We start from the raw sequence: 55,464 nt of genomic DNA on the forward strand, positions 1-55,464 counted from the left end.
CCCTTTACTGGTCTCCATACAGTATAATGCCCCCTTTAATGGACCCCACACAATATATTGCCCCCTTTACTGGTCTCCATACAGTATAATGCCCCACACACAATATATTGCCCCCTTTACTGGTCTCCATACAGTATAATGCCCCACACACAATATATTGCCCCCTTTACTGGTCTCCATACAGTATAATGCCCCCTACACAATATATTGCCCCTTTACTGGTCTCCATACAGTATAATGACCTCTACACAATATATTGCCCCCTTTACTGGTCTCCATACAGTATAATGCCCCCTACACAATATATTGCCCCCTTCACTGGTCTCCATACAGTATAATGCCCCCTACACAATATATTGCCCCCTTTACTAGTCTCCATACAGTATAATGCCCCCTTTAATGGACCCCACACAATATATTGCCCCCTTTACTGGTCTCCATACAGTATAATGCCCCCTACACAATATATTGCCCCCTTTACTGGTCTCCATACAGTATAATGCCCCCTACACAATATATTGCCCCCATTACTGGTCTCCATACAGTATAATGACCTATTTACTGGGCCCCAATACAGGTCCTGGCCAGAAAAGCCGCCATGTTTTTGTTGGAAGGTTTGTGCTCCAGTTTTTAGAGGATGAACATAATTGTGTTTGCTGACGCATGACTCTGAACCGCCAAGAATTTTGTGGGTAAATCATGTGCCCATCAAGTGATAATGACTGCTCCTGAAACGCGTGGCCTACTTGGGTGACCTATATGCACCTGTCTATGCCCAACAATAATCCAGACTATCTGATAATCCGGCTCCTATCAGCCCCCCAATAACTCTCAGCAATGATTCCTAAAAATAAGATTATCGATAATTTCTACAGCCATATTCCAGCACTTTCCATCTAGTCACCCCCCCCCCCCCCAGCACCAATATGGACTCGTCCACTCCCCCTCAATCTGAGCTCACAACTCTATCAATGAGCAGCTCCTCATCCAGTGTAAACTTACGACAGTACTAGGCTCCGCCCACCACATCTACCTCTCCAATCACCTTCCACGTCTCCTCCCACTCGCTCCGCCCATCACATTGCATCCACTACTGCTACCTAAGTCCACATGTAGGGGCGGTGCTTTTTGCGCTAGGTTTTAGCCAATCGGAGAAGAGCGACGCCTCTTTTTACCCGCCTACTCCGAGCGCAGCCAATCGGATCGCTGATGTGAGTGTGTTCCAGCAGAGGAGGTAGCCAATGGGAGAGCAGACACGGGCGCACAGGGGGATACACGTGATGGCATACACGTGTTTGTATGTAAGTGTTTCAGAACAGAGAAGCCGGAGAGACAGTCCGGGATCTGCAGAGACATCCGGTGATGCCGAGAGACAGCTGCTGCCTTATAGCGCACATATAGGCATTCCTGCCCGGAGGAGCTACCTGATACACAGGCAAGGCGTATAGGACAGCTGCGATCCAGACATACCCGGATACCTGGAGACCTGCACCCTAAGAGACCTCCACTGGTGAGAGACACCCCCATGTTATCATATATATGTAATAGAGACACCCCATGTTAGTGTATATCTAATAGAGACAGCCCCTGATACAAAGAGACACCCCATGTTAATGTGTATATAATAGACAGAGACGGCCCCTGATACAAAGAGACACCCCCATGTTATCATATATATGTAATAGACAGAGACATCCCGTGTTAGTGTATATCTAATAGACCGAGACGGCCCCTGATACCAAGAGACACCCCGTGTTAGTGTATATCTAATAGACAGAGACAGTCCCTGATACCAAGAGACACCCCATGTTAGTGTATATCTAATAGACAGAGACGGCCCCTGATACAAAGAGACACCCCGTGTTAGTGTATATCTAATAGACAGAGACGGCCCCTGATACAAAGAGACACCCCGTGTTAGTGTATATCTAATAGACAGAGACGGCCCCTGATACAAAGAGACACCCCGTGTTAGTATATATCTAATAGACAGAGACAGCAGCTACTGCCCAGACCCTTAGAGACAGCCTGATACAAAGAGACACCCCGTGTTAGTGTATATCTAATAGACAAAGACCGCCCCTGATGCCAAGAGACATCCAGGTAATTCTACAGACCCTCCCTGATTTCTGTGGACACCTGTAGTCTGACATCAGAGAGACATCGACTGCCCCCTCCAGTCCCCAGACCTCTACTGAGGCATTAGACCTGCTCGTAAGAGACATCTCAGAGACTGCATGCAGAGGAATCTGCCATAGATGACAGCATCTCCTCCTGAGACATTTGCCGCTGCACGGTCTTACATTTAAAGAGACAGAGACCAATCTCTTGAGATTCGCAGCTATCAGTTGTGGTCTCCTAAGAGACATCCCCTCCTTGACCGATACCATCTCCTTTATTAAGGTTCACACTCCAAAGAGACAGAGCCAGGGACACCCGAGACTGCCAGTGACTGGAAGGAGACCGTCACATGAGCTACAACCCCGGACACCACCCAAATTACTGACAGACAGAACAAAGAGCGCAGCAGACAGACTGCAGACAGGCAGCCGGGGACCCAGACAGCAGAGAGGTGAGTGCGGCGAGACCGCTGCTTAATATTAAGGAAAAATTCCATCACCCTCCAACCGGAGCGCTCCCCATAACCTGTGCTGTCTCTTTCTATTGTCTCCCTATCTCGGGGGGTCATTCTCTGTCTGGGACCGATTTAGTCGCCGATCGCTTGATAACCTATATCAGATGCAGTTTAAGAATTTCCTCCGTCACCATTGCGATTTCGCCGGTGTCGCTGCGGTCGGTCGCAAATTTGTTGTAATATTTGCCGAGATCAGAACGTTGAGTGGAAGGAGCGGCGCTCCGATCATGACGAAACCTTGGAAACCCCGCTCTGATCCCGGGTTATCCTCACACTCTGGTTTCGTCGTCACCAATTTGGCGCAAGTTTGCATTCGCTGATCTATGGTGGTGACGTGATTAACGTTGTAGTGTTAATTCCAGCAGTTTAATGGTTAAGGTACAAGAGTGTTTCGGGTGTAGCGTCCTATATGTGGTATAGGGCTAGTATTACCTGTATCTGGCTGGAAACCATCAGCAAGCAGCGGCGGGGGATGGATCTTATGTTGTGTTCTGATGCCATTCTATGGATTCTCATTCCTCTCCGTAGAGCTAGTGACGATCCCTGACACGATGTTTGGAAGGTTACAAATTTTTATTTTTAAAAAAAAATAAAAATGAAAATGTCAAAAATTCTCAAGAAAAAATTTAAAAAATTGTGTCCGATCACAGCAAAACTGCACATTAAAAGTTGCTTTCCAAGGGGGGGGGGGGGGGGGGGGTAAATATGTTTAAAGGGACACAATGGGTTAAAAGGAGAATAAAATCACCGATCCCTACCACTGGTATTTTGGTGCTTAAAGGGGTTGTCCAGGAGAACCAATTTTTTTGTTGCTTGGGAAGGGGGAAAAAAAACACTCATGTTCCCGGTGTCTCTCAGTGAGGTACGTCCAGCAGAAGCCCCTGCCGCACGTGACCGCTACAAATTTTTTCACCTTCCCCAGATATATATATATATATATATATATATATATATATATATATATATATATATATATATATATATATATATATATATACAGTCCTATGAAAAAGTTTGGGCACCCCTATTAATCTTAATCATTTTTAGTTCTAAATATTTTGGTATTTGCAACAGCCATTTCAGTTTGATATATCTAATAACTGATGGACACAGTAATATTTCAGGATTGAAATGAGGTTTATTGTACTAACAGAAAATGCGCAATATGCATTAAACCAAAATTTGACTGGTGCAAAAGTATGGGCACCTCAACAGAAAAGTGACATTAATATTTAGTAGATCCTCCTTTTGCAAAGATAACAGCCTCTAGTCGCTTCCTGTAGCTTTTAATCAGTTCCTGGATCCTGGATGAAGGTATTTTGGACAAACAATTCAAGTTCAGTTAAGTTAGATGGTCGCCGAGCATGGACAGCCCGCTTCAAATCATCCCACAGATGTTCAATGATATTCAGGTCTGGGGACTGGGATGGCCATTCCAGAACATTGTAATTGTTCCTCTGCATGAATGCCTGAGTTGATTTGGAGCAGTGTTTTGGATCATTGTCTTGCTGAAATATCCATCCCCGGCGTAACTTCAACTTCATCACTGATTCTTGAACATTATTCTCAAGAATCTGCTGATACTGAGTGGAATCCATGCGACCCTCAACTTTAACAAGATTCCCGATGCCGGCATTGGCCACACAGCCCCAAAGCATGATGGAACCTCCACCAAATTTTACAGTGGGTAGCATGTGTTTTTCTTGGAATGCTGTTTCTTTTTGGACGCCATGCATAACGCCTTTTTTTATAACCAAACAACTCAATTTTTGTTTCCAAAATGAAGCTGCCTTGTCCAAATGTGCTTTTTCATACCTCAGGCGACTCTGTTTGTGGCGTACGTGCAGAAACGGCTTCTTTCTCATCACTCTCCCATACAGCTTCTTCTTGTGCAAAGTGCGCTGTATAGTTGACCGATGCACAGTGACACCATCTGCAGCAAGATGATGCTGCAGCTCTTTGGAGGTGGTCTGTGGATTGTCCTTGACTGTTCTCACCATTCTTCTTCTCTGCCTTTCTGATATTTTTCTTGGCCTGCCACTTCTGGGCTTAACAAGAACTGTCCCTGTGGTCTTCCATTTCCTTACTATGTTCCTCACAGTGGAAACTGACAGGTTAAATCTCTGAGACAACGTTTTGTATCCTTCCCCTGAACAACTATGTTGAACAATCTTTGTTTTCAGATCATTTGAGAGTTGTTTTGAGTAGCCCATGATGCCACTCTTCAGAGGAGATTCAAATAGTAGAACAACTTGCAATTGGCCACCTTAAATACCTTTTCTCATGATTGGATACATCTGGCTATGAAGTTCAAAGCTCACTGAGGTTACAAAACCAATTTTGTGCTTCAGTAAGTCAGTAAAAAGTAGTTAGGGGAATTCAAATCAATAAAATGATAAGGGTGCCCATACTCTTGCATCGGTCAAATTTTGGTTTAATGCATATTGCATATTTTCTGTTAGTACAATAAACCTCATTTCAATCCTGAAATATTACTGTGTCCATCAGTTATTAGATATATCAAACTGAAATGGCTGTTGCAAACACCAAAATATTTAGAACTAAAAATGATTAAGAGTAATAGGGGTGCCCAAACTTTTTCATAGGACTGTATATATATATATATATATATATATATATATATATATATGTGTGTGTGTGTATGTATATGTGTTTATCCTGGACAACCCCTTAAACAGCTCTCTACTTCCTGCTCCCGTTTCAGCACACAGGAAGTGCCTGGCAATATCCGCTCAGCCAAGGCGAGGCCTGTGATTGGCTGAGCATTCTATCTCGGTGTGGGTAAGGTTACGCTCACATCATTGGACAGGGGGTGGTACAGTGTTAGGTTTAGTTCACACGTGGGGCGGATTTTGGCACCGAGAGTGGCGCGGGGAGCTGCATCACTCTCGGGTCAAAACCTGTCGGTCGCGGCTTCCCCCTCCGGAGTCGACTCAAATGAATGGGCAGACTCCGGAGGTTGCTACTGCCAGGCGGACACCGCCGCTGAATCCGCCTGAAGAAAGGGCAGCTCGCTTCTTTTTTCCGCTAGACCACCATTGTGAGGGGGGTGGATTATGACGTGGATTACGCGCCATAATCCGCCCCCTGTGTGAATGGGCCCTAAGGTCCTGCATAGCAAACCGAAGTCAAAAAGCGCTGCGGAAAAGTTTTCCTCCGCAGACTGGCTTTGTTGCCGATAAACCAATCAGAAGACTGCTTTCATTCCATAAACTGCTCTGGAGAAATGTAAGCTGTGCTCTGATTGGTTGCAACCCCTAGCTTCTTACTGTAATGAGGCCTATCCCTGCTAAAAATGACCAAATACTCTTGTTAGTTATCTGTTTCTGAGAAAGCTGGGTGATGGCCTAGCGTTATCTGCTTAGTTATACAGTGATGCGTTGCAGACTTCTAGGCGCTGAGGAAAGATGGTCTACTACGACTCCCATTTAGTTGTCACCCAGCTTTCCCAGACGGTTTGTTGAACACTTCCCATTACTGAAGTGCTGGGCGTTGTAGATGGAGAACAGCAGGTTGGAGACCATTGTGGCCATGTTTGAAGATGGAGCTTCATCTCGTATCTCTTCCTAAAGGTTTTGCAGCAGCTGGAGTTAGAGACGTTCACCAGTGTGAAGAGACGTCTTAAAGGGGTTGTTCCGTTATTCCACCAGCCAGGGGATAGGCGTCGAGTCGCTTGGGGCTTGATCTCCAGGTGCCCCAGCAATCAGGAATTTGGGGGACCAAAAGTCACACTAAAGCCTCCTCCAGTGCACTTATATGACCGGCGCTCCGTTCACTTTTATGGGGCTGCCAAGACGGTAATCTCTGACTCAGCCCCATAGAAGTGAGTGGAGCGCCGGTTACACATGCACCCTGGTTCTCCATTCACAAGGACGCGTTAGGGTCCATTCACACGGAGGAAATTGGCGCTGATTCGGGCACGATAACTGGCGTAAGAGTCAGCGCTGAAAAGAAGACTCCCATTGACTTGATTGGGTTCCGTTTTTCGTGCGGAACCCATTGAAGTCAATGGGAGGCTTTTATTTCAGCGCTGATTCTTACACCAGTTATCATGTCAGAATCAGCGCCACTTTCCTCCGTGTGAATGGACCCTTAAGGGGGCACTTTTGGTCCACTGTCTTCCTAGTCACTGGGGGACCTGGCGATTGGACGTCTATTCCCTATCCTGTGGGTAAGGGGTAAGTGTCCATAATGGCACAACTCCTTTAAGAAGCACACAACATTACACACTCCATCGATGTTTGTGGAGAGATCATAAAAATTGGGCCCCATCCCCCCTTCCTCCATGGAGTGGAGACGCAGATTGAGCATGTGTGTTGCCGCTCTGTTCATTCTTTATTTCGGCACTGTTCTCCATCTCCGGCAGTGCTATATCACTGAATGGAGCATCTACGCATGTGTGACTAGTCATGCAGGGGTACAAGAGACCCCCGTTCTCATGATCAGGCTCCTGGCGGACAGACCCCCACTCTAGTAGTTATACTCTTTCATTGGAAAAGCTATTACAATATCCCTTTAATAACTGATATTAAAGGGCTTTTCCAGGTGCCATATACAGATACAAGCTTAGGATATCTGATCAGTGGGGGTCCAATCCCCAGGACCCCACAGTCCAGATGCACAGGCCTGTTCCTTCATTACATGGTCTGTTTGCAGCTCAGTCCCATTCTTGTGAATGGGACTGAGGTGCAATACCAAGCACAACCACTATATGATGTGTGGCACTATGTTTGGTGTTCATTGTAGTGTCTGCAACACTGACCTGAACACTGTCGTGTTGTCAGACAACTCATTGGTAGAGGTAGTACTCTTATCCTAAGGATAAATCATCAGTTTTACAATCCTGAAAAACCCCTTTAAACTTCTAGATCTCGCCACAAAGAGGTTCTGCAGCAACTGGACTATGTATCCCCCAAATCTTTGTATTAAGTCTATAGGCGGGAATGTATCCTAAAGATTCAATAATCTTCTTTAAGTTCCATGAAGATGTGAACACCCCAAAGGTCCCTTTCATTTTAGTTCAATGGTAATTCTTCCTGAAACAGCGCCACCCCTGTCCACTGGTTGTGTGTGGTATTGCACCTCATCCCTTTTCACATTGCTGGACTGTTGCACTCCTTTCGGAAGAAAGCCGCCTTGATGCCGCGACACGTTCAATTTCCGTCCGCAAGCCTCGGCGTCTATTTGTTTGGAAGTCGTCAACTCCATTTCCTTTTCGTACGTCAGGAGGGCGGTCGTGCGGCCGCCTCTAAGAGGATTTAGGATCAGCCCTGGAACGACTGTAGAGATTTCTGCGGCTGTTATACTGAGCTGTCTAGTGAACACGTGGAGCCTGATCCTCGGCCGGGTTAAGCGGACACCTCTGTGAGGACCACATGCCTTTGTTTGTCATCTTGTTCTGCTTGATCTTTTAGTTGTTGTGCAGATAGGCGGCCATTTTTTACCTTAGAGGAGGTGTCGCCCTTGGCCATTCTGTGCCAGGTAGGAATCTCGTCCACCACCCATCCATTTATATAGGATGTACGCAAAAGGTTCTGTAACTATCCCACCAAGTATCTAAGTCCAAAGTCCGGTGGGGTGGAGAACCCCTTTAAAAGAGACGGCGGCGATTAGTGTTTGCTATAGGCAACACCCGATCGCTGTTATCTCTACATATACAGCCGCATGGCGGCGCCGGAAACCACGCCAGATTTTGACGCAAATGTGACTAATTAGATTAGTAGATTTCCGTAACCTCCTATGATTTGTGGTGTCGGTCTTCTACGCCTCCCCCCCCCATATCTGGCATCGCAACGCACAGTCCGTAATCTCTCATGTTCTGATTTCCCTAAAAAGTACAACACCGTAGGATAAACTTTACAGGACGCCATGTTCCCAAAACGGTAACCGCAGAACGTGCAGGAGACACAAGGACCACACGCGCCTCGCAGATGTGATTTCTGGCTGGAGTCAAACCCAGGATCTTGCGGCTGCAAAGCGACAGCGCTTTCCCCTTGAGTCACTAAAATGACAGAGTACGGAGAGCGAAGTCAGCGGTGATCGGCAAGGTGGAATGTGCCCCGAGCACGTGCTCCAGGGAATGGAAAATTCACTACTTTGTCATCTCCTTAAAGGGGAGTTCCACTAAAAACCTGGTGCCTATTGTAAAAAAAATCTGCTTGAGAGAATCTTTAATCACTTAGTCACTCGATGGTGTAAAGACAGTCCCCATAATACAATTCAATAGTGTCATCCATTTTATTGTGAGGTAACTTTTTTCTGACTATGACTCTACCCAAAAGTGGTCCCATGTCTGACCATGAACAGAGCCTCGCCTCGGCTGTTTTTCCCCCCTGGTAGTGGTTTCGAGAGTAGAGTCCCCCTCCTCACTTATGTGTTGTTTTTCCGGGGTTGCCCAATGTGTTGCTCAGTGCGCCTCGTGAGGGGCGAGGGTTACGTCACCAGACGCAGGAGGTGAATGGCACTGGGTTAATGATGAACTAATGTCCTGACTCTTTTGTGAGGCAAACACTGTACTGGAGCGGCCGGGTGACCGAGTGAATGTCTGCGGGGGGGAGGGACGTAATTGGGCGGACTGCGCTCCGATTAGGCTTTCTTTGTTATTTACTATAATGAGCCTTGGCCTGCGCAACTCCGGCCTAGTCTGAATTATGTTGGATAACCAATTATTATGTCTGTTTTGCGTAAACATAATCTTCTTAAAGGGGCTCTAGCAGCAAAATTATGCCGTATGAGCCCCACATATGCCTGAATAGCCTGTAAAAAGGCTACTCGGGCACCGCTAATCGTATTTTAAAAGCCCCTCCCCCTTTAAACTAAGACGGTAAAAACATATATGCAAATTATACTTACCGTGCACGGTGGGCGGTTCGTGCACTGGTGATCGTCATCTTCGGTCCCGCCTTCCTCTGGTGTCTTCTTCCAGCGATGTCTTCCTTCCACGCCTTATTCTTCTTCTTTTCACCGGCAGGTTGTGTTTAAATCCCGCGCGTGCGCAGTAGCGCTCCCTCCCTACTGCGCACGCTCCGGCGCCATTTTTGTTGTAGTTCTATGGGGAACTGAGCATGACTACACGAGCGTACTGCGCATGTGCAAACTGCCATTGACAAAAATGTTGTGCTACTGCGCATGCACGGGATTTAAACACAACCCACCAGTGAAAAGAAGGCGGCATGGAAGGAGGACGTCGCTGGAAGAAGGCGGGACCGAAGATGACGACCATCAGTGCACGAACCGCAATACCATTAGCGGTGCCTGAATAGCCTCTCCTGTATACCGCGTCTCCTAACTGTGGCCACTAGCAGTACAAAAAAACTTTTTTTTGGCTACTGCAACATGTGACCCCAGCCATATGGATGCGCGGTAATAGTTCCTCTATAAAGCCAACGCTCTGACTTGTGCCATACGTAGGGCCTCTTCCACCCACTCTAGATATTTGGCTTTTTTTCTCAGACCCTGCCTCAGGGGCACCAGGTATGTCACGTGCGGACCTAAGGGCGCCAATACTCAATTTTGGCAGGACTTGCCTTCTGTCTTGTGTTTATGGGGGTGTCCACACTTTCCCTCCATAATGATGAAGAAAAGAATAATCGGACATATTAAATTTTTCATTCCGGATTCTTTTGTTCTCGGAGGTGTCTGACGGGCAACCTCTACCCTTTACATCCAGCTTGACCAAACTGAGCACGAGTAGGGGGGTAGCGAGTGTGGGGCCAGCCTTAGGATTTTGTTTTGAGATTGCACCACAATTTCTTTGTTGGGAGGGTAAGAGGTGTGCCAGTTTTACCAAGGGGTGATCCCACTATAGGTTCTGTTGACATTTCGGCCATGTTGGTGGTGGTCCAAGAGAAGAGTCCCTTCTTTTTGTCCAGGGTGGAGGGGGTTCAGTGAGTTGGAACGTGTTGGCCCTCTCAGTACTTTATTGGGGTTGGTGATCCAAACTGACATCTTATGTTATATCAGAAGTTGCTCTTAAAGGAGTTGTCCACTGAGGACAACTATTGTCCATATGGGCCATTAAGGTGATGGACATCACGGTGGTTTTTGTTCTTCAGGCCTTGGTGCGTGGGAATATTATTTGGTCACCCGTTGACATCAGCCCTGATTCCTGGAATCCTGCTCGCCTCTAGAGAAAGGAGCATGGTCATACAATTCCTTTAAGAAGGACACGCCTGTTGGTATACAGTGGGTGACAACTAGGAGTGATATACCCACATTCTCCCAACTACAGATTCGTCACCGGATGATGTGGGTGAATCCATTGGCTTTTCGTTACAGCTGAGAACCCCTTTATACTTGGTGACATTTGCGATACAGGCGGAGCTGTGACAACTTCTTCTTGGTGGTTGTCACCGTTGAAAAACAATATACCTGTAGTGTTAGGTGTGAGTAAAAAATTAAAGTGCCATGTCAACCAGAGAAAATAATGCAGCGTTGAGGTAGACCTGTGTTTTTGTGGAGTTACCCTTTAAGTATCTGGGGTGGAGTTCCCCTTTATGTAACTTTATATGCTTTTTTTTTTTTCCTCTGCATTCGTCTCACCCGTTGTATACATAAGCCTTTGTTTTTGTGCATGTCAGCTTGGTGTGGCCGTTTTTTGTTTTCTCTGCTTGTCTTGGAAGACGCTCAGGGCACAACATGTGCCAATTTGATAATATATCTGTTTCCCTCTGTGCACATGTCAGCGCAGACCGCGCCAGGCCGGTTGCAAAATCTCACCAGGTGTCCCATGCTTACTTGTCTGCTGACTGGAGTAGGATTGCTTGCGGGTAATGAATACCCCTCCCCTTTCCCTGCATGCCGTCATACTTCTGCTCCACACTGCCCCCTGTGGCTGGGAATTGGAAAATGCTACCGAATATTCCATCTCTCTCACTCTCCGCACTGTAATTGCGGTTGCATAACACCGCCACGTGTTGGAGAGCTGTACATTGCTGCGGTACGGTGTCATGATGGATGACTGGAGCGACACATGTTCCGGCACCGGGCAATGTCCTTTGGTTCAGAGGTTGCGAAACGAATCTTCAACTGATGATGGCTAATGGTGAGAGAATGACGGACTGCAAAAACTGACAAGGACTTTAATCAACCTGGGTCAAGTGTTAGACTTAAAGGGGAGTTCGATATCGTGTTGCAGCGCTTAGGGATATCTTCAGGTTGTAGACTTTAAGGGAACTCCATGTTGTTTCACTGCCGCTAGGGATATCTTCAAGTTTTAGACTTAAAGGGGTGCTCCATATTGTCTTGCTTGCCAATGGAGACATCTTACCGTTTCTTGAGGTTGTCTTCTCGGGGCGATGAAATTAGTACTAGGTCCTCATATGAGATGAATGTTCCTGGGGGGGGCGGGGGGGTGTATTCGATAGTAGATGTTAGGCAAAAAAAAGTATCGGGCTAAGAACCTTGGAAAAAGATGGCTACCGGCCTTAGCCAAATGCTATGTCATGTGGATGGTCAACCTTACAGAATCTATCACTAGATGTTGGCGCCATCTTTTTAGCAGATCACTCCCAAATCCAGGGGGGTGGAGAGAAACTGAGTTGATCACCTCAATCGGGATCTTTCACTTCTTTACGAGAAAAAGCTGGTTAGGTGATCCTTCACTATCTTGATGCCAATTGAGCCAAGATGCTGTAGGAACCAATGAGAAGTTCTTACAAGGTGGAGTAGTTATGGTCTCCACTGACTTCTTTCAGACTTTGAAGGTTACCAGGTATGGCAAAGGAGGCGCCAACATGACATCCCTTCCAACCCAAAACCAATGGGCTGTCGCATCTGGACCACACAACTCCTATTCAGTCTTGGTTGGGTTGGTGGCATGCGAGGTCTTCTATCTTAGGACTACATAGGTGGTGGTCATGGAGCTGAGACTACTTTAGGTCCAAAGTGGTGGGATTTATTGAGAGTTGGGAACCTGTGAATTTGGGTTGGGGGTCACAGATTCTGTATGACCTGTGTTGAGACCTTCTGACATCTTGGAAGGTCTTATTAATAAAAGCCTGTTCTTTGGCAAGTGAGAAAGTCCCGGCCCAACCAATAACTTGCATATCTGGCAGACCTCCCGGTGATGGGCGTGGTAACACCCGGCACCTGCACAGATAACCATCAGGTTGTGTTGACATGTCATCGGCTTTGTACAGATCTGAGAATATTCTCGTTGTCTCCCCTTCCAGGCAGTTGATTCATACATGGAAGATACAGAGTCCTCCGACTTCTTGTCTTCTTGCGACTCCCTTTGTTCTGCAAGCAATTCCACCACCACCGACCAAGAAGGACGCAAATATGCCGACTTTGACGTCTTCCTCACCGACTCCATGGAAGGAAGCAGCAACAAGACGGAAGAGGATTTCGTGAACTCTAGCATGATCCCAAACTCTCGACTGACCAGCGCGGACCACCCGGTCTTAATACGTCTGGAGAATGAGTACCAAGCCAGAAGGAGCTATTGGCACCGCCATACAGGACAGCATCTCCTGTACCAGAGAGAGGTGGAAGGGAGGACTCCTTGTATTGATCAGAACAATCTGACTAATGGGGGGTCAGGCCTTCACAAAAAGCAGGACAAGCAACTGAAGAATTATGTATTACAAGAGGAGCAAAAGTTGGAAGCCCCTCAAGGACTCAAAAGGCAAAGGAAACCCGAGACCGAGGTGACTTCAAATTGGTGGAGGGACCAGGAGTCGAGCTTGCAAGTGTCTGAAGGAGACCGGATCTTTGCTCAGAAGGTACATTAAGTTTTACTTGTCCTTATTTACCGTTTTTTTTTTAGTGGGGCTGGTTTTCCTTATGAAATCCAGCTGGTGTGCTCAAAGCACCCTGGGTAAAAATATGTAAATTAGCTCTCCTCCAGGAGGATCAAACTTGGCTATCTTTGGGTATCTGCCATGCAAGTTTCATGTTTTGCCCCTAGCTGCTTTGGTTATGACCATGAAGATGGAGCCAATATATATCCCTCCACCTGAAACCAAATTTTTTATGTATTTATCTTTTTTCAGTGTCGAGAACTTCAAGGTTTTATAAAGCCACTGACCGATCTTCTGAATGGCCTGAAACGGGGGAGATATGACAGAGGTGAATAACCCGAAAGTCTTATTTTAATGCAATATTATAGTAGTTATATTCTTGTACATAGGAGTAGTATTATAGTAGTTATATTCTTGTATATAGGGAGCAGTATTATAGTAGTTATATTCTTGTACATAGGAGTAGTATTATAGTAGTTATATTCTTGTACATAGGAGTAGTATTATAGTAGTTATATTCTTGTACATAGGAGTAGTATTATAGTAGTTATATTCTTGTATATAGGGAGCAGTATTATAGTAGTTATATTCTTGTACATAGGAGTAGTATTATAGTAGTTATATTCTTGTACATAGGAGTAGTATTATAGTAGTTATATTCTTGTACATAGGAGTAGTATTATAGTAGTTATATTCTTGTATATAGGGAGCAGTATTATAGTAGTTATATTCTTGTACATAGGAGTAGTATTATAGTAGTTATATTCTTGTATATAGGGAGCAGTATTATAGTAGTTATATTCTTGTACATAGGAGTAGTATTATAGTAGTTATATTCTTGTACATAGGAGTAGTATTATAGTAGTTATATTCTTGTACATAGGAGTAGTATTATAGTAGTTATATTCTTGTACATAGGAGCAGTATTATAGTAGGTATATTCTTGTACATAGGAGGTAGTATTATAGTAGTTATATTCTTGTACATAGGAGGTAGTATTATAGCAGTTATATTCTTGTACATAGGAGCAGTATTATAGTAGTTATATTCTTGTACATAGGAGGTAGTATTATAGTAGGTATATTCTTGTACATAGGAGGTAGTATTATAGTAGTTATATTCTTGTACATAGGAGGTAGTATTATAGCAGTTATATTCTTGTACATAGGAGCAGTATTATAGTAGTTATATTCTTGTACATAGGAGGTAGTATTATAGTAGGTATATTCTTGTACATAGGAGGTAGTATTATAGTAGTTATATTCTTGTATATAGGAGCAGTATTATAGTAGTTATATTCTTGTACATAGGAGTAGTATTATAGTAGTTATATTCTTGTACATAGGAGGTAGTATTATAGTAGTTATATTCTTGTACATAGGAGCAGTATTATAGTAGGTATATTCTTGTACATAGGAGGTAGTATTATAGTAGTTATATTCTTGTACATAGGAGGTAGTATTATAGTAGGTATATTCTTGTACATAGGAGTAGTATTATAGTAGTTATATTCTTGTATATAGGAGCAGTATTATAGTAGGTATATTCTTGTACATAGGAGCAGTATTATAGTAGTTATATTCTTGTACATAGGAGGTAGTATTATAGTAGTTATATTCTTGTACATAGGAGTAGTATTATAGTAGTTATATTCTTGTACATAGGAGCAGTATTATAGTAGTTATATTCTTGTACATAGGAGGTAGTATTATAGCAGTTATATTCTTGTACATAGGAGTAGTATTATAGTAGTTATATTCTTGTACATAGGAGCAGTAGTATAGTAGTTATATTCTTGTACATAGGAGGTAGTATTATAGTAGTTATATCCTTGTACATAGGAGCAGTATTATAGTAGTTATATTCTTGTACATAGGAGCAGTATTATAGTAGGTATATTCTTGTACATAGGAGGTAGTATTATAGTAGTTGTATCTTTCTCTATGGGGGTCACTACTTGTTTTCTTCTGTTGTACCACATGTTTACTGTTTCATTTTTCTCCATATTGGCTGATATTGGAGTTCCCCTTAAAGGGTATGTCATGCCTGTCCCCACTATTAGGGGATGATTCCCTTGGAATAATGTTTTCTGCCCCGTATACCTGCACATACAGTGACTTGCAGGATTATCCAGGTGTCAGAGTTGCGGCTGGTTTCTGGCTGATAATTCTGCTGTACTTTGCATTGTAAGTAGGTTACGTAATAGGAGGGAGCGATATTCGGCACATGTCACTGCTGGCAGCTGGATACACACTGTAATCTTGCTATTTCTTAAAGTGCACCTCCCGAGTCTCAGCACAAATCTCTCCTTTATACCTGTCCTGCTAGTTTCCAGTGTATGAGTCTGGAATCGTAGCTTAGAAGATTGTCTAGACTGGATGCAATTGTAACAGACCCTCAGCAAGGTCTGGGTGATTAGGACTAAAATTAAGATCTCATTTTTTCCAAGAGAAGGGACTGAAATTGGGACTAGGTGGCTAATGGTCATCTTTGGGGATGTGGATAGATTAACAAGGCAGTTCCCTTAAAGCCATTATGGCTTCTGAGAGGGGTTCCCAGCCTAGACAGAGGAGCCTGCGAGCTTGAGCCTTGGTTGGGAAGGGGTTAAGCCGCCATCCGTGGGTGGCATTGGCGGTATGTATAGTCTATCACGCCTTTGATTCCTCACCCAGGGACCCCAGCCGTGCAGTGATTTATATCATTGAACCTAGCACACAAGCCTCATATAGGAGGCATCGATTGGAGCGCAGCTCCGGGGGTTGTGCGAGGCATTTCTGTACAGAGGAATGACTCAGCATCAGGATCAAAATGAAAAGCGAGCAGAAAAACGGAACAGCAGGTGGATTTCTAAAGGAACAAATGTGCGCCGTTCATTAAAGCGTCCCACCGGACCACGAGCGGCGGCACAAAGCTATAGAAAGTGTCCTGTGGAGTTATGAATATGCATGGCCGAGGCCTGCTACAGATTGGGGAGGTAGGGTATTCTGTGCAAGGTTACAGCAGCACAGAGTGCTTCAGGAAAGGGATGTGCTGAAAGCGTGAGTGGCAAGGTATAAAGAATAGGGCTGTGTGAGGTTACAGCAGCACAGAGTGCTTCAGGAGAGGACTGTGATGAGTTAGTGGGTGGCAGGGTATGGAGAATATGACTGCGTGAGGTTGTGTCTTAATACAAGCAAGTTACAGCAGCACAGAGTGCTTCAGGAGAGGGAAGGGATATCCTGACTGGGGGGGAAATAAGCAGCACAGAGTATTTCGGGAGACCAGCACAATAGTGTTAATGTTATTCAGGACAGGACTGCATTTGATGGCATGATGTGAAGAAAGCAATGGAGTCAGGTCCTAGTAAATGAACGATACGTCTCCCTGCAGCGCAGAGTATTTCAGGATAGTGGGCTTCTGCTATGAGGAAGTCACTTGTACGTCTCCATTAATATTCTCCAGTATTTGCCTATTCCTGGGGTCACACGTGTAGAGGACATGACATATCCGCTTAGTCATTACGGTTCTAATAGTCCGGGGCCCCAGAGACTCCCGTCTGATATCTGACCCATTTCTTCTACAAATCCTGTAAACGGCCTCAGTTTTCGGTGGATAAAGGTCACATTGTTCAGACTGAAGTATCTGGGGAGAAGCGTGTACCCTGCTGCAGGGTCCGCACCCAGAGGGGACAAAGTGATAGTAAATTAAAGGAGCACTCCGATAAGACTCCTACATGAACATCGTGCATTCGGAGCTGCATGCAGAGTTCTGCCCAGTTCCAGTTATCTTGCTGGTCATCAAGTGATCTATTACTAACCCCCCTCCCCCACATTGGTAGTTACCAGTTGTCTTTAGCTCTCCCACAGGTGACCCATGTCAGTGTCTGCCCATTGGTTATGTGATGATGAGAGCGTGGACGTGCTCTGTGAGACTCTGCAGGCCCGGTCACTAATCTGTACTCCTTGTTTTCATAGGACTGAGCAGTTTCCAGCAGAGCGTCGCCATGGATCGGATACAGAGAATTGTGGGCGTTCTTCAGAAGCCGGAGATGGGGTGAGCGGCGGTGTCCTGTGTGGTCACCTGAGATTATGTACCCTGTGAACTCCTCCATATACGTGTCCAGATCACCTACCACCCATCGTATAGTCTCCACCATCTCCTCACTACTGCACGGCATATATTCACTGCTCCCCATTATATACTCATCACCACCTCCTCACTGCTGCCCATTATATATTCATTGCTCCCCATTATATACTCGCCACCATCTCCTCACTACTGCACAGCATATATTCATTGCTCCCCATTATATACTCATCACCATCTCCTCACTACTGCGCAGCATATATTCATTGCTCCCCATTATATACTCATCACCATCTCCTCACTACTGCGCAGCATATATTCATTGCTCCCCATTATATACTCATCACCATCTCCTCACTACTGCACAGCATATATTCATTGCTCCCCATTATATACTCATCACCATCTCCTCACTACTGCACAGCATATATTCACTGCTCCCCATTATATACTCACCACCATCTCCTCACTGCTGCCCATTATATATTCATTGCTCCCCATTATATACTCTCCACCATCTCCTCACTACTGCACGGCATATATTCACTGCTCCCCATTATATATTCATTACCACCTCCTCACTGCTGCCCATTATATATTCACTGCTCCCCATTATATACTCACCACCATCTCCTCACTGCTGCCCATTATATATTCATTGCTCCCCATTATATACTCACCACCACCTCCTCACTGCTGCCCGTCATATATTCATTGCTCCCTATTATATATTCATTACCACCTCCTCACTGCTGCCCATTATATATTCACTGCTCCTCATTGTATACTCATCACCATCACATTAATACTCCCATTATACACTCACTATCTCCTCACTGCTCCCCGTCATATATTCATTGCTCCCCATTTATATACTCGCCATCACCTCCTCACTACTCCCCATTATATACTGATCACCACCTCATCAATACTCCCCATTATATAGTCACTATCTCCACACTGCTTCCTGTCATATATTCATTGCTCCCCATTATATACTAATCACCATCTCCTCACTGCTGCCCATTATATATTCACTGCTCCCCATTATATACTCATCAATACTCCCCAATATATACTCAATACCAGTCCTAACTACTCTCCATTATGTATTCATTGCTCCCCGTTATATACGTACCATCCTCTTCACTGCTCCCCATTGTATACTGATCACCACCTCATCAATACTCCCCATTATATAGTCACGATCTCCTCACTGCTCCCCGTCATATATTCATTGCTCCCCATTTATATACTCCCCATTGTATACCTCTCACTGTCTACGTCCCCCGCACATTGTCCCTTCCTCTCTGTATTACACCCACCATCGGTCCCCCACTAACGTTCATGTTGTTCCTCTTTAGGGAGCGGTACCTGGGCACTCTGCTGCAGGTAGAGATGATGTTGAAGGTTTGGTTCCCTGAAGTCGCCAGCTCCTTGTCCTCCTTTTCATCATCATCCTCAGACTATGATATGGAAGAACCCCGATATAAAATGGCCAAGGTAATGACCATTACTAGTACTTGTATCTTCTGCCTGTCCTTAGGAAGTCCATAAAGTAATCAAGATGTTCTCATTTTTTTTCCCCCATGCAGCAACCAGATGTCTCCTCTACAGAGATGCAAGGTAGCATCGCGAGGCCAACGTCAAGCAACCAGTCAGTGACTAGTCCACCCGACCACCCATCCCAGGCTCCACTACACTCTGATTGTGCCTGTTGCAAAGAACGGGCTCAGGTTTTGGCCCAGTGGCCCAATATGAACTTGACATGGATGCATACAGCTCCCATCTGTAATCCACCCCTCAGCCAGGTGGACCTGCATCATCTCAACCAAGCCCTCGGCCAAGACTTGTTTGGACCCAATGCCCCCAGTTGCGGCATCATCTTCTTTGTGCAGAACAATCAGCCGTCCTCACCATCTCATCCTATTACTGTAGGGGCAGAAAAACCCATTGCTCCCCTTACCTGCACCCAAGAGGACCCAGAGGAACTTCCGCTCCGCAGCCAAAGCACCCCGGCCAGCACCTACCATGGTGACGTACAAAGTCTGGAGGCCTCCAAGCCCTATTCCCATTCTCTGCCCCTTCTACCAACATTCACTCATAGATCCGCAGGAGAAAACACTTAGACCTGACCTTACGGGGTCACCCAGTCTACAAGAACGCTCTGCACCCGTATGATCCAGTGCGGATCTAAGAAATGACCCCACGCTTCAAGATGGAGGGGGCCGTTTCAAGGAAAACAAAAAAGTTGAATGTCTTGTGTTTTCTGTTTCTTATTTTTGAGGACATGACTCCACCAAGTTTGAGATTTTTTTTTTTTACCTGAGACCTGCGGAAAAGAGGACGGCGTCTTACGTCTGACTAATAGCAATATTTCAGTACCCTTATGGGGGTCCAAAACTTTCACAAAAGTCACCCCAGCAGCAAGCGAGATAAGACTATAGTTCCACCATGGCTGTCTCCTTGCAAGCCTTAAGGGGTTGAGGGGCATGGTAAAAAAAAGTTGTCCCCCTGTCCTGGCAGCTGCCTAGGGGGCGCTTTTCCTTCACGTGCAGATACCCTGGGGTGTAAACAGTAGTCCATATGGGACATTGGGCAGTTGCCAGAAGTGCAGCTTACATTGACCACTGTGGGGGTATCTGCTCCCCTTATTGTCTACCCTGGGGGTTTACACATCACTGACTCGTGTGGTCGCCGCAAATGGACGCTCATTTTTTCTTCATGTGTGACCAAATTATCTATACACTCCCTTAGCATCAAATAAGAGGTCTGGCCCTTTAAGGCATTGGCAACCGGACACACACAATTGGGGCAACTTTATTCAAACAGTCCTTGTTGCCCATATCAACCAATCAGAGGCTCGCTTTCATTACTAGAACTGATGTGGTAAGATACAAGCTGATCTGTGATTGGTTGCTTTGGTTTCGGTTTTGGTTTTCATAAACCTGCCCCGATATTCTATAGCAAGGGTTGTTGACTAGGAGACTGCAAGCGCAACGATTTAAAGGGATCTTACATGAACTATGTTAGAAAAATCCGATTAATGCCTCAGTCTGAGGAGGGGGTGGCGTGATGTGACCGCCTTCAAGTAACTGACCCCCTCTCTGTCGCACAGTGCCAATCAGCGGGACAATATGGTCGCTAGGGATCTCTAGCCTAGGATGAATATTGTCAACCGGCGCCGAATCCTGTGCTCCGATTTAAGATGGCCGACGAGCTCTTGAGGTTTTGCCGTAGCGGCAAGGTAGCTGGCTTTATTGCACAACTATTTATTTTTGGTCGTGTTTTGCTTTCTATGCGGCAATTTTGGCAAGTACCTCTATGCACTAAGCAGGTCTATGCAGTTTTACAACTATATAGGAGATAAAAGCCCGTTTTATCTCGGCTGGTATTGTGTGCTGCTTCTCATATGGATCTATTAGAGTTTAGGAGGGATCACAGCAGCACAGAGTATTTTAAAAGAGGAGTGTGCGGGTTTTGTGGCCCCGTGACCTGTGATTTTTAGAGTGGCAGGATCAGAGAAGGAGAATGGAAACGAGTAGGAGGTTACAGATAGAAGAAGGGTCTCACAGCAGCACAGAGTATTTTAGGAGGAGAGTATGCTGGTCTGGTGGGAGGCAGCGACCTGAAATGACGATAGTGAGAACAGGGCTGCAAGAATGGAGACAAGTAGGAGATCACAGATGAGGAGGAGTAGAGCCTCACAGCAGCACAGAGCATTTTAGAAGATGTGTGCTGGACTTGAGGAGAACAGAGACAAATAAGAGAGTATGGCTTTACAGCAGCACAGAGTATTTTGGAAGAGGAGTGTGCTGGTTTTGTAATGAGGACAGGTCTGCAGAATAGGAGGAGAAGGTCACACGGCGTGGGGCCTCACAGCAGCACAGAGTATTGTGGGCGGCAGTGACTTCTCCACTTAGTGAGGACAAGACTGAGATCATGTTCTTTTGTTTTAATATTATTTTGTAAAATTAAAATAAATTTTGTAAGTAAAATGATTTTCGGTCTTCACGTCTTATTTCTGCTCATGTCCCCTCGACAATCCTCCGTACTGACACATTGTACCAAACTATCAGCATAATGGGCATGCTGTGTGCAATAGTCACAAAGTCCCAGTAAGACAGGATGTAAGTAAGAATATTCCGATTTACTGACAGCAAGCAGAGATCTTATACAGAAGCATATCATAAGGTTGCGATCCTGCATATATCCATACGATCTGATGGCGGATTACAGGCAGGGCCGTCTCTACGTGCTCAGTAAAGGTTACATGCCTGTAAACAGGGCGCCGGGTGCCAAGTTCCTGCAACGCAGCTTGGCACGACCTGTGGAACAGCCTGTCGCTCCACGTGCTGAAGTCAGAACATAAGGTAGTGACCGCGGGTGGAACTGAGGCGTGGCGACCGTGCCTCGCGGCTCTACCTTCCTATTCCATGTGAGCCGACTCTGAAGAACACTATTAACCCCAGGGCTTCCATGTCTAATAAAGACAGAACAATGGGGGGGAGGGTTGGGTAAATACGGAGGGAAGAAAGATAAACAATCCAGGCTTAGATCCGGTAATCCGCCGCCATGATCGCCATTGGTCGCTAGGAGGAACCTGATCTCTGTTGTGAAATGTGCCGTTTGGTAAATTCGAGTATTCCCTATAATATTACAATTCTGTCCAATCTTTCCTTAGATTTATGTGCTGTGGTTCCTCTGATATTCCTCCTGGAAATGTAGAAGTCACTTTCTGGTTGAGGAGATGTCCTTTGACAAAGGAATAGTTGCACCCAGTTGTCAATTAGAGATGGGCGAACCTCCCAAAATTCACTTATTTTGGGGTCAAACAAGTACAGATAGAACTGGAAATGACATTATTGTATTGTGGGTGTGATGTTGTTATAAGTATGTTCTGTGTGTTCTGTTCTGCTTACTTATTCTGCTTTGTCTGCCTAGCAACAGTGAGGTAGTAATGGAGGAGGAGCTGAGCTTAGGAGGAGGAGTTGTTAGACAGGGAGCCATGATGGAGCATGGAATAAAGTGTTCTGATCTACAAGAGTAACCATCTCATAGTGGACTTATTCCAGAAGACCTGCATCCTCACTACAACACTACAATTGGCGACGAGGATTAAGAATAATCAGCTAAAGGTATTTCACTGCTACAGAAAACTGTGTACAAGACTGCAATCCTAGCACCAGCCATGGCCTGCTTACCCTCCTTTGCTGTATTTGATGTGCACCAGCCCCAAGCAAACTTAGCAGCCTGCTGGAATAAATGGCTGAAACGCTTTGAGATATTCCTGCAAGCAATGAACATTACTGATAATGCAAGAAAGAAAGCCATGTTATTACACTATGCAGGGGAGCAAGTCTATGATATCTTCACAACTCTGCCCAATACAGGGGAGGACAGTGACTATGATCTAAGCAAAGCAGCACTAACTAAGCATTTCTCTCCAGACATAAATGCAGCTTTTGAAATTTTCAAGTTTAGACAGTCAAAACAGTCAGCAACAGAAACCATTGATGAATATCATGTCCGCTTAAGACAACTTGCAGCTTACTGTGAATTTGCAGATATAGACAAGGAAATTCTGATGCAAATCATACAAGGTTGTGTGTCCTCTAAGTTAAGGAGACAAGCACTCAGAGATCCCACCATGACTTTAGCAAAGCTACTGGACGTTGCACGTATTCATGATGCAGCAGAGAATCAAGCTAAACTTATAGAGAACACAGACTGTATACTAGAGCAGCCATCTTCTGTAGCAAAGCTCACTCAGAAGCCACATGTGCCTCACACACAGGCTGCAGCCTGCTACAACTGTGGAGGTCCTTATCCGATATATCAGAAACCATGCCCAGCAAAGGGAGTAACATGTCATAACTGTGGGAAACAAAATCACTTTGCAAAAGTCTGCAGATCAAAATCACAATCTTCTCTCTCTGCTAAACAAGCCTTGCCACAGAAAGTTCAGGCAGTGCAGTCAGTGTCCCCTGCGGATGAGCCCAGTAGCACCTACTTATTCTCAGTGACTGAGGGGTCTCGCAATGTGCATGCAATGTCTAATCCCAAACAAGTCATCTTAATACATGGCAATCCGGTGGAGACACTGGTAGATACAGGGGCGTCTGTCAATGTTATTAGTCATGCCACTTATAGCCAGCTAAAGAACAAACCTGCTTTGCAATGTACTAACCTGAAGATATATCATTATGGTTCAGCTACTGCATTACCCCTATGTGGCAAATTTCAGGCATACTAACGGCTGACGGGAAATCCATCACGGACACTTTCTATGTAGTGGAGTGTTCTGCAGACACTCTTCTTAGCTGCAGTAGTGCGGTATCTCTGGGCCTAGTGAAACTGGCAAACAGCGTAACACACTCTTCTGTCCAAAATGTTATGCAGAAATATCCTCAACTCTTTCAAGGCCTAGGAAAGCTGAAAGACTTTCAAGTGAAATTACACATTGACCAGTCAGTCCAGCCGTCAGTTCAACCTCACAGGCGCATCCCATTCCATGTCCGCAAGCTAGTGGAGAAAGAGCTACAAGACCTTGAGACAGATGATGTTATTGAACGTGTGGAGGGCCCAACTCCCTGGGTCTCACCAATTGTTGTTGCGCCTAAACCTAAGCAGCCTGGTAAAATCAGGTTATGTGTGGATATGCGACATGCCAATCGAGCCATTCAAAGAGAAAGGCACATTACGCCTACCATTGATGATATTCTCACAGATCTAAATGGTGCAAAAGTATTCTCAAAAATTGATCTAAAATCTGGTTATCATCAGCTTGAATTGCATCCAGACTCCAGATATATCACAACTTTTAGCACTCATGTCGGTCTAAGAAGGTTCAAGAGGCTGAATTTTGGCATTTCATCGGCTGCAGAAATCTTTCAGAATGTTATCAGGCAGGTTCTTTCAGGAATACCTGGAGTCCTCAATGTTAGTGATGACATCCTTATCTTTGGCACAACCCAAGAGGAACATGACAATCACCTAGAACAAGTCTTTCAGAGACTGCAAACCTGCAATTTAACTGTTAATCCATCAAAATACGAGTTCAACAAGACGTCATTGAATTTTTTTGGCTACATTTTTTCTGAAAATGGTGTTTCTGCAGACCCTGAGAAAGTAGCAGCCATAACCTCTGCTAGCCAGCCACAAAATGTCTCAGATGTTCGAAGTTTTCTTGGTCTGGTCACATACTGTGGACGATTTATACCTGATCTGGCTACTGTTTCTGAACCCCTACGACAACTCACTAAAAAGGATACTCCTTGGTCATGGACAGTTGAACATCAATCAGCATTTGATACACTTAAGTCCAGTCTTTCTAGTGACACAGTCATGGCCTATTTTGACCCACTAAAGTCTACTGAGCTCATTGTGGATGCCAGTCCTGTAGGCCTTGGTGCAATTTTAACTCAGGTGTCCAAAACTGGCAGTATCTCCACAGTCTCCTATGCGAGCAAGGCTTTAACAGAAACGGAACAGCGCTATTCTCAAACTGAGAGGGAAGCTCTCGCAGTTGTATGGGGATGCCTTCATTTTCATCTTTACCTCTTTGGTTGTCCATTCACAGTGGTCAGTGATCATAAACCACTCATTCCAATCTTCAATAAACATTCATCAAAGCCACCCCCACGACTTGAATGCTGGCTACTCCGCCTGCAGAACTATCGCTTTCACTTGAGATATGAGGCAGGAGCTGGGAACCCTGCAGACTATTTTTCAAGACACCCTTTACCACAGTCTACCAAAGATGACTTACCTGCCACTGTCTTAGCTGAGGAGCATGTAAATTTCATTGTTACACACTCTGTGCCAAGAGCAATGACCCTCGAAGAAATTAAACATGCGGTGGATTCTGATCCCCAACTTCAGTTGGTAATTGACACTGTTCGGTCTAAGAACTGGAACTCTTTTCTAGCTGAGACTCGTCTTCAACCGCAGGGCCAAACAGCATATTTGCAGGCCTTCTTTAATGCAAGACACTCTCTTTCTGTATCTGACTCAAACATACTACTACGTGACAACCGCCTGGTCATTCCTCAGAAACTTCAGAGTAGAGTGATCGATCTGGCCCATGAGGCCCATCAAGGTATAGTTAAAACAAAGCAATTACTTAGGGAGAAAGTATGGTTTCCTGGACTAGATAAACAAGTGGAAGCACTTATTGCCACATGTATACCTTGCCAAGCAACTACGGTGGACCATAGCCGAGCACCAGTACAAATGACACCTCTGCCAGACAATCCATGGACTGCTGTGAGTGTTGATTTCTGCACTTTGCCAGATCATTCCTATTTACTGGTTGTCATAGATGATTTTTCTAGGTTTCCAGTCATTGAACCCGTTTCCACCACCTCTGCAAGAGCTGTCATACCAAAACTGGACAAAATCTTCTCTGCATATGGCATACCTGAAACAGTGAAGACTGACAATGGGCCACCTTTCAATAGTGCAGATTTTCAGTCTTTTGCAACTTATCTTGGTTTTAACCACAGGAAAATAACTCCTTACTGGCCTCAAGCCAATGGTGAAGTGGAGCGCTTCATGCAATCAATCAACAAAACTCTTCGGATTGCTACCATGGAACACAAGGATTTGCAGCAAGAATTGTACAGATTCCTTAGACAGTACAGAGCCACCCCACACTCTACTACAGGAACTCCGCCAGCGACTGCACTTTTCGGCAGGCCTTTGCGCATTAAGCTTCCAAACATCCCAGTAGTTCACGTCCAGACTCCATTGGTCCTCAATGATTCCCTTGCCAAAGGCAGGATGAAAAGATATGCAGATAAGAGAAGTTGTTGCTTCAAACAGCTGGATGTGGGAGACTGGGTCCTTGTTAAAAGGCTGAGACCCAGTGACAAGTTATCATCCCCTTATCATCCAGAACCCTTTCAAGTCACACACGTCAAAGGTACCATGGTTACTGCTCAACGCCAGGGTCATCAAGTGACACGAAATGTCTCCCATTTTAAAAAGCTTTGTGACTACAACCCAGGAGCAAGTGCAGAGGAGACAGATGATGAGGAAATTTCACCAGGTACAACTGGTTCAGCAACACCAACAAGAGATACCGAAAATTCACAGACTGTTTCTGATAACGAGATGTCTCAACGCTACCCGACAAGGATAAGTCGAAGGCCACCAACGCACCTCAGGGACTATGTTCTGCAGTAGAATTTTCTTTTCAGTTCGGACCTTTTATTTATTGTTCATTTATAAAGTTTGCATTTTATTTTATTTTTTTTTATAAGAAGGGGAGAGATGTGATGTTTAGAGATGAGCGAACAGTGTTCTATCGAACTCATGTTCGATCGGATATTAGGCTGTTCGGCATGTTCGAATCGAATCGAACACCGCGTGGTAAAGTGCGCCATTACTCGATTCCCCTCCCACCTTCCCTGGCGCCTTTTTTGCTCCAATAACAGCGCAGGGTAGGTGGGACAGGAACTACGACACCGGTGACGTTGAAAAAAGTAGGCAAAACCCATTGGCTGCCGAAAACATGTGACCTCTAATTTAAAAGAACAGCGACGCCCAGCTTCGCGTCATTCTGAGCTTGCAATTCACCGAGGACGGAGGTTTCCGTCCAGCTAGCTAGGGCTTAGATTCTGGGTAGGCAGGGACAGGCTAGGATAGGAAGGAGAAGACAACCAACAGCTCTTGTAAGAGCTAAATTCCAGGGAGAAGCTTGTCAGTGTAACGTGGCACTGACGGGCTCAATCGCCGCAACCCAGCTTTCCCAGGATCCTGAATGGAATACACTGTCAGTGTATTCCCGTATACCCGATATATACCCCGATACCCGTTCCAACGGTGTGCCCCCCCACCTTCACCCCAGAAATACCCTGCAAGTCCCCTAGCAATAGAATTGGGGCTATATACACCCACAATTTTTACTACTGGTATATAGTGCCATTGTCTGACTGGGAATTCAAAGAATATATTGGGAATACAAATACCCTCATTTCTTGCTACTGCCATATAGTGCCAGTGTCTGACTGGGAATTCAAAGAATATATTGGGGTTACGTGCACCCACAATTTTTACTACTGGTATACAGTGCCATTGTCTGACTGGGAATTCAAAGAATATATTGGGGTTATAAATACCCTCATTTCTTGCTACTGCCATATAGTGCCAGTTTCTGACTGGTAATTCAAAGAATATATTGGGGTTACGTGCACCCACAATTTTTACTACTGGTATACAGTGCCATTGTCTGACTGGGAATTCAAAGAGTATATTGGGAATACAAATACCCTCATTTCTTGCTACTGCCATATAGTGCCAGTGTCTGACTGGTAATTCAAAGAATATATTGGGGTTACGTGCACCCACAATTTTTACTACTGGTATACAGTGCCATTGTCTGACTGGGAATTCAAAGAGTATATTGGGAATACAAATACCCTCATTTCTTGCTACTGCCATATAGTGCCAGTTTCTGACTGGTAATTCAAAGAATATATTGGGGTTACGTGCACCCACAATTTTTACTACTGGTATACAGTGCCATTGTCTGACTGGGAATTCAAAGAGTATATTGGGAATACAAATACCCTCATTTCTTGCTACTGCCATATAGTGCCAGTTTCTGACTGGGAATTCAAAGAATATATTGGGGTTACGTGCACCCACAATTTTTACTACTGGTATACAGTGCCATTGTCTGACTGGGAATTCAAAGAGTATATTGGGAATACAAATACCCTCATTTCTTGCTACTGCCATATAGTGCCAGTGTCTGACTGGGAATTCAAAGAATATATTGGGGTTACGTGCACCCACAATTTTTACTACTGGTATACAGTGCCAATTTCTAACTAGGAATTCAAAATGCGCAAGGCTCCCGGAAAGGGACGTGGACGAGGCCGTGGGCGAGGTCGGGGGAATGGTTCTGGGGAGCAAGGTAGCAGTGAAGCCACAGGGCGTCCCGTGCCTACTCCTGTGGGGCAGCAAGCATTGCGCCACTCCACAGTGCCAGGGTTGCTTGCCACATTAACTAAACTGCAGGGTACAAACCTTAGTAGGCCCGAGAACCAGGAACAGGTCTTGCAATGGCTGTCAGAGAATGCTTACAGCACATTGTCCAGCAGCCAGTCAGACTCTGCCTCCTCTCCTCCTATTACCCAACAGTCTTGTCTTCCTTCCTCCCAAAATTCCGAAGCTTTACAGAACAATAACCCAAACTGTCCCTGCTCCCCAGAGCTGTTCTCCGCTCCTTTCATTGTCCCTCAACCTGCCTCTCCACGTCACGATTCCACGAACCTAACAGAGGAGCATCTGTGTCCAGATGCTCAAACACTAGAGTCTCCTCCATCTCCGTTCGATTTGGTGGTGGATGACCAGCAACCCACCCTCATCGACGATGATGTGACGCAGTTGCCGTCAGGGCATCCAGTTGACCGGCGCATTGTGCGGGAGGAGGAGATGAGACAGGAGTTGGAAGAGGAAGTGGTGGATGATGAGGACACTGACCCGACCTGGACAGGGGGGATGTCAAGCGGGGAAAGTAGTGTGGATGTTGAGGCAGGTGCAGCACCAAAAAGGGTAGCTAGAGGCAGAGGCAGAGGTCAGCAGCTTAGGCGAAGCCAGGCCACACCCGGAATCTCCCAAGATGTTCCAGTTCGTACCCAGCCCCGAAAAACTCCCACCTCGAGGGCATGTTTCTCGAAGGTGTGGAGTTTTTTCAAGGAATGCGCCGAGGACAGATATAGTGTTGTCTGCACAATTTGCCTCTCGAAATTGATTAGGGGCTCTGAGAAGAGCAACCTGTCCACCACTTCAATGCGCCGTCATTTGGAATCCAAGCACTGGAATCAGTGGCAGGCAGCAACGGCAGGACAAAGGCCGCCTGCCGTTCACGCCACTGCCACTGCCTCTGCCACTGCCTCTGCCACTGCCACTGCTGACTGTGCTGGCGATGCACTCCAGAGGACGAGCCAGGACACCACTTCATCTGCCTCCGCCACTTTGTTGACTTCTACCTCATCCTCCCCTGGTCCTGTCTTATCTCCTTCTCCTGCACCATCAAAGGCACCATCAGGCGTTTCTTTACAACAACCCACCATCTCTCAGACATTGGAGCGGCGGCAGAAATACACTGCTAACCACCCACACGCGCAAGCCTTGAACGCCAACATCGCTAAACTGCTGGCCCAGGAGATGTTGGCGTTCCGGCTTGTTGAAACTCCCGCCTTCCTGGACCTGATGGCAACTGCGGCACCTCGCTATGCCGTCCCTAGCCGTCACTACTTCTCCCGGTGTGCCGTCCCCGCCTTGCACCAGCACGTGTCACTCAACATCAGGCGGGCCCTTAGTTCCGCGCTTTGCACAAAGGTCCACTTGACCACCGACGCGTGGACAAGTGCATGCGGACAGGGACGCTACATTTCACTGACGGCACACTGGGTGAATGTAGTTGAGGCTGGGACTGCTTCCCAAACTGGCCCGGTGTACCTCGTCTCCCCGCCTAACATTCCTGGCAGGGACACGAGAAGAACACCCCCCTCCTCCTCCTCCTCTACCGCCTCCTCCTCCGCCACCGCCTCCTCCTCCGCCACCGCCTCCTCCTCCGCTGTTAGATTGACCCCAGCTACGAGTTGGAAACGTTGCAGCACTGGCGTTGGTAGACGTCAGCAGGCTGTGCTGAAGCTGATCAGCTTGGGGGACAGACAGCACACTGCCTCCGAGGTGAGGGATGCCCTCCTCGATGAGACGGCAATATGGTTTGAGCCGCTGCACCTGGGCCCAGGCATGGTCGTTTGTGATAACGGCCGGAACCTGGTAGCAGCTCTGGAGCTTGCCGGACTCCAACATGTTCCATGCCTGGCCCACGTCTTCAACCTAGTGGTGCAACGTTTCCTAAAGAGCTACCCCAATGTTCCAGAGCTACTGGTGAAAGTGCGGCGCATGTGCGCCCACTTTCGCAAGTCGACAGTAGCCGCTGCTAGCTTAAAATCTCTCCAGCAACGCCTGCATGTGCCACAACACCGGCTTTTGTGCGACGTCCCCACACGCTGGAACTCAACGTTTCAGATGTTGAATAGAGTGGTTGAGCAGCAGAGACCTTTGATGGAATACCAGCTACAAAACCCTAGGGTGCCACAAAGTCAGCTGCCTCAGTTTCACATCCATGAGTGGCCATGGATGAGAGACCTTTGTGACATCCTACGGGTCTTTGAGGAGTCCACAAGGAGGGTGAGCTCTGAGGATGCGATGGTGAGCCTTACAATCCCGCTCTTGTGTGTTCTGAGAGAATCCCTGATTGACATCAGGGATAACTCAGATCACACAGAGGAGTTAGGGATAGCATCCGATCCGTCACAGCTGGAGAGTAGGTCCACACATCTGTCCGCTTCACTGCGTTTAATGGAGGAGGAGGAGGAGGAGGAGGAGGAAGAAGAGTTGTCCGATGATGTGATGGTGATACAGGAGGCTTCCGGGCAACTTCAAATCGTCCCATTGTTGCAGCGCGGATGGGTAGACATGGAGGATGAGGAGGAAATGGAGATTGAACTTTCCGGTGGGGCCAGAGGAGTCATGCCAACTAACACTGTGGCAGACATGGCTGAGTTCATGTTGGGGTGCTTTACAACCGACAAGCGTATTGTCAAAATCATGGAGGACAACCAGTACTGGATCTTTGCTATCCTTGACCCCCGGTATAAAAACAACATCTCGTCTTTTATTCCGGTAGAGGGGAGGGCCAATCGCATCAATGCTTGCCACAGGCAATTGGTGCAGAATATGATGGAGATGTTTCCAGCATGTGACGTTGGCGGCAGGGAGGGCAGTTCCTCCAGTAGGCAACCAAGTTCTCACCGGTCCACACAAACGAGGGGCACACTGTTAAGGTCTGGGACACCTTGATGGCACCCCCTCGCCAAAGTGCCGCCACGGAGGGTCCTAGTGTCACCAGGCGTGAGAAGTATAGGCGCATGTTGCGGGAATACCTTTCCGACCACAGCCCTGTCCTCTCCGACCCCTCTGCGCCCTACACGTATTGGGTGTCGAAGTTGGACCTGTGGCTTGAACTTGCCCTATATGCCTTGGAGGTGCTGTCCTGTCCTGCCGCCAGCGTCCTATCTGAGAGGGTGTTCAGTGCAGCCGGTGGCATCATCACTGACAAGCGCACCCGTCTGTCAGCTGAGAGTGCCGACCGGCTCACTTTGATAAAAATGAACCACCACTGGGTAGAGCCGTCATTTTTGTGCCCACCTGTGTAAAGCACCCCAACATGAAACTCCATGTCTGTACTCAACCTCTCCAATTCCTCCGCATCCTCATACTCATCCACCATAAGCGTTGCACAATTCTGCTAATACTAGGCTCCCTCCACCCTGATTTCCCCCAACTCTGCTGGTTAGAGGCTCCCTCCACCCTGATTTCCACCAACTCTGCTGGTTAGAGGCTCCCTCCACCATGAATTTGCCCAAACTGGGCTGTTTAGAGGCTCCCTCCACCATGAATTTGCCCAAACTGGGCTGTTTAGAGGCTCCCTCCACCATGAATTGGTCCAAACTGGGTTTTTTAGAGGCTCCCTCCACCATGAATTGGTCCAAACTGGGCTGGTTAGAGGCTCCCTCCACCATGAATTTGCCCAAACTGGGCTGTTTAGAGGCTCCCTCCACCATGAATTGGTCCAAACTGGGCTGGTTAGAGGCTCCCTCCACCATTAATTGGTCCAAACTGGGCTGGTTAGAGGCTCCCTCCACCATTAATTGGTCCAAACTGGGCTGGTTAGAGGCTCCCTCCACCATGAATTGGTCCAAACTGGGTTTTTTAGAGGCTCCCTCCACCATGAATTGGTCCAAACTTGGCTGTTTAGAGGCTCCCTCCACCATGAATTGGTCCAAACTGGGCTGGTTAGAGGCTCCCTCCACCATTAATTGGTCCAAACTGGGCTGGTTAGAGGCTCCCTCCACCATGAATTTGCCCAAACTGGGCTGTTTAGAGGCTCCCTCCACCATGAATTTGCCCAAACTGGGCTGTTTAGAGGCTCCCTCCACCATGAATTGGTCCAAACTGGGTTTTTTAGAGGCTCCCTCCACCATGAATTGGTCCAAACTGGGCTGGTTAGAGGCTCCCTCCACCATTAATTGGTCCAAACTGGGGTGGTTAGAGGCTCCCTCCACCATTAATTGGTCCAAACTGGGCTGGTTAGAGGCTCCCTCCACCATTAATTGGTCCAAACTGGGCTGGTTAGAGGCTCCCTCCACCATTAATTGGTCCAAACTGGGCTGTTTAGAGGCTCCCTCCACCATTAATTGGTCCAAACTGGGCTGGTTAGAGGCTCCCTCCACCATGAATTTGCCCAAACTGGGCTGTTTAGAGGCTCCCTCCACCATGAATTGGTCCAAACTGGGTTTTTTAGAGGCTCCCTCCACCATGAATTTGCCCAAACTGGGCTGGTTAGAGGCTCCCTCCACCATGAATTGGTCCAAGCTGGGTTTTTTAGAGGCTCCCTCCACCATGAATTTGCCCAAACTGGGCTGGTTAGAGGCTCCCTCCACCATGAATTGGTCCAAACTGGGCTGGTTAGAGGCTCCCTCCACCATTAATTGGTCCAAACTGGGCTGGTTAGAGGCTCCCTCCACCATTAATTGGTCCAAACTGGGCTGTTTAGAGGCTCCCTCCACCATTAATTGGTCCAAACTGGGCTGGTTAGAGGCTCCCTCCACCATGAATTTGCCCAAACTGGGCTGTTTAGAGGCTCCCTCCACCATGAATTGGTCCAAACTGGGTTTTTTAGAGGCTCCCTCCACCATGAATTTGCCCAAACTGGGCTGGTTAGAGGCTCCCTCCACCATGAATTGGTCCAAGCTGGGTTTTTTAGAGGCTCCCTCCACCATGAATTTGCCCAAACTGGGCTGGTTAGAGGCTCCCTCCACCATGAATTGGTCCAAACTGGGCTGGTTAGAGGCTCCCTCCACCATGAATTTGCCCAAACTGGGCTGTTTAGAGGCTCCCTCCACCATTAATTGGTCCAAACTGGGCTGGTTAGAGGCTTCCTCCACCATGAATTTGCCCAAACTGGGCTGTTTAGAGGCTCCCTCCACCATGAATTGGTCCAAACTGGGTTTTTTAGAGGCTCCCTCCACCATGAATTGGTCCAAACTGGGTTTTTTAGAGGCTCCCTCCACCATGAATTGGTCCAAACTGGGCTGGTTAGAGGCTCCCTCCACCATGAATTTCCCAAAACTTGGCTGTTTAGAGGCTCCCTCCACCATGAATTGGTCCAAACTGGGCTGGTTAGAGGCTCCCTCCACCATGAATTTCCCAAAACTTGGCTGTTTAGAGGCTCCCTCCACCATGAATTGGTCCAAACTGGGCTGGTTAGAGGCTCCCTCCACCATTAATTGGTCCAAACTGGGCTGGTTAGAGGCTCCCTCCACCATGAATTGGTCCAAACTGGGTTTTTTAGAGGCTCCCTCCACCATGAATTTTCCCAAACTGGGCTGTTTAGAGGCTCCCTCCACCATGAATTGGTCCAAACTGGGCTGGTTAGAGGCTCCCTCCACCATGAATTGGTCCAAACTGGGCTGGTTAGAGGCTCCCTCCACCATTAATTGGTCCAAACTGGGCTGGTTAGAGGCTCCCTCCACCATGAATTGGTCCAAACTGGGTTTTTTAGAGGCTCCCTCCACCATGAATTTGCCCAAACTGGGCTGTTTAGAGGCTCCCTCCACCATGAATTGGTCCAAACTGGGCTGGTTAGAGGCTCCCTCCACCATTAATTGGTCCAAACTGGGCTGGTTAGAGGCTCCCTCCACCATGAATTGGTCCAAACTGGGCTGGTTAGAGGCTCCCTCCACCATGAATTTGCCCAAACTGGGCTGTTTAGAGGCTCCCTCCACCATTAATTGGTCCAAACTGGGCTGGTTAGAGGCTCCCTCCACCATGAATTTGCCCAAACTGGGCTGTTTAGAGGCTCCCTCCACCATGAATTGGTCCAAACTGGGTTTTTTAGAGGCTCCCTCCACCATGAATTGGTCCAAACTGGGCTGGTTAGAGGCTCCCTCCACCATGAATTTCCCAAAACTTGGCTGTTTAGAGGCTCCCTCCACCATGAATTGGTCCAAACTGGGCTGGTTAGAGGCTCCCTCCACCATGAATTTCCCAAAACTTGGCTGTTTAGAGGCTCCCTCCACCATGAATTGGTCCAAACTGGGCTGGTTAGAGGCTCCCTCCACCATTAATTGGTCCAAACTGGGCTGGTTAGAGGCTCCCTCCACCATGAATTGGTCCAAACTGGGTTTTTTAGAGGCTCCCTCCACCATGAATTGGTCCAAACTGGGCTGTTTAGAGGCTCCCTCCACCATGAATTGGTCCAAACTGGGCTGGTTAGAGGCTCCCTCCACCATTAATTGGTCCAAACTGGGCTGGTTAGAGGCTCCCTCCACCATTAATTGGTCCAAACTGGGCTGGTTAGAGGCTCCCTCCACCATGAATTTGCCCAAACTGGGCTGGTTAGAGGCTCCCTCCACCATGAATTGGTCCAAACTGGGTTTTTTAGAGGCTCCCTCCACCATGAATTTGCCCAAACTGGGGTGTTTAGAGGCTCCCTCCACCATGAATTGGTCCAAACTGGGTTTTTTAGAGGCTCCCTCCACCATGAATTTGCCCAAACTGGGCTGGTTAGAGGCTCCCTCCACCATGAATTGGTCCAAACTGGGGTGTTTAGAGGCTCCCTCCACCATGAATTTGCCCAAACTCTGCTGGTTAGAGGCTCAATCCACCCTGATTTTCAAAACAAATGTTGGTGCCAACCTCAACTTACTACAAGGGCCAAATTCACTGCTGGTGACAAGCTCTCCTCACTGCAAGTGCCAAATACACATGTTTCAAGGTGTTTTCCTACTGTCAGAGAGGTGGTATTGAGTGTGTAAAGTGTGTAGTTGTTAGGCTGTGATGTTGGGGTAATAGAGGGTCTTTGGTGTGTTAGATGCCCCCAGGCATGCTTCCCCTGCTGTCCCAGTGTCATTCCAGAGGTGTTGGCATCATTTCCTGGGGTGTCATAGTGGACTTGGTGACCCTCCAGACACGGATTTGGGTTTCCCCCTTAACGAGTATCTGTTCCCCATAGACTATAATGGGGTTCGAAACCCGTTCGAACACACGAACATTGAGCGGCTGTTCGAATCGAATTTCGAACCTCGAACATTTTAGTGTTCGCTCATCTCTAGTGATGTTGTTATAAGTAAGTTCTGTATGTTCTGTTCTGCTTACTTATTCTGCTTTGTCTGCCTAGCAACAGTGAGGTAGTAATGGAGGAGGAGCTGAGCTTAGGAGGAGGAGTTGTTAGACAGGGAGCCATGATGGAGCATGGAATAAAGTGTTCTGATCTACAAGAGTAACCATCTCATAGTGGAGTTATTCCAGAAGACCTGCATCCTCACTACAACACTACAGTGGGGTCTCTTCGGACCCCAGAGTACAATAGGTGGAGGCCCAGGGAAGGTGTAAAAACCGAAAAAAAACACTCATAGGTTCCATTCTGCTCGCGGAATAAGGAACCCATTGAAGTCAATGGGAGGCTTTTTTTTCTGTGCGGATTCTGACGCAAATTCCGCGCCAGAAAACTCCGTTTGAATGGACCTATACTCTCCTTCCCTCATGTTTTGGACCTCCCAATAGCGTCCGTCACTGTCCCTCAGTCCCCTCAGTAACATCATACACCTCTGGTCACCACTGAGTCCTGTAATTGGGCCTCAGTGGTCACATGGGCACTCCAAGTGCTGTGATGTCATGACTGTCACCACTGTGGACCAATCAGGACTCAGCGGGGACCCTGGGCACATGGCGCCACCAGGAGAGCGCCGGACGCTTCTAGGAAGCCCAAAAACGTAACAGAATGTGTTTTGGGAATTTTTGTTTTGTTTTTTTTTTTCCTGAAGAGACCCCAAAATATAATAATTTACAACAGTGCATGTCGTGGCGGCCATTTTCATCAAAGACCAATCCCACATTGTTTAATTTCGTTAAAAACTAGACCATTTCAGATATTCGGATCGAACCCGACTTGTACATTGAGCTCTCTACGGTCATTATATTCATAAATTTCCAGTAGGAATAACAGAGGAGCAGACAATGTCGAGTGATAAGAAAATCTGCTCCGGAATTATTTCTTGAGTATATGTTGAACCAGACATGGAAGAAGAGCAGTTATAAAAAGACGCTATGAGAATCCGATTTGGCTGTTCACGTAGGACCGCATGCCGCCATTGCCAGGAGGGTTTGTATAATCGGATTCAACGGCTCTATGGACATGGAAGGATCCAAACACCAGTAATAGTTAGCGCCCCCTAGTGGACATGTTATGTTGTCTGTCACTTACTAGGAATTTTCTGGAAATGTTCTAATAGACTGATACAAGGAGCCTGCTGGTGCATCTTGTGTCGGCGGGGTAATGGACAATAAATTTGCCCCCAGGGGTGCTAGCGGTAACTGTTGCCATACAGGCCCAAAGCCTGTGCTAGCAGTAAAACGCTATTACTACTGCCACAGGCTTCGGGCCTATATGGTAATATCCCAGACCATGTGACGTCCGGGACATTACCATATAGGCCCGAAGCCTGTTAGGATTAACATCGGACCCTGGAGAGGTGAGTAACAGTGTTTATTATGTTCCCTCACCTCCCCTGGGGCTCCGATTATTATACTCGGGGGTCTGAAAAGACCCACCCCCCGGAAGTGGGGGCGGCAGTGAGCAGGTGCGGGGAGATTGGTAAATAGGGGCGGAATACCGCGACTTGATGCACTGCACCGGCATCCAGTCGTGACTAGCCGTTTTTTTGGGACCGGATTGTCAGGCGGCTTTCGCCTCAAAATCCGGTCCAAAAATCCTGTGTAATACTGCCCTTTCCTGTGTATAATGACCTCATCTAGTACCGTATAATGCCCCCTTAGAGTTTCCCATACAGTATAATGCTCCCTTAATTGCTCCTATACTGTATAATGTTCCCTTATAGACCCCTATAAAGTATAAGGCCTCTTTAGTGCCTCTCAAACAATATAATGTGCCCTTAAACGTCCCCATACAGTATGATGCCTACATAGAGTGTAATGCTCCCTTAATGACCCCCATACAGTATAGTGCCACCTTATCGTTTCCCATATAGTGTAATGCTTACTTGGTGCCTCTCCTACAGTATAATACCGCCCATACATTATAATGCCTTATTAGTTTTTCCTATACTATATACTGCATCTTCAATGGCCCTATACATTATAATGCCTTCTTAGTTGCTCCCATTCAGTATAATGACCCCCTTAATGGCCCCATTCAGTAGAATGACCCCTTTAGTAGTCAGATGCAAGGCCCCTGGCCACAAGGATGGTTCTGGAAGATCTCAGAGGTCAGTAGGTCATCCATCTTCTCAGGATCCTCCTTGACGTTTCGTTAGGGTTACCAATTGCGGATAAAGATCGGGTTGATCCTTTTGTGCTCGGGTTAGGGGGTCTGGCAGCAGCTTCCTGTCCGGGACACATGCCTGTCCACACATGGGGTAGAAAATGCGTTACGTGTTTCATCACAGAACTGCAGCAAAATCTATATGTACTATTAGAGATGAGCGAGTAGTATTTGATGGAGTAGGTATTGGAACGAATACTACGGTATTCAAGATACTGGTACTCGTTCGAATACTACTAGCTATTCACAGTAAAGATTCAATTCAGGACCGAATGCTATAGCATTCGGCAAATCAACGCTGGTTCTGCAGCAGGCTCGTCCTTGCTAGTCGGGAGAGCTGGCAGCTTGCTGTTATGCGGGAGCTGACTTTTTCTCATAGGAATGCATTGACCGGCATCGATTGGCCGAATGCTATACAGTGTACAGCATTTGGCCAATCGACACTGGTTCTGTTGGAGGCTCGTCTGTGAGGAGGCGGAGTCTAAGATCGGACCACAATGGAGACTAGGTATTCGAAATACTCGTACTCATTCAAATACTAATGCTATTCGCAGTAAAGATTCGATTCAGAACCAGCAGTCTCCAATCTTAGACTCCGCCTCCTCACAGACAAGCCTCCGAAAGAACCAGCGTTGATTGGCCAAATGCTGTACACTGTATAGCATTTGGCCAATCAACGCTGGTCAATGCATTCCTATGAGAAAAAGTCAGCTCCTGCATAAACGCAAGCTCTCCCGACTAGCAAAGACGAGCCTGCTGCAGAACCAGCGTTGATTTCCCGAATGCTATACAGTGTACAGAATTTGGATAATCAATGCTGTTTCTGCAGGACGAGTAAGAGCCGGCTCACATTAGCGCTTGCCTCCCGTCTGGAAGGAGTCCGTAGGAGGAATATCAGTGCAACTGCAAGGAAAGTGCAGTTAAAGCGCACGCACCCCATAGACTATAATGGGGTCTGTGCGCTTTAACTGCACAGTGCTCCTCCTAAACACTCTCCTCCTGCTATTCGTGGACTTGGTGACTCTCCTTTAGTCGAACAGTGGTTTCCCCTGAAACGAGCATTTTTTCCCATAGACTATAATTGGATTTGATATTCGATCGAGTAGTCGAATATTGAGGCTCTGCTCGAAACGAATCTCGAATCTCGAATATTTTACTGCTCGCTCATCTCTACGTACTATATGATATCACAAATTTACCATGGATTTCACCCTATGCATTGCAACGAGTGAAGTCCGCAGTGAAAGTACACAAAAAGAGTTGGATTTTTTTTTTTTTTTTTTTTTTACTGTTCCCAATTCCACAGTATCCACTATGTGTGAACACACCCTAAGCATGTGTAGGAATCTCTGCAGCTTCTCTCCATATAAACTAATGGAAACAGTGACACCTACAGGCCATAAAGCGAAATAGCATTACAATGATGAAATTCCAGTCAGTGGTAAAGGAGGTAAAACTTACATTTTTCTACATTATTGATGACTCAAACACAAATATTAAGATAAAAAGTGTATTTTTTATACAAAGTTGCAAGCGATCCAATATCCAGCCCTTATTTCTAAAAACTTTCTCGTGTGTTCTTTAAAAGTGCATTTGAGGATTGAGGCGCTGTCGTCATACCGGGCCTGGTGCCAGAGGAGGGGTCCTGGGTAATAACTGGGAGGAGTACTAGTACAGATCAAATATTTGGGCCTCTGTATATACTTGGTACACACCATCCTCTATCCATCTACCTCCAATTTTGCAATACAGTTATGAACACGGGACATCTCAGAAGTGAGGAGGACCAAAGCTTTAGTTCTTGCATAGTTGTCATGTGGTGAGTACCAAATCTGGCTGAGGTTGAGGAACCCTCCACATTTTAGATCACTCGTATCCAGGCTGAGTTCTCCATCACAGATCACAGTAATCCTCTCAGATGTCCTCAGATGTCCTTCAAGTTTCTCCTACACTTGGTGATGGTCAGATCGTACCTAGATGTTTCTGCAACATGCCTTCTTAGCGTCACCATCTGGAGCTTGAGCTTGGGTGGTGGAAGTATCATTAGATAACACCACAATGTTCTCCTTGGGCTCCGCTCCTTTGCTCCTCAAGACCTTCTTGTAGATGTCTAGATGATAAGAAGATCAGATGTTTAGTAGGGCCAACCATACATGGGGCAAATCGATTCATTTCCCAACCTATGTTTCATCTCTGATCTATAGAAGTCCTCAAGATCTTCCCCCATAAGTGGTAGATACACTCACCCCTGAGAACGGCTTCGAAGGCCAGTTCGACATTGGTGGAATCGAGCGCTGACGTTTCCATAAATAACAAGCCGTTGCTCTCTGTAGGGTAGAACCAGACATGGCATGAGGAAAACCTGGTACATGATGCATTTTGGTGCAATAGAGGACAATAAAGTCCCATACTTAATCTACTTAGCTTGGCCAACTCCTATATACGTGAATGGAGAGTGTCAAGGACATGTATGGCCACCTCACCAGGCAGGACTGGGGCCTAGAGATGGTATAAGTCTCAGTGGTCATTTAAGGGTGTCCTGGTGGTGACTATGGACATCTTAGCCTCATGGATGGACTTTGGACAAACTTTAAGGGTAAGGTTTAACATAGGTATGATCATCTCAACGGCTTGTGATGGGACAAACCACCAACATCTGATATCTATATTATAATTCAATAGGAAAAAAAAATGAAAATTATGTTGAGAAACAGCGCCTCACCTGTCCACAGGTTGTGTGTAGTATTGCGGCTTATCTCATTTACGTCAAGGAGCGGAGATACAATTCTAGATACAACCCATGGACAGGTGTGGCACTATTTCTGGAAGAAGGCAACCATGTTCTTCTAACACTGGGCACCATCCTTGTAGTATCTGTTCTGATCAGTAGTCAGGATAGGAGTCATTGGTAATGGGTGGCTACCTGTAGATGGCCTGGACTCTCTCGATCAATGGCATAAGGTCAGGTAGTTTGAAAGCCCAAGGAGCAGAAGAAACTTGGCCTAAGAATTGGGCATTTTGGATTTGCAACCCTTCTTTCTCTGGACAGTGGTGACCCCATACACAACAGATGCCATTCCCACCTAACGTTTGCCCATTTCCACCATTGTCCTTTAGCCACAAGGGGGCACCACCGGTGACTTATCCTACCTGCATACATCTTGGCTTCTTCTGTCGGCACCTCCCGAGCCTCGTCTTTCAGGTCCAACTTGTTTCCGACCAGCATGACAAGGATACTGGCGTCCGCGTGGTCATACAACTCCTTGAGCCAGCGGTCCACGCTTTCATACGACTGATGCTTGGTGATGTCATACACTAACAGAGCGCCGACAGCCCCCCGATAATACCTGCAAAAGGGGTTCATTAACTTAGCGAATATTTCTATAAGGATTTCTGTACCGATTTTGAGTTATAGTGAGTCTCCATTCTCTATTCCCACACTGATTTCGGTTTGCTTCCGTCCCGTTGTCAGACATGTGACCTAACAGCTTAGTCCTGATCTCCCGCCGTACTCTGCTCTTTGGTCACCGTAAAGCAACACCCCCCTAGGTTTAGCTTTAGACATGACCACAGAAGAAAAATTTATGTAGCAAAGGATTTACACAATTTACTGGCTCCTCCTTGGTCTCCTGTCTGTATCTTGTAACATACATGAACTTTCGCCCATGAAGTTGCCGCATTAACTTACGCAGATGTAATTGCCCTATAACGCTCCAGTCCTGCTGTGTCCCAGATCTGAGCTTTCACCAAATGTCCATCCAGGGTCAGTGTCCGGGTGGAGAACTCCACGCCTATCGTGGTGCGGCTGTCATGGTTAAACTCATTCCTAGTGAATCTGGACAAGAGATTGGTTTTGCCCACACCGGACTCGCCGATCAAAACCACTGTAGGGGAAAAAATAAGGAGAAAAATCTGAAAATCGGTGCATGTAATTCTATATGAGGCCTGCAGGTGGCACCATTACAATATAGAATCTATTTGTGGGAATTACATTGAAATAAAGACACATAAGAGGCTTAGATATACGGCTCAGCAGATACGTGTACTATAGCATATGAGAGGAGAAGAAGCACTGGCTTAGCAGACTGTATCACACACTATAAGATTAGATACATCGACTCGGCAGACATTGTCACATATGATAAGCTTTGATATACTGGCTCAGAAGAAAGTATCACCCTTGATAGGCCTAGATATCAGCGGCGTAACTACCGGGGTAGCAGGGGTAGGGGCTGCCACAGGGTCCGGGACATTAGGGGCCAAGCGACAGCCTCTAGCACTGCGATTTTTTTTCTCATTAGGCCATTACCGGCCGGTAATGGGCCCTATTTACTTACCTATCCTGACAGGGGCCGAAATCAGTAAGAGATGCCACGGGCCCCACAAACATCATTATTATTTTCAGGGGTCTTTTCAGACCCCCAAGTATAACGATCGGAGGCCTGGGAGAGGTAAGCGAACATAAAAACTGTGTTACTTACCTCTCTGGGCCTACTTGTGTGACATACAGACTTCATTGAAGATAGCTGACACCACTGATGACTGCAGTGGAGCTGGGGATAGGTAAGTGACAGGGGTTTTTATGTTTGTATCCTCCCCCTTGGGTCTTCAATTATTATACTCTGGGGTCTGAAAAGACCCCAGAGTATAATAATTGTTCAAGGGTGTCCACAGTGGGGCATCATACTTTGTGCAGGGGCCATTATACTGTGTGCAGGGGCCACTATGGGACATAATACTGTGTGCAGGGGCCACTATGGGGACATAATACTGTGTGCAGGGGCCACTATGGGACATAATACTGTGTGCAGGGGCCACTATGGGGACATAATACTGTGTGCAGGGGCCACTATGGGGACATAATACTGTGTGCAGGGGCCACTATGGGACATAATACTGTGTGCAGGGGCCACTATGGGGACATAATACTGTGTGCAGGGGCCACTATGGAACATAATACTGTGTGCAGGGGCCACTATGGGGGATAATACTGTGTGCAGGGGCCACTATGGGGCATAATAATGTATGCAGGGGCCACTATGGGGCATAATACTGTGTGCAGGAGCCATTATGGGGTATAATACTGTGTGCAGGGCCACTATGGGGTATAATACTGTGTGCAGGGGCCACTATGGGACATAATACTGTGTACAGGGGCCACTATGGGGTATAATACTGTGTGCAGGGGCCACTATGGGGTATAATACTGTGTGCAGGGGCCACTATGGAACATAATACTGTGTGCAGGGGCCACTATGGGGGATAATACTGTGTGCAGGGGCCACTATGGGGCATAATAATGTATGCAGGGGCCACTATGGGGGATAATACTGTGTGCAGGGGACACTATGGGACATAATACTGTGTGCAGGGGACACTATGGGACATAATACTGTGTGCAGGGGCCACTATGGGGGATAATACTGTGTGCAGGGGCCACTATGGGGGATAATACTGTGTGCAGGGGCCACTATGGGGGATAATACTGTGTGCAGGGGCCACTATGGGGCATAATACTGTGTGCAGGGGACACTATGGGACATAATACTGTGTGCAGGGGCCACTATGGGGGATAATACTGTGTGCAGGGGCCACTATGGGGGATAATACTGTGTGCAGGGGCCACTGTGGGATATAATACTGTGTGCAGGGGCCACTATGGGGGATAATACTGTGTGCGGGGGCTACTATGGGGCATAGAGTGCGCAGGAATTTGTTGGGGGGGAGGGTCGGTTGGTTGAGGTCTTCGGCGTCGGTTGGGGGGAAGGGGGGCCATGTCAAAAGTTTGCCATGGGGCCCACCATTCCTAGTTACACCACTGCTAGATACACTCGGCTCGGTGGACTATACCGCGTGGTAGGTTTATATACACTGGCTGAATAGACTATATCACACTGTTCGGTTTACATACACTGGCTTATTGGACTTTATTAGTTGTTAGGTTTAGATACACTGGCTCAATGGACTATAACACACTTGTTAGGTTTAGATACACTCCACTCTGTCAGCATATCACACACACTTTCACACGGTCAGTATTTAGTCAGTATTGTAGACACAACTAGGAGCAGTTCCAATGACACTTTCTCTTTATAGCTGCCGCTTCTGGTTTTGGCTACAAATACTGATTATAAAATACTGAGCAAATACTGACCATGTGAAAATGGCCTTAGGCTTAGATACACCAGGTGAGGAGTTCACAGTCCATGGGAATGGTATGAACAATGGCCTGACTTGGTGAGTGTACACAGTACACAGCCAGCGGTCTGACTACGCCTGTGACTACTAGGCCGCATGATGGATGCCTCATCCTCCCACACACCGCTTATGTTCTGACATGTTACCATACACACCCGCCTGTTTCTATATGTGACTTGCTACCGTTCACACCCGGCTATACATGACATGAAGGCCGCTCCCTCATAAATGGGCTTCAGAAAGCCCAAACTGCCCCTCTGATGTGCAGCTAGTCATGGGGTATTCATATGTGAGAAGCTTAGATACACCGCCTCAGCACTGTAGCATCACACATCAGAGGCTTAGCTACAGCACCTCAGCACTTAATATTGTAGATGACAAGCTTAGATACAACACATCAGTATAACACATGGCTTAGATACACCATGCATCAGGCAGTATCAAACATGACAGGCTTAGATACAGCAGAGTATATCGCACATTATAGGTTTAGCCGACTGCATCAAACAATAAGCTTAGATACCGCAGCTCGGCACGACAGGCTAAGATACAGCAGCCATATTTTCCCAGGAGATACGGAATCATGTGCCGACACTTTCTCATGAGACTATCGCTCACCGAGACACCTGCTCTAAAAATAGCGGAGAAATATCCTTCTATATATGGCTCACCGATAACAACAATTGGACTGTTTGCGGTTCATCCCGGGAGAAATCACAGCACGGCGCTGCGCTACAAGTCTCACAATATCTAAGGGATTACGTCAAAAATGATAGCCTGTTCAGAATTAGGATCTATAGACATGAGTGTCAGTCTTCACTGAAATCCTAGCATTACGTTCGTAAACCAGGAAGTTCAGCATGAGCAGCACTAACAAGTCCTAATACAATAAGGCAGTGCTAGCAAACATAAAAGCGACATCATATGTATCTTTATATCAAACCGTGAGGACTGGTATGTCCTAGAGCAGGTCACTAGGAAACACAAACTTTAACTAGAGCTTTCTTATCAGCACATATTTTATGGGTCAGGTTAAGTTTGTAGGTAAACATGGCGTGTGATAAGGATCAGGAACTTGTTTGATAACCCAGGTGCTGGGAGGAAAGGTTGCACTTTGTATTTCGAAAACCGTAGGGCCCCACAATATATGCTGCCGGGGTAACTAGTCCAATTCTATGTGCAGCTTTGGATGTGAATAGAGAAGAAGGCATTGTGAAAACCAGGGAACAAAACTTTGGACTTATATCATGGGCTCTTCTCTGGTCACATCCAAAGCAAAAGGTCGTGGGTTTTACAGATCTGGCTCAACTGCCAACATGGACTGGGGCGAATTAGTAAAACTATATGTAAATATTCAGTGTATATGTAAAATCCATATATAATACCGCCATACAATGCTACACTGTGTCTAAATAACAGCAATACACAGAGCCGGCAGCAAAATATAATGACCAAATATATAAATAATACCGACCTATAGTAGTCAAATAAGAGTGCTGCATAGCCTCTACAAAGAATGACCCTACAGTGCGGCAACATAAAATGACCGTATATACAGAAAAAATCATAAATAAAAGTGGCCTTCAGTATTTACATATCATCACATAACAGTGCCTAAATAATACAGATATACAGGGCATGCTGCAATAAATAATAGTGCCATCAAGTGCCTAAATAATACCAATATACATGGGACCACTGCAATAAATGATTGATAAATAATAGTGCCATCAAGAGCCTAAATAATACCAATATACATGGGACCACTGCAATAAATGATTGATAAATAATAGTGCCATCAAGTGCCTAAATAATACCAATATACATGTAACTACTGCAATAAATGATTGACAAATAATAGTGCCATCAAGTGCCTAAATAATACCAATATACATAGGACTACTGCAATAAATGATTGATAAATAATAGCGCCATCAAGTGTCTAAATAATACCAATATACAAGGGACTACTGCAATGACTGATTGATAAATAATAGTGCCATCAAGTGCCTAAATAATACCAATATACATGGGGCTACTGCAAAAAATGATTGATAAATAATAGTGCCATCAAGTGCCTAAATAATACCAATATACATAGGGCTACTGCAATAGATGATTGATAAATAATAGTGCCATCAAGTGCCTAAATAATACCAATATACATGTAACTACTGCAATAATTGATTGACAAATAATAGTGCCATCAAGTGCCTAAATTATACCAATATACATAGGACTACTGCAATAAATGATTGATAAATAATAGCGCCATCAAGTGTCTAAATAATACCAATATACAAGGGACTACTGCAATGACTGATTGATAAATAATAGTGCCATCAAGTGCCTAAATAATACCAATATACATGGGGCTACTGCAAAAAATGATTGATAAATAATAGTGCCATCAAGTGCCTAAATAATACCAATATACATAGGGCTACTGCAATAGATGATTGATAAATAATAGTGCCATCAAGTGCCTAAATAATACCAATATACATGGGGCTACTGCAATAAATGATTGATAAATAATAGTGCTATCAGGTGCCAATATCAATATGATCATTATGCCGGGGTTACCGCAATAAATAATTGATAAATAATAGCTTCTATCGAGTACTTAAATAATATTGATATACATGGCCTGCTATGATAAATAATAATGCCACACATTGACTAAATAATACCAATACACAAGGTCTGCTATGATATTGATAGATAATAGTGTCATTGAGTACTTAAATAACGCCACCAAATAGTGCTATGCTGACCAAACATTAGTGCTATTCAGCACCTATATAGCATCACCTCACATATTATGGTCAAAAATTAGTGCCATACAATACTTCACAATACTACCAAATAGTGCCGTGCAGTAGCCAAATAAGAGTGTCATTAAATACATAAATAGCATCACCTCACAGTGCTTAAATAAAAGCAACATACAGGGCTTCCTGCGATAAATAATATGATATAATAGTGCCATTGAGTCCTAATATAATACCACCATATAGTGCCAGGGATTCGACAAAAATAGTGCTATTTATTATGAAGATATGATCATTCTGCATCCAAATAGCATCACCTACAGTACCTGAATAACACCAATATACAGGGCCTGCTGCAATAAATAATAGCGCCATACCATGCATAAATAAAACCACCAAATAGTATTATGCACTAACCAAAAAATTATTTAGCCATTCCATACCTAAATATTATCACCTCACATGATTAAACAATGCCAATATGCATGGTCTGAGCAGCATACAATGGGCAAATAATTATACCCCCATATAGTGCTAGGCGTTGACCAAATAAATACCTAAATATCATCACCTCATGGTCTTCAGAATCATATAATTAAGAAATAATAGTGCCATACAGTGCTTAAATAACTCCAATATACAGGGATTACTGCAATTAAAAAATTTTTGCAAAACGCTAGTGCCCCAAAGTGCATAGATAATACCACCATATAGTGCCAAGCATTGACCTATCAAGCATTCAGTACGTATATAGTGTCACCTCATATGCCTAAATTATACACAGTCTGCTGCAACATGTAATGGTCAAATAATAGTACCATACAGTGCTTAAATGAAACCGCTATACAGGTGTCATGGCACTATATAACGGTCATATAATGTCATACAGGGTTGAATTCTTCTACCATACAGTTACGATATAGCACCACTAAACAATGGCCGTAGTAATCTATATTGGTGAAGTAATACTGCCACATAGTGCATAAATAACACTACCATATAGTGCAGAGGCAACAGTAATCATGTACAGGAGTCTCTTCCCAGTATGAGGTGACCAGGACTATACATGATACAGCATAGTTGGGGGGCCCGGTACAGATTTTGCCCTGGGGCTTCATGTGACCCCTCTGATAGAGCGGAGGTGGAAGGTTCTGACTTTTGCTGCCCCCATATGACCTACGACTGGACGGTTGCCATCACTCAGGGTCAGCAAAGAGGGTGCCCATGCCAAAACGCCCAACCACTCCCTCCATCACTACCTATCTGCAGCTTGGCACTGGCCCTACAGCCCGGGGGCCCCGTTGCCTCTGCATTTTCTTTCCCTAAGGAGACAATTCAGGGACACATTTTCCTGAAAGAGGAAATGTCCTGTCAGAAGACGTGACTTTCCCCGGGCACCAGGGCTCTGCGGCGCCATCCGTGGGTGGCAGCAGGTGTGCTACGTGCAGGGACGGCCGGACTCACCTTTGAACACAAAGTTAAACTCTTCCTCTTCGGATTTCATGGCTGATCCTGGGCATAGACTGCCTGCGTCTCCCTCTGCCGCGTGCCCTTGACACCGGTTCTGCACCCTTGGCGGTGCGGCGTGGCCCTAGTACCCTGCGCCCCTTGCTGATCTACAGGTGCTGGAGGGGATTCCTTGCATACCTGCAGCCCTTCCGGCAGACAGGTGGAGTGAGGTGTAGTGCGGTGACTCAGTGGGCGTGCTGTTGCTTTCTTCCTCGCTGTTTGATTAGGTGTCGCCTTACAGGAGGAACAGGTAACGCCGCTCTCCCCGTAATTATTGTGATGCAATAGCCCTACCTTGTATTAACCACATCCATGCTGGACCCAACCACAGGACGGTGGGGGGTTCTCGCAATACATCAGCTGAGTAGATAGTATCGCACATCATGGGCTTAGATACACCACTCTCAGCAGGCGGTATCGCATATCATAGTCCTATGGGAATTTTCGAGGTCAGACACTGATGCTGGGTGAGAGGGCTCGGTTTGCAATCTCCGTTCTAGTCCATCCCAAATGTATTGAATGGGGTTGAGGTCAGCGCTCGGTGCAGAGCAGTCAGGGTCATCCACACCAAACACCCCCCAACCTTTGTCCACTAGGGGAACAGAAAAGGGACAAACTGTTCCCAAAAAGTTGGAAACTTCAAATGGGGCCGTGAACAAGGACCATGATGGATGGTATGGCCCGCCGACCCCAAGGGTCAAGAAGCTTGCTGGACAGGCCTGACGAAAATTCCACATGAATGGTAAGAGACCCCTCTCGCCTCTCATTTTCGTCCTGACTCTTGAACCCTTCCTCCGCCAGGTTCGAGCCGACCCGAACATCTCAGGCGCTGCTCATTCTTCCTGTTTATACAAAGTGGCGGCTTATGCAGACGACTTGCTATTTTTTCTTTCCTCCCCTCATGTTTCTCTTCCAGCTCTGATGTCTGCCTTTCAGGTTTACTCGACCCTTTCGAATTTTAAAATCAACTTTTCGAAGTCGGAAGCCCTTAATGTGACCCTTTCCTCCTCGGCGGCCACCTCCTTGAGTCAATCTTTCCCTTTTCATTGGGCCCCCACTTCTCTCAAATATTTGGGGGTTTATCTTACTCCGGACCCGAAAGATCTCTTTCGTTGCAACTTCCCCCCACTTCTGGCGTCTATCAGGGCTGATTGTACTCGATGGTCCACTGGAGCCTTTACTTGGTTCGGGAGATGCGCGATTTTTAAAATGAACATTCTCCCTCGTCTTCTCTACTTGATGCAGGCGCTTCCCATTCACATCCCTCTGTCTTTTCTTAGATCCCTCACTTCCGTTCAACTGAAGTTCATCTGGTCGGGCAGACCCGCCCGAGTGAGCAAGGCTTTTCTCTTTCGTCCCAAGAGTTGCGGTGGTTTATCGCTTCCGGACCTGAAGTCCTATTACTTGGCTACCCACCTGACTCGTGTCGTGGACTGGTGTAGGCATGCTGTTTCTAAACCTTGGGTCTTCATCGAACAGGCATTCTCTCCGTTCCCTTTGCAGGTTGCCCCGTGGTTAGACTCCTCCTCATTGTCATCTCTCTTTTCTCACCCTACCCTTGGTCCCACGCTTCGGATTTTCTCCAGGGGCCTTGTTCGCTCCACTCTCCTCCCTAAGGATTCCGCTCTTTTCCCAGTGCTGGGCAATCCTGCCTTTCCACCTGGAATGTTTGACCGAGTTTTTCGTAATTGGCGCCGTCATGGGATTTTCCGTGCCTGTCACTTCCAGGACGCTGGGGGATGGACTACACTTCTGAATTCCCAGGCCCCTCCTGAGCTGCCCCCTTTGGATGCTTGGCGGGGGATGCAACTTCGTCACTTTTTACATTCTCTCCCTGCTCCTGCAGAGTTCCGCGTCGAACCTACCCCCTTGGAGAAGATTTTTGTTGGTGCTGGCCCCCTTCGCCACTTCCTCTCGCTCACTTACCGGATCCTGGTTGAACCTCCGGAGGACTTTGTTCCGCCGTTCTTGTTGAAATGGGAATCTGACTTATCCCTTTCCCTCTCTCAGGAGCAGCGTAGGCGCATTTTTCGCCTTTCTCATACTGCCTCCATCAGCTCTCGCCACCAGGAGGCCAGCTACAAAATCTTGTCCCGATGGTATAGGGTTCCTACGAGACTCCATGCTATGTTTCCTCAGGTCTCCCCATTATGTTGGCGCTGTGGCGATGAGGAAGGCACGCTGCTACACATTTTTTGGTCCTGTCCTGCCCTTTCGTCCTTCTGGGAGGGGGTCAAGCGGATAACCCTCCAGCTTACTGAAACTTCTCACCATTTGGGCCCTGCCCTGTTCCTCCTTAATCATTGTGAGTCTTCTGTAAAGGTCTTTAAGCGTTCCCTACTTAGATTCCTGATCCTCGCTGCCCGGGCTTGTATCCCCCTTTTTTGGAAACGAGTGGATCCTCCTCCTCTCTCCCTCTGGATTTCGAAGGTCAACAAGATAATGCGCATGGAAAATCTCACGTCTTTCCTGCATGGCACGACTGAGGCGTACATCAAAACCTGGTTCTACTGGTTCAGGTTTCAACAGTCTGCAGAGTACCGGACGCTCCTGGGCTCTGACCCCTCCTCTGATTGATACTCTTGTTGTTCGTCTCAGGTATTTGACCAGTGGTTGCTCCCGAGCCCTTCCCAACTGGCTGTGGTATGGATGACCTGGCGAGCGCTCTCACTGGTTTCCTGACTGCTCACACTCACCCCTACCTACCCTTTCACCCCCCACATTTAGTCCTCTCCCCCACTCATCTGTCCCACTAACCCCTCCCTCCCCCCCCCTTTTTTCCTTTTTCTTTTTTTTCTATGTTGCTTTCTTTGTCTTTAATTTTTTTTTTTTTTTTATTTTATTCTTCTGATTGTATTTTGTGTTGCACTGTGTGCTTTTTCTGTTCGCAGGGCGGGTGTTCGCCTTGTAACTTGTAATTGTTTTTTCTTTTCTTATTGTTTAAAAAAATTTTCAATAAAAATTTGAGTTATAAAAAAAATGAATGGTAAGAGACACCTAGAAAGGTGAAAGGTTATCTCTCCGGTGACTCTATACAAGCCCCTATTGTCTCCTGGCCTATGGCCGCACTCACGTGTCGGTCGTGAAACTCAGTCCGTGTGTTCTACGGCAGGACTTCGAAAACATGGCTGCCCTCTTCTTCTCAAGACGTGACCTGACGTCCGTTGGTCATACAGCAATGCCACATCTCCATCCCATTACAATGAATGGGACCGAGCAGCAGCATGGTCATGTGACCGATGGACGTGATGTCACTTCCGGAGAAGAAAGCCGCCATGTTTTCGTAGTCCTGCACAACAGCTTTAAGGGTAACATAAATGGTTAAATAAATGAAATGAATGACCAATAAAAAGCATAAACTATTAATATCATTTAATTAGACCGAGTCCGACAGGAATGAGCGGTGAAAATCTTAAAGGGGTTGTCTGGATTTTGAGACGAATAGACTTTAATAGGGCAGGGCTGCAGTACCAACACTCGCCACTATAGTCTGTACGGCGCTGCCTCAGTACCGGTGATCTGTGGATGGCCCGGGTGTCAGACCCCCACACATCTAATATTGATGGCCATCAATTTTAGGAACCGGATAACCCCTTTAAGGGATGACGGGTGGGGCGCAGGTTCGGGTTTTTCCACGGCGGGATCACTTTCTTTTAAAATTTGCTACATTTTAGCGGCCATTCACTGCTGCCATGGAGAATTCTGCCCGGAGATAGAAGCATCCAGAAGACGGTTTGTACCAAGTAACAGCCAACCACAGGGGGACTTCAATATCTGGTAAGTACCACTGTTAACAAAGAAAGGAGGGGAAGAAACGCCAAAAAAATGGGACAGAACTACTACAGTAGGCCCAAATATAAAGAGGCTGAAACACCATGCGACCCTACGGTAGACGCTTCGGACGGCCCCGTTTCATCATATTCTATGGTCCCATAGACATGTCCGTGCAGGGGGGCAACTATAGGGGGTACAGTGGTAGCCCTAAAATCCATGTCCACTATGTATTCTTTCCTTTGTTTCTCTCCCTGGAGTCCAAGTATACAGCCTTGTATATAATCATGGCTGGTGTCCTATGAAAGAGCAGATTCTCTCCTTCCACACGACACCAGGATCACAGTTCTCCCCATATTACTCTATGGCTAGAGGTGTCACCCATTGAAAACACAGCCATATTGACTCATATATGCAGCTGCTCCCAAACCTGACTATACCTCTTGGTTCACACTATGTGGATGTCCATTGCTCTTATCCATCACAGGACGGAAATGTTCTTTCATGTTGTTTTGCATTACAGCATGCCGTGATAGGACGGTAGACATTGTACATCGTGTATACAATAGAGTCAATGGGAACGGACACAGACCAAGGGGTCTCCATTACTCTGCCACAGTCAATCTCCGCTGCTGTCATCCTATGACAGAAACGGACATTAGCTATAGTAGTGTGAATGAAGCCCAAGTAATCTTGGTGTCCTAGGGAAGAAGAGAATCTCAGCTTTGCTATGACACCAGACGCACTGTTCTAGATTTTAAGGAGCCAAAATTTGGACGTAAAGTAAGTTACCAATTTTGTTATTAACCCAAATACTGCCAGAAAAGCAAGCGTGTGTTATATCCCGTGCCTATTCCTGCTGTAGTATACTACACACTGTCCACACTCACAACCATTCCTGACTTCAGACCACCAGGTTGAAGAAGTTTGACATTAAAGGGATTCTACCATTAAACTACCTTTTTTTCTAATTACCACGTTGGAATAGCCTTAAGAAAGGCTCTCCGTCTCCTACCTTTAGACGTGGTCTCCGCCGTGCCGTTCCGTAGAAATACAGGTTTTAACCGGTATGCAAATGAGCTCTCCGCAGCAATGAGGGCGGGCCCCAGTGCTGAAAGGCCGATGAGCGCGTCCCCATTGCTGCCCGAGAGCTGTTTCCTGCACCGCCTCCTTCTTCTGCAGCAACTCCGCCTCTTCTGGCTTCTCTTGCTCTTGTAGTTCTATACAGGAGCATAGAGAGGCCACCCCAAAATGGCCGCCGGGCGGCTCCTGTATTGAACTGCAAGAGTGGCTACCCAAAAATGACCGGCGGGTAGCCGCTCTTGCAGTTCAATACAGGAGACGGCCGGCAGCCATTTTTGGGTAGCCGCTCTTGCAGTTCAATACAGGAGCTGGCCGGAAGCCATTTTTGGGTAGCTGTTCTTGCAGTTCAATACAGGAGCTGGCCGGTGGCCATTTTGGGGTGGCCTCTCTATGCTCCTGTATCGAACTACAAGAGCAAGAGAAGCCAGAAGAGGCAGAGTTGCTGCAGAAGAAGGAGGCGGCGCAGGAAAGAGCTCTGGGCAGCAATGGGGACGCGCTCATCGGCGTTTCAGCGCTGGGGCCCGCCCTCATTGCTGAGGAGAGCTCATTTGCATACTGGTTAAAACCGGTATTTCTATGGAACAGCGTGGCGGAGACCACGTCTAAAGGTAGGAGACGGAGAGCCTTTCTTAAGGCTATTCCGACGTGTTCATTAGAAAAAAAGGTAGTTTAATGGTAGAATCCCTTTAAGTAAAGATGGCGGCCGCCAGGACTTTTGGACAATCAGATTCCCGGCGAACAGAATTACACAGTCACGTCCGCTTGTTGCCAAAACTAATCACACACAATAGAGGGCGCTGTAAACTTTATTTCAGTGAGGAGCCAGCAAAAGCGAAGGGGGGGGGGCAAAGATACAAACATGTAATGTCAAGACACGACGGCTCCAGGCGGCGACCATTACAAGACTCCCTTAGTTTCATTGAAGTAAATGAGTCTTAAAGGGAGTGTCCACCTTCAGACTAATCTACATAAAACAGATATACATTGGCCCTGTGCTCTGGAGCTGCATTCACCATTAGGAATGCTTCAGAGCTGAAATCTCCCAGCGTTCCCTGGTCATTCAGTATCTTGAGGTGATGATTTTTATTCCGGGACGTGTCTGTAATTCTCCAGGTATCTGATCTAGAAAACTAAGTGCCCCCCTCATTATAGGAGCAGGTCAGTGACTACCAGAAGGGTTATACAAAGGTTTGATCTATTTACTTAGAGGGCATGTCCATATATAAAGGCTAATAAATAAGGGACATCGGATATAGCAAAAAACGTCTCAGTATAGCGCCACCTGCTGATGAAACAATAAAGCTAGGTTAATCCCCCCCCTATTCTTATAAAACAACTTCAATATTTTTAGGTAATATTCCCCAAGCGGCTCCATTTTCCCCCCCTAAGGGTATGTTCAAAATTCAGAATCTGGCACTGATGTTGAGGTGGAACTCAGCACCATATTCCACCCCGATTCTGCTTTCCATTGATTCCAATGGGAGGCAGAGATTGGGGCAGATCACTAAAAAAAATAAGCGTCCTGCTGATCGGTGGCGGACCTATGGCACAAGCCAAGGAGCTGATCAGCAAAGCTGTTCACTCTTGGGTTGCCATACAAGTTGCGCTCCACCTAGTGGAGAGTCGAGTTACTGAAATCAGGAAATAAACCCGTATCTGTGGATTTACATCACGTGCGACCTTTAAACTTCCCGTCAGGACTCAATGACACGGCCACATCCGCATGAGAGGTTATAATGGCCATGACGGGACTCTGCTCATTTATAATGCGTGCAAACGGAGACTTGGGCCTCGTCGATGAGACCGAAACTGCATTACCCCATTGGATCTAATAGGTGGCGGCAGATTGTATAGATACTGCCCCCTAAAGGGTTACGAGCCTCTTGTGACAGGGGAAGGTCATTTACAAAGCAGGTGCTGCCACCTTGTGCTCATAAAGGGTACTGCTAAAGGGATCCTCTGACCAGGACTTACAAGTGATAGACCAAAACCCCCCTCCTTAAAGGGATCCTATCATTAAAACTCATTTTTTCTGGGTATAACATCGGAATAGCCTTAAGAAAGGCTATTCTTCTCCTACCTTTGGATGTCTTCTCCTCCGCGCCGTTCGGTATATAATCCGGTTTTCGTCGGTATGCAAATGAGTTCTCTCGCAGCACTGGAGGCGGGCCCCAGCACTCATACAGCCCTGGGGGCGTCCCCAATGGTGAGAGAGAACTCTCCAGTGCCGCCTCC

The 55,464-nt window shown here is 46.4% G+C and overlaps 2 protein-coding genes across 3 annotated transcripts; one reads left to right on the forward strand and one right to left on the reverse strand.

The window, feature by feature from the left end:
* Positions 1–1,297: 1,297 nt before the first annotated feature.
* CIART (circadian associated repressor of transcription) lies at positions 1,298–21,454 on the forward strand. 2 transcript variants are annotated; one of them, XM_075283188.1, is made up of 7 exons: positions 1,298–1,510; positions 2,404–2,572; positions 12,829–13,380; positions 13,651–13,726; positions 17,352–17,430; positions 18,828–18,966; positions 19,059–21,454. In XM_075283188.1, the coding sequence occupies exons 3-7, from the start codon at positions 12,844–12,846 to the stop codon at positions 19,590–19,592; spliced, it is 1,365 nt and encodes a 454-aa protein (XP_075139289.1). In that variant the 5' UTR covers positions 1,298–1,510; positions 2,404–2,572; positions 12,829–12,843; the 3' UTR covers positions 19,593–21,454. The 2 variants fall into 2 exon arrangements, with proteins under 2 accessions (XP_075139289.1, XP_075139288.1); XM_075283187.1 differs by lacking the exon at positions 2,404–2,572.
* A 17,972-nt stretch (positions 21,455–39,426) lies between these two features.
* RAB25 (RAB25, member RAS oncogene family) lies at positions 39,427–48,565 on the reverse strand. The gene is made up of 5 exons (XM_075283189.1): positions 48,331–48,565; positions 41,583–41,778; positions 41,045–41,241; positions 40,141–40,221; positions 39,427–40,004 (listed from the first exon to the last, which is right to left on the reverse strand). The coding sequence occupies exons 1-5, from the start codon at positions 48,368–48,370 to the stop codon at positions 39,868–39,870; spliced, it is 651 nt and encodes a 216-aa protein (XP_075139290.1). The 5' UTR covers positions 48,371–48,565; the 3' UTR covers positions 39,427–39,867.
* Positions 48,566–55,464: the final 6,899 nt, after the last annotated feature.

The sequence above is a fragment of the Leptodactylus fuscus genome, chromosome 7 (genome assembly GCF_031893055.1).
Source record: "Leptodactylus fuscus isolate aLepFus1 chromosome 7, aLepFus1.hap2, whole genome shotgun sequence".
Lineage (NCBI taxonomy): Eukaryota > Metazoa > Chordata > Amphibia > Anura > Leptodactylidae > Leptodactylus > Leptodactylus fuscus.

Excerpts from the sequence above, each read along its gene's own strand:
- RAB25 (XM_075283189.1), bottom strand. The coding sequence starts at position 48,370 with ATGAAATCCGAAGAGGAAGAGTTTAACTTTGTGTTCAAAG. Across the intron at positions 41,242-41,582 it reads TATAGGGCAATTACATCTGC|GTATTATCGGGGGGCTGTCG; the intron begins GTAAGTTAATGC and ends CCCCTTTTGCAG. Across the intron at positions 40,005-40,140 it reads CTTCGAAGCCGTTCTCAGGG|ACATCTACAAGAAGGTCTTG; the intron begins GTGAGTGTATCT and ends CTTATCATCTAG.
- CIART (XM_075283188.1), top strand. The coding sequence starts at position 12,844 with ATGGAAGATACAGAGTCCTCCGACTTCTTGTCTTCTTGCGACTCCCTT. Across the intron at positions 17,431-18,827 it reads CTTCAGAAGCCGGAGATGGG|GGAGCGGTACCTGGGCACTC; the intron begins GTGAGCGGCGGT and ends GTTCCTCTTTAG. Across the intron at positions 18,967-19,058 it reads CCCGATATAAAATGGCCAAG|CAACCAGATGTCTCCTCTAC; the intron begins GTAATGACCATT and ends TCCCCCATGCAG.